The sequence below is a fragment of the Macrotis lagotis genome, chromosome 7 (genome assembly GCF_037893015.1).
Source record: "Macrotis lagotis isolate mMagLag1 chromosome 7, bilby.v1.9.chrom.fasta, whole genome shotgun sequence".
In the NCBI taxonomy this organism is placed as follows: Eukaryota; Metazoa; Chordata; class Mammalia; order Peramelemorphia; family Peramelidae; genus Macrotis; species Macrotis lagotis.
In genome coordinates this window covers 134,497,753-134,569,841 of record NC_133664.1, presented here as the reverse complement: position 1 = coordinate 134,569,841, position 72,089 = coordinate 134,497,753, and positions in this window count along the sequence as shown.

Genomic DNA, 72,089 nt, shown 5'->3' with positions numbered 1-72,089 from the left:
CAAATTTATGAGGTTATAAGTCAATCCCCAGTTGATAAATCTTCAAAGAGTATACATAGACAGTTTTCAAATTAAGAAATTGTAGCCATATACAATCATATGAAAAAATGTTACAAATCATTATTGATTAGAGAAATGCAAATTAAAGCAACTCTATGGTTACTTCACACTTATCAGATTGCTTAATATGGCAAATAGGAAAAATGATCAATGTTGGAGAGATTATGGGAGGATTGGGACAGTCATATATTGCTGGTGGAGTTGTGAAAGACCCAACCATTCTGTGGAACAATATGGAACTATGCCCAAAGAACAATGAAAATGTTCATTCCCTTTTGACTCAGGAATTCCAATTTTTGGCATATATCCTGAAGAAATCATAGAAAATGGGAAATGGCCCACATGTTCCAAAATATTCATAGCAGCCCTTTTTAGTAGTTGGAAAGAATTAGAAATTGAGGGGATGCCCATCAATTAGGGAATGGCTAAATAAATCATGATGCATGAATACTATGGAATACTATTGTTTTATAAAAAAAACATAAAGGGTCTGATATTAGAGAAGCATAGAATGAGTTACAGGATCTGATTTTGAGAGAAGGAAGCAGAACAAAGGGAACAAGGTGTACATTAACAACAACTCTGTGAGATAATAAACGTTGTTGTAAGCAGCAGCTCTCAGCAGTTCAGTTAGACTGATTATGGACAATGCTATCCCTGTCCAGAGGAAGAAAAACAAAACAAAATAAACTTCATCAGAATCTGATGAACACTGTATAAAAAATATCTCTTATGTACCTCTTTCCCTTAATCCTAATTCCTTATACTGAAAATGACTAATCTGTAAACATGTTTATCACAAATATGTATGTATGCTTTTAACCTGGTAATTCATCACTAACAGAGCAGGTGGGAAGGGAAAGTGAAAGGAAATTTTGTAACTTCAAATACACATATGCATATTCATGAATGTTGAAAACCTTTCATAACAAGTATTTGTAAATATGAACTATAAATTAAAAAAAAGAGTGTGAACTTAGAGTCAAGAAATCCTAGGTTCAAATTGATCTCATAAAATTCTCCAGCTTTGTGATCTTGGGCAAATTATCTTTACTTTTTTCAAGGAATTGATTAAAGACTTTTTCACTAAGCCCTTAAACATGTGTAAGCGGAAGCATAATCCATCATAGATGTAAGGAAACCATAGGTTTTTTTTCTTTAGTTTCACAACCTGTGGGAAATTTGAAATGAAGTTGGAAAACACTTGTTTAAATTTCAAGTAGCCATTAGACAAGGAAACCTCTAAGATAAGCTTCAATTTTGACTTTTTTCCACAACAGACTCCAAAAAGGTGCAAAGAAAATGAAAGGAATAAAAAAGAATAAATGACTTGATATTTTGAATTAAAAAGAGTTTAAAGGCAAGCTTGAAATAAAAATTAAATAGGTTGAGCATCATTATACAAAAGTAATAATCAAAAACAAATCACACAAAATAAAGATATCTCATCTGGTTCTTCCCCTTTCTTCCAGGCAGAAAAGCAATTGAATTATTCCAGAATCACAACTGTCAAGTTATTTATTTAAATTTTCTAGAGAAGATATCTGAGCTTTCCTTAATAACATGCTCCATTGGAATCTTTCCATGTCAGAGTGAATTATCCTCCCAAAATTATATAATCAAATGTAAAAGTCCTACTTGAAAGACTTATGTGTATTATTTCAATTAGGTTATTTTTAATACTCATTGCATGTGTAGTATTTTGGGGGGCATTACATAACATGAAAAATAAAATATAGAATTTTCTCTTCTCCCTTTATTACTGTAATTTGATAATCTCAGTTGAGTGCCCATGAATTCAACTATCATCTTTATGCCGGTAATTCACAGATCTATCTAGCCAATTTCTTATTCAACATTTTTAACCTGCAGTCCATTAAGTCTTCTGCATCTCACGATATGCAGAACTCATTGTTTTTCTGCCCATTACAACACTGGAATTTCCCTCTGATTTATAAGGGCAGTAGTATTCTCTTATTCTGCCAGGTCCCTAAACTCAATGTCTTTCTTAAGGTATTCAACTCATTGACCCTTAATATGCCCATTATCTATATTTTTCATGTTACCTTACTTAAATATGTACTTCTCTCTGTCTCTCAGCCACCACTTCCCTCTAGCATGCATGATATAGACTATAATGTTGGTAGAATTTTAGAGACATGGAGATATATTAGTGCTGATGTATTAAAAGAAAGTCTCAGGAAGGCGGTTCAAGCAAGGAATAATACATACTTAACACTTTAAAGTTGGCAAGGATCTTTGAAGTCATATGGACTACATTTTTTGTCCACTTCAAACATTCTATATATGTCATCACTGATAAATCTGTGTAATCATCTGAAAGTTTTTGCTGGAACACCTGTGCTAATGAAACATTCTTAAATTCATAAGGGTCTCTTTTTGGTTTGAGTAGTCATAAATGTGAAAAAAGTTTTCTTTTCTTATCTTAATCTATCTTCTGCCTTAGGCATTCTATCAATCAACTAATTTCCATTCATTGGTATCCATTTTGTCTTCCATAGTATGACAGTTCTTCCACTATTTGGACATAGCTATCAATTCTCCTTTGACTTTCCTTTCAATCTAAACACAACCAGTTATCTCTAAAATTCCTTTGCTGGTATCATATACATCATTCAATTTGGCACCTTTTAGGTTTCCTTGTCCATTGATGCCCCACCTAAAAGTGTTCCATGGAACTAAACATAATATTTAAAATTTTTTTTTTATTAGAAAACAGAACATTGGGATCATTTTTTAAAAAATTTTTAGTGCAACCTAAGCCTGTCTTATATTTTTCTGAACACATATTATGCTAGTGGCATGTTAAATGCATATAGGTCATTCATTTGACCCAAAGGGTTCTTTTCCTTTATATTGTACATCAGCTTTTGTTAAATTAGGATCCCCCTTTCTTGTCCTCTTGCATTTAAATTTCACAATCTTGGTATTTTATTTTCTTGAGCCTAGTCCTTGAAGATATTGAGTGATTTTGCACAGAGATATAATATACCTTGTAATTAAGTTCATCCTAAATTAAAACATTCCCCTTGCCCTTTCTTCATAAACATATAATTTAATTCTTAATAGTTTGCCTTCCTTCTCTTGCACATATCAACATTATTTAAATCTCATTATACTGAGAACTTCCAAACTGAAGATTATAGGCTGCTGAAACCTTCAAATAATGGTAAAATCAGTTAAGAATTCTGATACAATATGTTCTTCTTACTATATTCTAAGTGTATACCACTTTTCCAACTAGACATAGGGCTCTACCTGCCTTTTTTTTTTTTTTTGAGACTGACTCCTTTTTATACTTCCTGGTTATAAAATTTTCTGGATGGTCCTAACAATGTGCCTTTAATTATTAAATGTCTTTGGATATCATTCCCTTTGTACATGTGGTAATACTTTTAAAATTTTCCTGTCAGCATAGGGAATTGTATGCCAACTCTTGGTGCCAAGTTGCCTGAAGTATGGCCACAAAAATGCAAAGGGGACTTAACTATAATAAATTTGTGCCACTAGGTCAGCAAAAGCAGAATATTTGACAGTAGGAATCTTCTGATCATTCCATAATTCTGATCAATTATACATTAATATAAGATGCATGGAGTACTGACTATAAGAGGAAGTAGGTTAATGAACATTTTAGAGACAGACAATGCACAGTTGTGATAGGTTCAGAATAAAATTTAAATTCAATAAACTTTTGTTAAATTTGTACTAAGTGCTAGAATTTTATACTCAAAGGAGTTGAAATGCAACAATGGCAAGAGAGTCCCTTTTTAGGAGTTGACACTGTGATAGGTAGCAAGGATATTCAGAGCTATCGTTTTTATAGTATTTTAACATTTGCAAAATATTTTGTAAAATTCTTTTTACCTGCTTGTAGTAATAATACTGTGAAATATGTTCTATAAGACAGTTACATGACAGAGTGAATAGAATAGAGTACTTGGTATAAGAAAGTCCTCAGGGTTGATTCTGACGTTAACAAATGCTATCTGTGTGACCTTGTCCAAGTCACTTAGCCACTCTGTGCTTCAGATTCCTCATTTTTCAAATGGGTTATTTTACCTTGATGTTATGGCAAGGGTCAAATAGGTTAATATATTAATACATTCATATATTATTATTAATATAATATCATTAATTATAATATGAATATAGTAATATAATATGGTTATTAATCAAATATATTCATATATAATGCACTTTGTAAACCGAAAAGCATATATAAATGTTAATATTGCTCACATTTTAAAGAATATATATTGTGATAGCCACCTTCATTTTACAAAATTAGAAAAGTAAACCATACATATGAAGTGGCAACTTCTGTACCATTTAACTCTAAAAACCATTTTCTTCTCCTGGAAACCATATTATCCCATATTATAACATTGCTCTCCCTTTGTTCACTTTCTTCACTAACTGGATGCCTTTTCCTGTATCTTTTGTTACAACCGTTGTCCTCCCTAATTATGAGAGGGGCAAAATATATATCTCAAAGAAAAATCAGTCAATAGCTTGAAGGTCTGGACCCAAGAAGAAAAAGATTATCCTAGTCCTGTTTTCTTCTTGATTTGCATATCATATCTTGATATTGTCACAAGATCTCAAAGATTCAAATATTAGCTCAATGCAAAAGTCTCTCAGGTCTTTTTGTCAAGTCCTACTACCTCTTTTTCCTGACATATTGGGGTGTTTCAAAAGTCATATTTAAATCAACATGTCCATAACAGAAGTCATCTTTTCCAAATACAAATCTTCCACTCTTCCCAATTTTCCATTTTCTCTTGAGGTTATCAACACCCTTCTTGTCATATAGATAGACGACTTTAGAATCATATTTAATTGTTAGGTTTTACTCACTTCCTTTATCCAAGGAGTTGCAAGTCAGACACTTTACCCCTGCAACATATTCATATCTATTTTTTTTTATTTCCCCTCATTCGGTTAAACCTTTGGCTCTTTTTTTCCAAGACTTTAATGACAATTTCTTAATTGGTCTCATTGTCTCTCTAATTTCTTTATTCACAATCCATACTATGCACAACTGACAAAGTGATATTCCTGTATCACAGATATGAAAATGTCAATCACTTGCTCAATGATCTCTAGGGTTTCCCTATTGCTTCTAGAATAAACCACAAACTTTTACTTGGCATTGAAAATTTTTCACCATCTGCTTCCAGCCTATTTTTCCAGACTTACTGCACATCATTCCTCTTCATGTACTGGATAGTCTAGCCAAATTGGTCTGCTTCCTTTGCCTCCTACACATTCCATCAACTGTCTCTGAGACTTTGTACAGGTTATTTTCCTTGTCTGGAATGTGTTATAGTTAGAATATCCATCATCCTTGAAAGCCTTGGGAAGATGCTCTTACACGTAAACTTTTTATAGATGTTCCTCCCCCTTTGTGAAATTACATGAGTTGAGATCAAAATGAGGATTGCCTTTGTTGAAACTTCTTTTCACTTAAATATTTGCATTTTATTTCTCCTGGTAGAAGGGAAGCTCCTTAAGAGCAAGGACTGTTTTGTTTTTATGATTCTATTCTCCATGTTCAGAATACTTCTGGCATTTGTTGGGACTTCTAAAAGTTGTGGACTAATAGATTGGTTTGATGAACATCAAATAGCAAGACAGTCTATGGGATGGCATTCAAATAATTTCTTGATTCTAAATTATGTGATTCTAGATGATAATTATAATTTCTATTGCCTCCATAGTACCTCTTTACAGAGGTCCAAAAGAATGTCTTCCAGGAAATCCCCATAGTTTTTCCTCTTTATCTCAAAAATCACTTCTAACCCATTGCAGCAATGAGTCTCTAGTTGGCCCATCACCTCCCCACATGCAACCTGAATTCTTTTTCTTAGAAACATTAACTCTAATAAAATCTGCCTTTATTTTATGTTTTCTCTGTGCCATTTTACTGGCTACTTCACATCACACTGAAAAATGCATACACCTTACTTCCTTTCCAGCTTCTCATTCTCTGATGTTTATTTTTCACTAGAATGTAAACTCCTTTAGGGCAGGCAATGTATTTGTATGACTAATGTTGTTTAATCATTTTTCATTTGTGTCCAACTCTGCAAGACCTGAATTGGTATTTTCTTGGCAAAAATACTGGAGTGGTTTATCATTTCCTTCTCCAGATCATTTTATAGATTAGGAAACTGAAGTAAATAATGTTTAGTGAGTCGCTAAGGATTAGAGAGCTAGCAATCCACATGTGGACTGGGAACATGAGCTTTCCTGATTCCAAAATCAGCATTTTATTTATTTCATCACCTAATTTCTCCATTTGCATCCCTACTATGTGTGTGTGTATATATATACATATATATACACACACATATATATATATATATATATATAAAGCATATATATATGTGAATATATATATATATATATATATATATATATATATATATATATATATATATACATATATATGCTTTTCCCTATCAAAGATAAATTAAGCTTCTATTCTGGCATTCAAACTACAGATCCACCAAGAAAAAGATAAGCTACAAAGAAATTTTAAACTGTAGGCTTCATAAAGTGAAGGTCTTTAACAACAGTGCAACCAAAGTTCCAACAACATCAATTGCAGCAGAGGTCCCAGCAGTTACATAGCAAGCCAGCAGGGAGGACTCCAGCCCCAAATAAAGGCTGAACCCTGAGAAGACCAGGGTAAAAGACAGAACTGGGTTGGTAACAAACCACTGTGAAGTCAGATCCTGGACATAAAGGAAGACAAAAAAAGCTCTGCAAAAGTAAGGTTTGGATTGCACAGGTGACTACTTGACCTATAATCAGACACCAGCCCCAGAAAAATTAAAAAAAAAATCTTGGATCTATACTCCCTATGCCCAAGGAGCAGAGCTAAAATAGCAAAGATGAACAAAAAAGCTAAAAGAGCACTTACTATAGAAAATTACTTTACAAAGATGTCAGTAATGCCATGTCTGAAGAAGAAAGCAGTGAAAAATCACTCATAGTGGAAGTACTAAAACAATCCATGAATTAGACTCAAATAAAAAAACTCATCAAGGAGCTTAAAAAAGAATTTAAAAACAAAAGAAGAGAGGAAGAAGGAAAATGGAACAAAGAAATGAAAGTCATGCAGGAAAATTATGAAAAATGGCCAAAGAAATCAACTCTATTAAAAGTAAAACTTAGCAACTGGGAAAGGAAATTCAGAAGTTGACTGAAGAAAATAAAACCCTAAAAATTAGAAATGAACACATAGAAACCAATGAATTTACCAGAGTACAAGACTCCATCAAACAAAATAAAAGATGGAAAAAAATGAAGAAAATATAAAGTGCCTTTTAGGGAATACTTATGACCTGAAAAAACAGATCCAAGAGGAGAAATAGAAAATGTGTTCAACCTAAGGATGAGCTCAAAAAGAATCTTTGAAAAGCAATTAAGGGAAGTAGAGGAAAAACTGGGAAGAAAAATGAGAAGGATACAGATAAATCATGAACACCAAGTCAGGAACTTGGTGAAAGAAATAAAAAAAAATGAAGAAAATAATATGTTAAAAACCAGTATAGGCCAAATGGAAAAGGCAACATAAAAGGCAAATGAGAAGATTGCCTTAAAAAAGCAGAATTGACCAGTTGGAAAAGGACATAAAAAGATTGTTGTGGCTTGCTTCACCTTGGGGCCCACAGTGATGGAACTGAGAATAAGGAGTCAAGCCACCACTGTCTTATGCCTCCAGCTCAATTTTATTACTGCTTAGCTTCTACATATATACTTTTAGGTCTTCTGGGGTAGAACAAAGATGAATGAGGGAATGGGAGTACACAAGTGGGGTGTGCATGCAGTGTCTTGCATTACAGGATAAGGGGGTACATTAGGCAGGAAATGGTAAAACACATATGTGTCTAGTGCCCTTGGTCTGTGGGGCAGAATGTTCAGCTCCCAAGGACTCCGGCACACCTTATCTCTCAAGGTGGTGCCAGTTCCTGAGACTATCTAGGTGGCAGTCCATTAGAATAACCGGTGTTCCCACAAAAGATCACAGAAGAAATTAATTCCTTCAAATGCAGAATGGAACTAAAGGAAAATGATGAGTTTGGAAAAACTCAGAAAGAAATAAACTATACCAGGTGGAGCCAAGATGGCAACATGAAGGGATCGAGTCTTAGGAGCTCTCTGATAAAAACTCATAAACTAAGGACTCTAACTAAGCTTTCAAGAGACAGAACCCACAAAGGGACCCAGTGAGGCAGTTCTCCTACTCACGGTAACCTGGAAAAGAGCAGAAAGGCTCTGCTCCCCGGGTCGGAGGGGCGACCTGCCATAGGGGTGGCCCACCAGAGCCAAAGAACTTCAGCCTCCGGGAAGCAGCCCCAGGGAGCTGGGAGCCGCAGGTGACACCAGATGGGGAGTCTCCTGAGCTGCACCCCGTGGAGCACCACACTGGGCACAAAGTGGGGGAACAGTGGGGGACTTCTGCCAGAGTGAGCACATGGAGCCCAGCCCTCAGGGCACACAGCAAACAGCTTGGTCTTTCCAAGCCTAGACCTGGAAACAGAAGCAGGTTGAGCCAGTAAGCAGGAGCCTCCAGGGCATGAGCCCATTGAGCTGAGGGAGGGGAGTGAAGAGAGAGAGAGACTGCCAAGCTCAATCCTGTGCCCCTGGAATAGGACTCTGGGGCTCTGACCACATTCAGATCAAGATCCCAGTCTAGGCCCCCCCATAGAGCAACAGGCCCCCCCCACCTCGGTCCTGTGGCAGAGGGGGGCGCTTATGGTCATTCACAGACCAGGAGGGAGAACAGAACCTCACACACTGAGACCCTTGTGGGAGTGTCCCAAAAGCTCAGGAAGCACCCCCAAAACAGGCTTAGGCTGGGAAAATGAACAAGCAAAGAAACAAGAGTAAGACCATTGAGAATTATTTTTCAAATGAGCCCAAGAAGGATCAAAATACTCAGTCTGAAGATGAGGAAGCACAAGCTCCTGCATCTAAAGACTCCAAGAAAAACAGAAATTGGGCTCAGGCTATGATAGAGCTCAAAAAAGACTTTGAAAATCAAATGAGGGAGTTGGAAGAAAAACTGGGAAAAGAAAGGAGAGAGAGATGCAGGAAAAACATGAAAATGAAGTCAGCAGCTTATTCAAGAAATCCAAAAAAAAAATGCTGGAGAAAATAGCATGCTAAAAACCAGCTTAGGTCAAATGGATAAAACAGTTCAAAAAGTTATTGAGGAGAAGAATGATTTAAAAAGCAAAATTGGCCAGATGGAAAAAGAGATAAGAAAACTCTCTGAGGAGAACAAATCCTTCAGACAAAGAATAGAATTCAGGGAGATTGATGAATTTAACAGAAATCAGGAATCAATACTTCAAAACCAAAAAATGAAAAATTAGAAGAAAATGTGAAATATCTCATTGAAAAAACAACTGATATGGAAAACAGACTTAGAAAAGATAACTTAAAAATTATTGGAATACCTGAAAGTCATGATCAGGAAAAGAGCCTGGACATCATTTTCAAAGAATTACTACAGGAAAATTGCCCTGATATTCTAGAAGCAGAGGGCAAAATAGAAATGGAGAGAATCCACCGATCCCTTTGAGAAAGAGATCCCAAAAACCAACCCGCAGGAATATTATAGCCAAGTTCCAGAACTCCCAAGTCAAAGAGAAAATATAACAAGCAGCCAGAAGGACACAGTTCAAATATAATGGAGTTGCAGTCAGGATCACACAGGACTTAGCAGCAACCACATTGGACGCTCGTAGGGCTTGGAATACAATATACCAGAAGGCAAAAGAGCTTAGAATGCAGCCAGGAATGAACTACCCAGCAAGGCTGAATGTCCTCTTCCAGGGAAAAAGATGGACAATCAATGAACCAGGGGAATTTCAAAGGTTCCTTTTGGAATGGCCAGAGCTGAACAGAAGGTTTGATCTTCAGATACTGGACTCAGGTAAAGCATGGAGATTGGAGGAGAGGGGGGCAATATGAGGGACTTAATGAGGATGAGCTGCATGTATAGAAAAATGATACCAATAATATTCATATGAACCATCTTCATTAATAGAGCAGGTAGAGGGAGCGTTTATAGTTGAAGCACAGGAGAAAGCTGAATTCAAAGATAAAATATGGTGTAAAAATGGAGTCAATAGGGGAAAAAAGGGAAATGGAATGGGAGAAAGAAAAAGGAGAGGCAGAATAGTCCAAGATACTTCACATAAGATTTTTTTTTTATTGCAATGAGCTATTGCAATGATATGGAAGGGGGGAGGCAAGGGGGAATGAGGGAACCTTTGCTCTTATCAGAAATGGCTAGGAGAGGAAACAGCAAATATACTCAATGGGGTATAGATAACTGGAGTAAGAAGGAGGGGGGAGCAGGGGGAAGGGGTGGGGATGTGAATAAAGGAGGAGAGGATGGACCATGGGGGGGAGAGTGGTCAGATATAACACATTTTCTTTATTACTTCTTGCAAGGGGCTGGGATTGGATGGCCTGCCCAGGACCATAGGGCCAGGTGGATTCTGGGCCTAAGGGGTGGTATGGGGACTCAGGTCTTCTTGGCCCCAGGACCAGGGATCTGTCTGCTGCACCACTCAGAGACTGTACAGCAGTCAGAGTGAAAGGAGAGAGAAAATATAGTACATGGTAGTGGAGAAATAGGAAAGGAGGGAGTTGTGATCAGAAAAGGCAACATTGGAAAAATATGGAAGTAACTTTTGTGATAGACTTATCATAAAGAATGCTATCCACCCACCACAGAGTTGATGGTGTTGGAACAAAGACTGAAGCAAATTTTTTGTTATTATTATTTGGGGGAGGGTGCAGGGCAACTGGGGCTGGGTGGCCTACCTGGGGCCACATAGCAGGGGGATCTTTGGGTGTCTGGGACCAGATTCAGACCCAGGTGCTCCTGGCTCAAGGACCAATGCTCTGTCTGCCACCCAGCCACGCCTACTATTATTACTATTTTATTTTATTTTGGGTCTTTATTTCTTTTTTTTTCTTTTTGGTTTTTGCAGGGCAGTGGGCATTGGGTAGCTTGCATGTCACATGGCTGGGTGATTATTGGATTTACGAGGCTGGATATGGACTCCAGTGCTCGTGGCTCCAGGGCTGGTGCTTTGTCCATTGCGCCACCTGGCCATACCTACAATTATTACTATTATTTTTGTAATTTTAATTTTTTTTCTCTCTCCTTTACTTTTTGGCCCAAGCAAGTCTATCTATATTCATGGGGGAGGGGTATTTTGTTTACTTGTAAATAAGTATATTTTATTAATGTAAAAAAACATTTGTACAAAATGAGAATAAAAAATAAATTAAAAAAAATAATAATAATAATAAAGAAAGAAAAAAAGAAATAAACTATACCAAAAAATAGAATAAAATATGAAATATGCCATTGATAAAATAACCAATCTTGAAAACAGATCCAGAAGAGATCATTAAAACATTATTGGGCTATCTGCATGTCATGACCAGGAAAAGAGTCTAGACTTCATTTTTCAATAAATATTAGAGCATAATTGCCCTGAGATCCTAGAAACAGAGGGTAAAAATAAGAATTGAAGGAATTCATGGGTCACCTTCTGAAAGAGATCCCAAAGGAAAATTTTCCAGGAATATTCTAACCAAACTCCAAATCATGCAAGTCAAAGAGAAAATACTAAAAGCTTCCAGAAATAAGAAATTAAACTATCGTGGTTCTATTGCCAAGATTACATGGTATCTGGCAACATCTTTATTAAGGACTCCTCCTACAGCTTGGGCATAATATTCTGCAAGGCAAAAGATCCTGGTTTACAATGGAATATCAACTACCAGTCTAATTGAACATCTACTTTTAGAGGAAAATATGGACTTTCAATGAAATGGGACTTTGATGTTTTCCTATTTTGAAACAAGCAGAGCTGAACAGAAAGTATGATCTCCAAGTATAGGACTCAGGTAAACCTTAGAGGGAGTAGATGAGAAGGACTAACAATGAGGAATTTAATGATGTTGAACTGTTTGTAATCCTGCAAGGGAAGAAGATACTGATAACTCACATGAATTTTCTAATTCAAGACAACAATTAGAGGGAGCATATATAGACAAGGCACAGGAAGGAGCTGAATATAGTGGTATGACATAGTAAAATGATGGATTCAATGGGTAATAAAGGAAAGTACTGAGAGGAAGAGAAAGGAGAGGAAGAAGGGGCTAAGATATGTCACATAAGCTCTGACAAAGGTGTTGGAATGATTGAGGTGGAATGAGTGAGCCTTAATTCTCATCAGGAATGACTCAGAGAGGAAATAACACACACATTTAGGAGGGTACAGAGATCTATCTTACGCAAGAAAAAAATAAGTGTAAAGGTATGGGATAAGGGGAGAAAGGGGGAGGGAAGGGGGATTAGGTCATAGAAGCAAGGGAAGATCATGGTTGAGGGTACTCAGATACATAAATTTTGGTATGATGTCTCATTATTATAATTTTCTTAGATATATTTATTGATTGTTTCTATTATTTACTGTTCGATCCTCCCATTATTTAAGATAGCTGTTTGATTTCCAATTAGATGATCCTTATTTTCATGGAATTTTTATTGCATCTTAAAAGTATGTTGGGAAGTGTGTATTCATTATTTCTGCCTTTCTGAATTTGATTCTGAGGTTTTTGCTCCCTTGATACATGGTCAATATCCCCTTCCATTGTCTAAATCTATGTTCCCCAACTATGTCTCCTTATAATTCACTCAGCTTTACCTCTTTGAATTGGATGCATACATGTTTAGTAATGATATAGCTTCATTACCAATGGTGTCTTTTAAGAAGATGTAGTTTCCTTCCTTCTCTATTTTAAAGAGATTGATGAATTTGTTTATTTTAAGATTAGCAATAGTACCCCAGATTTTTTGACTTCAGCTGAGTCATTATATTTCTTGTTTCAATCTTTTACCTTTACCTTGTTTGTGTGTCTCTCTGCCACAAATGTGCTTCTGACAAACAATATATGCAACCAAGGAAATTTTGAGGGGAAATATTAAGTCTCCAAATGCCTATATGAATAAAATAGGAAAAGAAAAGATCAATGAATTGGGTATGCAACTGAAAAAAAACTAGAGGACTTCCAGCCAATATGGCAGAAAAAAAAAGACAGTCACTGTGCTAAGGTCTCCTGATCTTCCTTCATACATAATATGAAAAAAAGCCTCTTAACATAAATTTGATTAACAAAATGCAGAAAAAGAAGCTTGGAGAAGGACCTATACCTCAAGGTCTGTCTTCAGAGATGGTGTGTGAACCAGGGCAGAGAGCAAAGAGCCTGTCAGGATGCGGTGAGACTTGGACTAGTAAAGGATTAGCTGGGAGGCATCGACTGTGGGAACCATGGTCTAGGAGCCTACTGGGACACGGAGGCTTTGGAGGTGGGAATGAAGGTCTTGGGCACTCTGGCAGGGCTGGAGGGCAAGTTCCAGTGTGGAGAGGTGTATACACTGACCTTATGAGCTCCTCTAGTCTAGGAGACCTCAGACTCCATACTTTCACTTCAGCAGAACCCTCTTCCCAGAACAAGCACACAAACAGTACCCCCCCCCCCCAACCTACTACCCCAGGCTCAGGTGTGAGCAGCAGAGTTTCCTTAGCTGAATAGGAGAGGGATAACCTTGCCCCAGGGCATGGCCCACATTGTTCAAGGATAAAAGTGTCCAGTGCCCAGTGATATCAATCCCCTCCAGGCCAAGGGGAAGGGCCTCATCTCAAAGTCAGAAACATTCAAGAGAAAGCAATCAGCACCCCCTACTGGCTGGCCCACTTGGAGTCATTAAGCTCAATGAGCAAAGCCTCTAGGGATCTCAACACCAAACTTCTGTGAACAAAACCCTCCTTAAACACAAGATGACAGGAAAATGAAGAAAGGCCAGCATAAGAAGAGTCTATAGAAAATTATCCAGAAGGCAAAGACCTTAACTCAGAGAGATGCAACAGAAAGACTTCCTTGAAGAAATCAGGAAGGAGGTTAAAAATCAATTCGAAAATTTGAGAGAGAAAATTAGCACCTTGCAACAAGAAAACAAATTCTTGGAAAATACAATTGGTCAAATGCAAAAACAAAGTAATTCTCTCAAAGTCTTAATTGGTTAAATAGAAACTTTCAAAAACAGAATTGATCAACTGGAAAAAGAGTTGCAAAAGGTAAATGAAGAAAATTCTTCTCTAAAAAAAGAATAAAGGCTGTGGAAACTAATGACTTCATGAGACAATAAAAATCTGTTAAACAAAACCAAAAAAATTGAAAAAAATAGATGAAAATGTAAAATATGTCATCAGCAAAACCACCAACCTCGAGAATAGAATGAGGACAGACAATCTAAGAATCATTAGGCTTCCTGAAAATATTGAAGAGGAAAAACACCTGGATTTAATATTACAGTATTTAGGGATAGGAAATTGCCCTGACATAATGGAACCAGAGGACAATATAGTTATTGAAAGTATACATTGACCCCCTCTGGAAAAGTATACCAAAATGAAAATGCCAAGAAATATTGCAGCCAAATTGGAGAACTGCAGACAAAAGAGAAAATCCGGCAAGCAGTCAAAAAGAAACAATTTAGATAATAAGGAGACACAGTAAGGATTACTGCATCAACATTAAGGAATCAAAGGTTCTGGAATGCAATATTCCATAAAGCAAGGAAGCTTACATTGCAGTCAAGAATTCACTAACCAGTAAAACTGAGCCTTCTCTTCCAGTAGCAAAGATGGACATTTGATGAAACAGGAGATTCCCACTTTTCCTGATGAAAAGACCAGAGCTTAATAGAAAATTTGGACTTCAAACAGGAGATTCAAGATATACATGAAAAGGTTAAATGGTTAAGAGAAAAAAAATGCTCTCCTGTTGTGGTTTGCTTCAACTTGGGGCCCACAGTGGTGACCTCCCTCCTGAAGGGGAGCTGAGAATAAGGAGTAAAGCCACCACTGCCTTATGCCTCCAGCTCAATTTTATTACTGCTTAGCTTTTACATATATACTGCTAGGTCTTCCAGGGTAGAACAACGTAAATGAGGTAATGGGGGATGGGTTACACAAGTGGAGTGTATGTGCAGCGTCTTGTGTTCCAGGATAAGCGGCTATGTTGGGGGGAGGTGGTAAAACACATCTGTGTCCTGTGCCCTTGCACTGTGGAGTGGAATGACCAGCTCCCAAGGACTCTGGCACACCTTATCTCTCAGGGTGGTATGCCAGCTCCTGAGACTGTCCAGGTGGCAGTCTGTTACAATAGCCTGTGTTCCCACACTTTCCAATAAGATGAAGCTTGTTATATCCCTACCTGGGAGAAAGAATATAATAACATTTGAGAATTGTAACTCTATTAGAGATAATATGCTTAGTCAGAAGTGATGAACAATCACTTTTCTGTGACACAGATAGAATGATTCAAAAACAATACCTCCTAAAAAAGGGGAACAGTAAAGAGATGGCAGGATGGATGAGTGGGGTAAAATCTCATTATATTAAGAGGTACAAAGGACCTATGGCAATGGAAGGGAGGAAGAGATCATACTCTCATCAGATCTGGTTTAAAGTTAACATATATATATATATATATATATATATATATATATATATATATTCAGTTAAGTTAAGAAACTAATCCTACCTTTAATATAATAAAGGAGAAAATTGGAGGGAAGAGTAAAAGGGGAACTAACAGAAGGAAGGGAAGGAAGAAGGGGGAAGGGAAAGGGGAAACTTATGGGGGGGGTTGGAAATAGGAGGGAAAACATCCTGAAGGTGGTGGTATTCAGAAACAAAATACTCTGGATAAAGTGAAAAAAGGGGAAAATATAAACAGAGGGAATATAGCATGGAGGGCAATAAAGTATTAGTAATTATAATTTTGAATGTCAATGGGATGAACTGAAAAGTGGATTATAAACCAGAATTCTACAATATGCTGCTTACAAGATACTCATCTGAAGCAAACACACATACACACACACACACATGGACACACACCCACACATATATATGTATATATATATACATATATATGTATGTATATGTATATATACAGAGAGAGAAAGAGAGAGAGAAAAGGTAAAAGGTCAGAGCAAAATATATTTTGCTTCAGCTGAGTTGAAAATAGTAGGGGTAGCAATCCTTATCTCAGGCAAAGCAGCTGCAAAAACAGCTATCATTAAAAGAGATAAGGAAGGAACTATATAATTCTAAAAGGTACCATTGACAATAAAATAATTTCAATACTAAATATGTATACACCCAATGGTATCCAAATTCTAACAGGAGAAGTCAAAGGAATTAGAGGAAGATATAGACAACAAAACTCTACTAGTGGGAGACCTCAGTCTCCAGCAATCAGATTTAGATAAATCTAAACATAAAAAAAGAAGTCAAGGAGGTAAATAGATTGTTAGAAAAACCTAGATATGATAGACCTATGGAGGAAATTGAATGGGGATAGAAAGGAATATGCTTTTTTTTTTCCTGTAGTACATGAAACTTATACGAAAATTGACAATGAATTAGGACATAAAACCTAACAATCAATAGCAGAAAGGCAGAAATAGTGAATACATCTTTCTCACATGCAATAGAAATCACATGTAATAATGGGCCATGGAGGGATAGACTCAAAATTAATTGGAAACTAAATAACCCCATTTTAAAGAATAAGTGGATCCAACAACAATTTATAGAAAGATTTAATGATTTCAGTCTAGATAATGACAATAATGTAGCAACATACCAAAACTTATCATATTTATATCTTTAAATGTTTACCTGAATAAATTAGAGAAAGATGAAATCATTGAACTAAAATGCAACTAAAAAAATTAGAGAAAGAACAAATTGAAAACTCCCAATTAAATACCAAATTAGGAATGCTAAAAATTAAAGGAAAAATTAATTACATTGAAAGCAATAAAAGTATTGAACAAATAAATAAAGAGTTGGTTTTATGAAAAAAATCAAATTGATGTATCTCTGCTTAATTTGATTAAAAAAAGAAAGTACAAAATCAAATTAACTGTATCATAAATGAAAAAGGTAAACTCACCACCAATGAGGAGGAAATTAAAGTAATAATTCTAAATTATTTTGCCCCACACTATGCCAATAAATTTGTTAATCTAAGTGAAATGTATAAATATATGCAAAAATATAAGTAGCCCAGATTAAATGAAAAGGAAATTGAAAACCTAAATAATCCTATTTCAGAAAAAGAAATTCAACAAGTCATTATTAAATTCCTTAAGAAAAAATCTCCAGGGTCAGATGGATTTGCAAGAAAATTCTATTAAACTTTGTAAGGAGTAATTGGTTCCAAATCTCTATAAACTCTTTGGAAAGCTAGATGATGAAAGAACTCTGCCTAACTCTTTCTATGACACAAATATCGTGATGATACTTTAATTAAGAAGAATTAAAACAGGGAGAGAAAATTATAGACCTATCTCCCTGATGAGTATACATACAAAAATCTTAAATAAAATTTTAGTAAAGTGATTACAAGTAATTACTAGAATAATACATTTATAACCAAGTAGGATTTATGCCAGGAATTCAGAGTTGTTTCAATATTAAGAAAATTGTTAGTATAATTAATTAAATAAATAACAAACCTATCAGAAATCACTATATTAATAGATGCTGAAAAAGCCTTTGATAAAAAATACATCACCCATTCCTACACAAAACACTAGAGATCATAGGAATAAATGAGTCCTTTATAATGATAAAAGATATCTATATGAAACCACCATCAACAGTCATTATATGCAATGGAGAGAGGCTAGAGGCATTCCCAAGAAGATAAAAGGTGAAACAAGGATGCCCATTATCACCATTACTATACAATAATGTATTAGAAATGTTAGCTTCAGTAAGAAGGGAAGAAAAAGAAATTGAAGGAGTTAGAATTGGGAAGGAAAAAACAAAACTCTCACTCTTTGCCGATGACATGATGGTATACCTAAAGAATCCTAAAAATTGCCTAATAATTACTAGAAACAAGTAGCAACTTTATCAAAGTCTCAGGATATGAAATAAGCCATCATAAATCTTCAACATGTCTATATATGAATAGAAAGATACAGCAGCAAGAGGTAAAAAAGAGAAATCCCATTCCATGTAATTTCAGATAACATAAAATTATTGGGAGTTTACCTGCCAAGGTAGACTCAAAAACTCTATGAAAACAACTACAAAACACTTCTCTCATGAAGACAATCAGATTTTAAAAAACTAGGCAAATACAAGTGCTCACAGATAGGTAAAGCTAATATGAAAATAAGAATTTTACCAAAATTAAACTACTGATTTAGTGCCTTACTAATGAAATTCCAAAAAAAAACACTTTAATGACACAGAAAAAATTTTAAGTAAATTCATATGGAGAAATAAAAAGTCGACAATTTCCAGGGATTTAATGAAAAAATGCAAAAGAAGATGACTTAGCCCTAAAATTATATTATAAAGCATCAGCCATCAAAGTTGTCTGGTACTGGGTAAGAAATAGAGTGCTGGATCAATCGAATAGACTAAGTGTAATAGTAGGAAATGATTATAATAATGCTGTTCAATAAACCCAAAGAGTCCAGGTACTAGGATAAATACTCTCTCTTCAATAAAAACTGTTGGGAAAATTGGAAGGTAGTACGGTAGAAACTAGGATTGGACTGAAGCCTCACACACTATACCAAGATAAATTCAAAATGAATACAGAATTTTGATATAAAAACAGTATTATAAGCAAACTAGGAGATCAAGGAATAGTTTAACCTGTCAAATCTATGGAAAGGGAAACAGTTTATGACCAAGAAAGAGATGGACAACATCATTTAAAACCAAACTAAATAATTTCATTTACATTACATTACATTAAAAATTTTGCACAGACAAAACCACTGTAACCAAGATCAAAAGAAATGTAGTGAATTGGGAAACAATTTTTACAACTCATACTTCGGAAAAAGAACTCATTTATAAAATGTACAGAGAACCGAGTCAAATTTAAAAAAAAACCCAGTCATTCTCCAATTGACAAATGGTCAAAGGATTTGCAAAGGCAATTTACAGATGAGGAAATCAAAGCAATCCATAGTCATATGGAAAATGCCTCTAAATCACCACTTATTAGAGAAATGTGAATAAAAGCATCTCTGAGCTACCACCATAGACCTCTGAGACTGGACAATAGGACCAGAAAGGATAATGATTCATGTTGGAAAGGATATGGGAAATCTGGGACCCTACTACATTTTTGGTGAAGTTGTGAATTCATCCAACCATTTTGGAGAGTAATTTGGAATTACACCAAAGAGTAACAGATATGTATATACCTTTTGATCCAACAATACCACTACGATGTCTATACCATGAAGAGATTATGAAAAAAGGGCAAAAAGGTAACTTGTACAAAATTATTCATAGCAGCCTTGTTTGTGGTGCCATAGAATTGGAAATTGAGTAAATATCCATCAATTGGGGAATGGCTTAATAAACTGTGGTACATGTGTATGATGGAACACTATTGTTCTATTAGAAACTTACTTGAATGTCCTTCAATTGGCAAATGGCTTAACAAACTGTGGTATATGTATGTCATGGAACACTATTGTTCTGTTACAAACTAGAAGGGATGGGAATTCAGGGAATCCTGGAAAGATTTTCATGAATTGATGCTGACTGAGATGAGCAGAAACAGAAGAATATTGTACACCGTCACAGCAACATGATGGTGATGATCAACTTAAATGGACTTGCTCATTCCATCAGTACAATAATCAGTAACAATTTTGGGGTATCTGAGATGGAGAACACTGTTTGCATCCAGAGAAAGAATTGTGGAGTTTTATCAAAGACCAAAGACTATTACCTTTAATTAAAATAACCATTATATTATTATGTAATTTTGTTATCTCTTTTACTTTGCTATTTTCCTTAACAATATGATTTCTCTGTCATCACATTCAACTTAGATCAATGCATATCATGGAAACAATGTAAAGACTAATAGACTGCCTTCTCTGGGTGTTGGGGGGAGGAACTGAATAAGGGGGGAAACTGTAAAGTTCAAAAGAAATAAATGAATTTTTAAAAAAAAGGTAAAGAAAGAAGTAGTTAAAATCCCCAATTAAAAAGCAAATTATAAATTCTGTAAATCAAAGGAAATATTAATAAAATTAAAGGTAACAATCCATTGACCTCATAAAAAATTATAAGTTGGTTTTATGAGAAAGCCAATAAATAGACAAACTTTTGGTTTATTTGATTAAAAAATAAGAAGGTAAATAAATTTCCAGTATCAAAAATGGAAGGTGTGACCTAAATCCAATGAGGAGGTAATTGAAGAGATAATTTGGAGCTACTTTCCTGAACCTGCCAATAAACTGGATAACTTGAATGAAATGCATAAATACTTAGAAAGATACAAAAGATACAATTGATTCTGAAGAGGAAATAGATAACTTAAAAAAAAAAAAACCCTTTTCAGAAAAAGAAATTCAGAAAACATCAATAAACTCCTTAAGAAAAATTTCTCTATGTACAGATGAATTTGCAAGTGAATTTTAACAAACATTTGAAGAACAATTAATTCCTATTCTACACGAGCTATTGAAAAAAAATAGAATAGGAAGGAGTTCTACCAAACTCCTTTTCTGAGAACAACATGGTGCTGATATCTAAACCAGGAAGAATCAAAAAAGACAAAGAAAATTACAGAACACTATCCCCAATTAATCTTGATGCAAAAATCATGAATAAAATTTTAGCATTGAGACTACAGAAGTTATCACCAGAATAATACACCATGCTCAGTTTGGATTTATATCAGGCAGGCAGGGATGGTTCAACAGAAGGAAAAGACTCAACATAATTTAATATATCAATAGTAAAACCAACAGAAATCATATGATTATCTCAATAGATGCTTTTGATAAAATTCAACATCCATTCCTATTAAAAACACTAGAGAGGTGAGGAATAAATGGACCTTTCCTTAAAGTAATAAATAGTATCTACTTAAAACCATCAACAAATATATGTAATGGGAATAAACTTGGAGCATTTCCAGTAAAATCAGGGGGGAAACAAGGATGCCCATTATCACCGTTACTATTCAATATAGTATTAGAAATGTTAGCATTAGCAATAAGAAAAGAAAAAGAAATTAAAAGAATCAGAACTGGCAAGGAGGAAGCAACACTTTCACTCATTGCAGGTGATATGATGGTATGCCTACAGAACCTGAGAAAATCATTTAAAAAACTCCTTGAAACAAATCACAAATTTAGCAAAGTAGCAGGGTATTAAATAAACCCAAATAAATCATCAGCACTTCTATATATGAACACCAAAACCCAAGAGCAAGAGAGAGATAGAGAAATTCCATTTAAAATAACTGTAGAAAACATTAAATACTTGGGAATCTGCTTCCCAGTACAAATTCAGAAACTGCATGAGCACAATTATACAGCATTCTTCATCCAAATAAAATCAGATCTAAATAAGTGGGGGGGATGCACATGTTTAGGTAGAGCTAATATAATAAAAAAGGATAATTCAACCCAAATTAAATTATTTATTTAGTGCCATGAGAATCAAAGTATCAAATAACTACTTTACAGACCTAGAAAAATAGTAACAAAATTCATCTGGAGCAACAAAAGGACAAGAATAGCAAGGGAAATGATGGAAAAAACATAAAGGAAGATGGCCTAGCTCTACCAGTTCTAAAAATATACTATACGACAGAAGTCATCTAAACTGCCTAATACTGGTTAAGAAATAGAGTAATGGATCAGTGGATTAGGATAAATTCAAAAGAAACTGCAGTAAAGGACTACAGAAATTTACTATTTGAAAAACTGAAAGGCATTAGCTTCTGCTATCAGAACTCACTATTGGACAAAAATTGTTGAGAAAACTGGCAAATATTATGGCAAAAATGAGGCAGAGGTTCACATCTGACACCCTATATCAAAATAAGGTCAAACTGGGAACAGGATTTAGACATAAAGAGCGATAACATAGATAAATTAATAGACCAATAATTCAATGCAAAATGAATGATTTTTACTATATTAAAATAAAAAAAGGTTTTGCGCTAATAAAATAAATGTCAAAATTACCAGGAAAGCATAAAGTTGGGAAAAAAATCTTTACATCTAGTATTTCTGATAAAGGTCTCATTTATGAAATATATAGAGAATTCCAACAAATGTATAGGATCACAAATCATTCTCGAATTGATGAATGGTCAAAGCATAGGAACAGACAGTTTTCAAATGAAGAAATTAAAGCTATATACAATCATGAAAAAATGCTCCAGGAGCAACTGGGTGGCAAAGTGGATAAAGCACTGTCCCTGGAGTCAGGAGGACCTGAGTTCCAATCTGATCTAAGATGATTAATAATTACCTGTGTGACCTTGGTCAAATAATTTAGCCCCATTGACTTAAATACATAAAAAATTTAAAAATACTCCAAATCACTCTTGATTAGAGAAATGCAAATAAAAACAATAATGGGGTATCCTCTCAGACCTATTAGCTTAGCCAAGTTGAGAAAAAAGGAAGATGATCAATGTTGGAGAGATTGTGAGAGGATTGGAATATTGATGATTGCTGGTAGTGTTGTGAATGGATCTAAACTTTGTGGAGAACAATATGGAAATATGCTGAAAGATCAATACAATTATCCATAACATTTGACCCAGCAATTCCAATCCTAGATCTAAATCCCGAACAAATGAAGAAAAATGGGAAAAGCCCTAAAAGTTCCAAATTATTCATAAGACCTCTTTTTGTAGTGACAAAGAATTGGAAATTGAGGCCATGCCTATCAATTGGGGAATGGCTAAACAAGTTATGGTTTATGAATACTATGGAATACTATTGTTCTATAAAATATCATAAATGGTCAGACTCTAGAGGAGCATGGAATGACTTACTGGATCTGATGCTGAGTAAACGAAGTAGAACGAAGTAAACACACAACAACATAAACATTATGAGATGAAATATCTTCATGGAAGCAGCTCCTCTCAGCAGTTGAGAGAGTTAGGATAACTGTATTTTACTAACTGTAGACTATATTATCTTCTTCCAGTGGAAGAAAAATAAAACAAAACAAAACACACAGAAAAACCCTTCCATACATGATGAACACTTTATAAAATTATCTCTTATATATCTCTTTCCCTTAATCCTAATTCATCAAGCAGAAAATTACTAATTTTTTATCATATTTATCAAAATGTGTATGTAAAATGTTAATGTGACTTTTCCTTGCTGAGGGGAGGATGGTTGAAAATAAATGAATAAATTAGAAGTAAAAAATATATTTCACCTGCTTGTCATCTAAACCTGTTTTATCTATTATCTAAAATCTATATGTCTGTCTGTCTATCCATCCATCTATCTAGCCACCATTTATCTCTTATCTCTCTATCTCTATATCAACCTTCTACTCTAAAACTCAGCAAAGAATCTCAATGTGGAATGATGCCTTAAAAGCCATTCATTTCAGTGTATAGATGAACACGAATCACTTCTATTATATAAATGACAAATACTCATAAAGTCTATATTCTAAAACCTACAAATTTCTAGGGAAGCTCAGTGAACTTTTCCTGTATCACTAATGACTAAAAACATTAAGACTGAAATTCTCTCTTTTGCAGTATTTCTGCCTTTTGGAGCCAATCAATTTCTTTAGTCTTCATAAGATTTTACCATTACTTAATGAAAATTTACTTTAAATGGCTTTGTTGAAATTCATCCTGGGACTCAAAGGTTTAAGTCCTTTCTCTCATTCAAATCTGTTTTGTGATACTGGACAAGTTCTAATTCTCCCAATAACTTTTTAAAACTGTAGACACAAAAGAGTCACCGATTTGGTATTAATCCATTTGGATTAAGAAAGGAAATTACTACAATGGAATTTCTCTCCTATTATCAATTTATACACTCATACTACTGACTCTTCAATGACTACAGAAAATTCATTTTTTGTTCTCTTTTTTTGGTTTATTTTTATAATATTACAGTGATTTTTCTTGTGAGAGTAAACATAAACCTTGCGCCCCCCAAAAGAAAGATTGAGAAACCTCAAGAATAGTGAGAAGGAAAAGTGTACTTGATTTTGTGTTCAGATTGCAACTGCTCTGTCTCTTAGATGAGTTGCCTTCTTTATCATCAATCCACCAGAAAAGTTGACTACAGCAAATTTTTCTGAGATTCAATGGTCCTCATAGGCTTTGAGGAATACTCTCTTAGACATTGAACATCCTTCATAAACAAGCTCCTCCTACCATTCTGGTCTTCTTACATATAACTCCCATGACACTTTTGCTTGTTCCATACATAAGACCCTGAATCTCATGAATTTTTCTATCTAATTCCCATATTTGAAACATTCTCCCTCCTCATTCCATTCAATGAGTTCCCCGATTTCCTTATTTAATCCCCCCCTACATTTCCTCTTTCAACAGAAGGATTTCCTTAACTCCTCTTAAATTCCAGTATCTTCTCTCTGTTATTTGTAATTAATGTATTTATAGGCTTCTTTATATATATGAGTTTGTATATTATCATCCCTCATTGGATTGTAAGTTTCCTGTGGGAAGATTCTGTCTTTTGACTTTTTTGTACCACCCTCCCCCACCCCAGTACTTAGCAGCATGCCTGCCACAGAGTAGATACTTAATAAATATTGATTGGTTTTTAATAATCAAATACTGTATATTAATTATCTTGTTAACTCTGCCATATGCAAATGTGGCAAACCTGTCATCTATTTGTTTGTCCATTTCATTAATAAATATAATAACTAATATGAAACCAAGTCTACCTTAGGGAACATATCTAGTCTAGTATATAACTGCTTCAATGAATACTATAATAATCTTTTAATTCAACCAGTTCTAAAGGTATGTAAACTTCAAAGCATACAAACATAGACACAAGTTCATATTTTCCAGAAAAAACGTTTTTTATAGTACTTTAATTCTAGATCTACAATCCTTGCAAACATGTCAAAAAAAGTAATTGAGTTTAGTCTAGAATGGCTTATAAGTCATGTTGTGTCTTTGTAGTAAATACTTACATTTGTGTCTTATTCTGCCTCTGTGGAGTTTTTTTTTTTTTTAAAACACATACAGCACTCCAGTATTCTAAGTGATGGAGATACAAAATAAAACTGTCTCTGTCCTGAATGAATTTACATTCTACTACATAAATTAAAATTCACAAGACAAATATAGATTAAATGAAAGTTAACAGTGGTAGGGATACAGAGGTGTGGAACTAGAGATTAGGGAGGATTAACAAAGTTTCCTTGAAAAAGTAATCTTGATTTAAACCTTAAAGGAAACTACAGGTTTTAACAGTCAGATTTTGAAGGAGCCCATTATATGCATGATTAATAACCAATTTCAAATAAAAAATATAAACAGAGATTAGTGCTGGAATATCTTTGACCAAAGGACAATTCAAGAAATATAGCTGGATTGTAGAATGTATAGTGAGGTATAGAATTCAAGAAAACTGACATCCTAAATGCCTAAGAAAATTATATCTAGATATTCATGGAGGCAGAAAGGAGCTCCTAAAATTTACAGAGTTGTATATATGAGTACATGTGTGCTCATCTATGTGTTTGTATGTATTACATGATCAGATTTATAATTTAGGAAGGTCAACAAGGTGTAGGAATGCATAACATGTTTGTCTAGGGTTAGGAAGGCTCATCTTCCTCAATTCAAATCCAACATTAGACACTCACTAGCTCTATGATCCTAGGCAAGTCACTTAACTTTATTTTCCTCAATTTCTCATTTATAAAATGAGTTAGAGAAGGAAATGACAAACTATTCCAGTATCTTTTCCAAAACATTTTAATGGTGTAATGAAGAGTCTGACATGACTGAAAAATGATTCAATATTCATTCAATGATTTAGGAAATTTGCTTTGGTACTGTGGAAAATGAATTGAATTAGAGGGAGAATTGAGGCCAATTAGGAAACTATTGCAGGAATCTGGGCAAGATATTATTCTTGAAGCATGACATGATCCTGCATCTTTAAAAGGTTTAGATTACGAAATTTCTTAACTTGTGAAATATGTTGGGTAAGTGAGACTGGAATCTAGGATAACAATGAAGCTGCAAGTCTGGATAAAAAAAAGCATGTTGGTGTTATCATTGACAGTAATAGGAATTTCAGACTTTGTGTGGAAATAATAATAATGTTTTCTGTTTTGGACATGCCTAATCTAAGATGTCTATGTGACTTCCAAATGTACAAAAAAGCAGTTGATTAGTTTTTTTTTTTTTTTTTTTAGGTTTGTTTTTCAAGGCAAATGGGGTTAAGTGGCTTGCCCAAGGCCACACAGCTAGGTAATTATTAAATGTCTGAGACCAGATTTGAACCCAGGTACTCCTGACTCTAGGGCCGGTGCTTTATCCACTATACCACCTGGCTGCCCCTGATTAGTTCTTAAAAACAATTTCCAATTCATTTCTATTAAATATTTTGAAATTTATCACATGACATTCAAGGTAACATCTACAAACGTATATTTTGATATTCATAGTTTATCAAAAATTACTCCAGTTCTGCTTTAGAGACCACAATATACTTTGGCAGAGGAAGCCTTATTAGTAGATATACTTTACTTAACATGATTCTGCTGAGATAATTTAATTATCCAGGTCATCAGGGCTTCAGGTTTGGAGCCACTATTCTTAGCCAGATATATTTAACTGATGTTTGCTAAGGATCAACATTATGTGAAATCCAAATGCTGTTTCTAAAGGTTTATATTTGAAATCACAGTTTCTTAAAAAATATATTTAAAAAATGAAAGAGGAGGTAAGGAGAAAGCTGCTTTCTGAGTGCTATAAGAATTATATTTTACTTTCTATGCATAAGTTTTAATTGCTAATTGACTCATAGTTTGACATCAGTATAATGAAGTCATAAATGGTTCCAATTATAAGCACATTTTGCTTAGAATGTTCTATCCTCTCACCTTTGTCTCTTGATTTCTCTGCCTTCCTTTATATCTCAAGGTCAAATCCTGTCTTTTTTTTTTTTTTTTTTTTTTTTTAGTTTTTGCAAGGCAAATGGGGTTAAGTGGCTTGCCCAAGGCCACACAGCTAGGTAATTGTTAAGTGTCTGAGACCGGATTTGAACCCAGATACTCCTGAATCCAGGGCCGGTGCTTTATCCACTACACCACCTAGCCGCCCCAAATCCTGTCTTCTTTAGTAAAACTTGCCTAGTTTTCCCAAGTTATTAATGCCTTAATCTCTGAAACCATATCCTGTTTCCTCTGCATATATCTTGTGAATATCTAATTGTTTCATATGTTTGGTCTCCTCCATTAGGATTCAAGTAACTTGAGAGAAGGGACCTTTGTTTTCCCCTTTCTTTGAATCCCTAGTATTTTGAACAAAGTATTTGGTTAGTGCTAAATAAATAGTTTTGGGTGGATTGACTAGGAATCATAAACTCCTATCACATTATGCATACTACTGCATGTTGCTAAATCTATAAATTGGTTCAAGCATTCTGGAAAACCATCTGAAAAATATGAATCCAAAATCATTGAAGTGTGTATACTCTTATATCCAAAAAAGTTGCTACTCGATTTAAAGAAAGATGGTGAGGGCGGCTAGGTGGCTCAGGGGATAAAGCACCGGCCCTGGAGTCACGAGTACCTGAGTTCAAATCCGACCTCAGACACTTAACAATTACCTAGCTGTGTGGTCTTGGGCAAGCTATTTTACCCCATTGCCTTGCAAAAAGCTAAAAAAAAATGATAAATTAAATAGATATAAAGTTCATATACTTTATTTTATATTTACTACTTTTTGTTATTTAATATGAGTAAAATATTTGTAACAGCTTTTTTATGAAAGAAAAAAACGGATAATTAAGGAATTGCCTACATATCAGAGAGTTGTTAAGCAATTAATGACATTTGAATGCAATGGGATATTTTAACATCAGAAGAAATGGTGAAATGAAAAAAGAAATGGAAAGGAGCTCCTTGAACTTATGCAGAGTGAAATTAGCAGTTGCAAAAGGAAAAAAAATAAATGACATTATAACGAAAAACAACTTTTAAATTCTTTAGAATTTTGGTCATTGCAGTAACAAAACAAGATCCCAGAAGTTGCAAGATAAACATGGCCTCCACTAGAAAGACAATGCACTTAGAAAACTAAATGAGGTATGCATTTTTTAGACAAGACTGTAGAAATAATTTGCCTACTAATCAATGCATATTTTTTGTAAGATTTCTTTTTTTTCTGGTTAATTGAGTAGGAAATGAGAGAGAATTAAATCTTATTAATTAATCATTTTAAGAGGAAAAATATATGAACTCTTGTTGCAATAAGCAAACCAACCACATAATATATAAAAAGTAACAATATTTGACTTAGAAATAATAAAAAGTGAGCTTTCCAACACTATATTTAGCAGTAATGTTCATTATGTGGCTCTTTATATATCATTTGCCATTCACAACAATATATATTAAGCATATTATGCTATTATCCTCATTTTAGAGATGGGGAAAAAGGTTTTTTTTGGGGAAATCAATGATTTACTCTTTGTTAGTAAGTGGAAGAAATTGATCATTGGTTTTCTGATTACAAAATAAATGATTTTGTGACAAAACAGTAACCAAGCGCTCAGTCAAAGATGTGTCAAAAACTGGGCTAGGTCCTAGGAATACAAAAACACAAATCCCTGATCCCAAGGAGTTTATATTCTTTTAGGAGAGACAAAATGTATATAAGCTAGCATGTAAAGAGAGTTTATAAAGAATGCATAGAGATTTTTAGGGGAATCGAGACACATCATTTATATTAATCATAAAAAGGTTCCTGTGGAAGATAATTATTGAACTGGATCATAAAAGAAGGGATTTTAGGAGCAAGAAGTACTTAGTCTCCCTAAGGGATAGTTAGGTTAAAGACCTAAAGATTGGAGATGGAGTATCCCATGTAAGAAATAGGAAAACATGTTCAGGTGTAGAAACAATAGGGAAAATGAAAATGCAGAAAAGGTATGGATCTAAGAAATTCTCAGTGATGACACTCACAGGGTTTAAGAAATAAGCAGAGGGGCATCTAGGCTGTGTAATAGATAGAGGACTGGTCCTGGACACAGGAGGACCTGAGTTCAAATTCAGCCTGAGATACTTAATAATTACCTAGCTTATGTGACCTTGGGCTTAGTCACATAACTCCATAGCCTGGCAAAAATATGAATTAAAAAAAGGAAATAATAAGAAAAGCAAACAAAAGAAAGGCATAGTGGGAAAGGGGGGAGTAAAGGAGGGAAAAAGGCAAATTGAGTTAGAAAAATAGAGAAAAGGAAGAAAGGAAGGAAGGAAGGAAGGAAGGAAAGAAGGAAGCAATGATAGAGGGAGAGAAGGAAGAGTAGAAGGATAAAAAAAGAAAGGAAAAGAAGAATGAAGGGCAAAAGAGAAGGAAAGAAGACATGGAAGGAAAGAGGGTGGGTTTTAAATTTCTGGAAAATAAGGAAGGCAGGGGAGGTGGTGTAAGAAACAAGAACTAGCAAATAGGTATAAGTAATCAGTATCTTAGTCGAATATTTACCTCAGAATCAGTACAATAGTTTCTCTATTAGTGAATAGAAAAGTATTTATTTGGCACCTATTATATACTTAATATCGCATCTTTGTTTCTGAAAATTTTGTTACTGAAATCTGGAAATAAATAGTATAAAATCTTCATGCAAAATTATACTTACAATATTAGTTTTATTGTTAATGTCTGTATTGGTATTCACTGAAACTAAATAAGGTGTAACTCTCTTTAATAAATATTTAAGCATGTTGTTCCAAACTTGAATTGTCACATAATTTTTTTAAATGTCCTGTTTCCTTAAGTTAGTATTTCAAAGTCATTATTGATTATCATGCTGTAGCTTCAATGCTTCTAAACTTGTATTTGAACTTTATTTTCCTCAGATCGTTAATAATAATACAACAACAATAGTAGCAAGAAACAAAAAGTACTAAAGGGAATGATACTATTCTAATACAATTCTGGTGCAGGAAATCCCCTGGAAAAAAATAATCATTTTTGTAATTTGAATAATCTCTTCTTACTTTGATTTGTGGGTTTGTATTCTCATATAGTTTTACTTTAAGCAGGTTACAACTTGATAAAAATGGGAAAATGGGAAAAAGAAAGATTTTTCCATTTTTAGCACTTCCCTCCTCTATCACCTTAATCCTCATTGTACAACACTATGGAAGAGACAGAGAGATCTGGGACTAAAGTTGTTTATAAATAGTTACTGTCAAAAGTCTATGCTACTGCTATGTGACTCAAGTATTTTACCTTATGAATAATAATAAAAATGAGTCTCCGTGGATTCAAACTAATGTAATAATAACAGTCTCCCTGGACCTCTGGTGTTGGAAATAAATTCTTACCTAAGCCAGTTCAGTGGCCACATTTGCAGACAGCTGAGCCCCAGGTGATAAATAGCAGTCTCTTCTTCACTGACCACCCGACTATAGTGCTTGTTATGAGAAAGATTTCTGTTGTTGTGCTGTTTACAATCAATGACCCTACTTTAATCCATTTACTGGCATTCTCCTAGAGCATCATGGCCCAGGACAGAGGCATAGCATGACTCATTTTCTAGGTCTCCAGCTCCCTCCTAGAATTGTAGAACAGGGTCTTGATATTCAGATTGCTTGGTCATTTATTTCACAAGAATAAAGAAACTTGGACAGAGCTAGAATTCTTGTTATGTCAGAGCTTCCAGACATGAATTGCTTTGTATCCCCAAGTATTACAGCAAGTAATTCATTCAAAAATGTACCTTCTGTGACACACACAATATAGTAACTTAAAAAAGGCTTCAAAATATCAGTATCCATGTGGCTTTCATATACTTTTTGTTAGAATTTATATTTTTCTCTAAACCACTGGTTTCCTTTAGACAGGTTATTGACAACCTGAGTAATCAGAATTCCCTTCCTTCAATCCCTTCTACCCAAATAAGAGGTTCAATTTACTTGAAATTAAAGAATCTGAAATTCTTATTTTTTATAGTATCTTTTGTAGCAACATAGTCAATCTTCATATTTTGGAATTCTATTTTATCTTTGTGTTATAATTATTATAGTATGCAAATTTCCATGTATAACCCCCTAAGTTTTATGTTTCCATAACTATGGAAATATGGAAATGACTATGACTATATTTACCACAGTTTTAAATGAAAATATAGCTTCTCATCCTGCACCTATATGTGAGGCAAGCTACATTACTATAGATGGATTTCAAATGAAAATTGAACCATTAAGCATATGGTGAGGAAAGTGAGAGAGAAATATAGACACATGCAACTATGCTCTTGTGTAGAAAATCTATTTGACTTATCAGAACTGGGAACATGTTTAAAACTGCAATTGCCGATTATCATTATCCAAAGGAATCACAGCAGCTGTTTTGTATAATCCCAAATATTGTATTGGTATGATGAGACTTACCTGAAAACTATTGAAAGGGAATCTTCTTCATAACATTTTTGATAATATATATATGCAAATGTACCTGTATTTATAAATAGATATAAACATAACTTTATGTTTGTCTGATAATATTAGCAACTTGTTTTACAGTATTTAAATATTTAGATAGATATGCTGGAACCAGTTTAGGAAATCAGATTAAGTTATTTCTAAGATTAAATGATCGAAATGTTATTTTCATTTGTCTTTTTTTCTTCTTGGCATAACAACTAGACATTCTTTATATATCCAGGTTAAAATGAAAAGAAGAGACTTAGAGTTGAGAAAACCTGGACTTAAGTACTACTTTTGATACATTAGATCCTGGGTGATCTTGAAGAAGTCAAATAAACTTTTAAACTCACTTGATAAACTGTAAAGCTAAAGAATTGAACTAGATGACCTCTCAGATAAGCTGGAACCAGTTTAGGAAAGTAGATGAACTTAGTTCTAAGATTAAATGATCCAAATGCATGAGAGTTCCTAACAAGAACTGGGTCTTTCTCTGCTGGAAGGTACTATTAAGGAGGAGAATTAAGAAATAATTATTTGGAGTTTCCCAAAATTGATAATATTATAAAATATAATTTTTTTGTCCATAAAAAGTTGAGAGTATGGGGAAAAGCCTAAGGGACATGTATATGAGGAAGAACAAAATGATTTAATTTTTCTTTGAAAATGAATGGAAGGTTGTAATGACTATTTTCATTTGTATCTTTTTCTTCTTGGCATAACAACCAGACATGCTTGATATATCGATGTTAAAATGAAGAGAAGGTACTTAGAGTTCAGACAACCTCAAAATAAGTACCACTTCTGATACTTTAGATCCTGGGTGATCCTGAGGAAGTCAAATGAACTTTTAAACTCACTTGCTAAACTGCATAGCTAAAGAATTGAACTAGATGACCTCTCAGATACCTTAAATACATATTACCTCCATGATACTTTTAGATATGTGATTCTATAATCCTAATTTAAGAAGTAACTTGATTTTACAAAGTGTGTAATGGGATTGCAGATCTCAAGGTCATAGACTAAAAATTGAAATAGATTCTAAAGGTCATTTATTCCAACTGCTTCATTTTAGAAATACATAAACTGAGGTCCATAAGGATGAAATGACATGCTAATGTTACTTCAGTAGCAAAGGCAGAGATGTGTAAGGTAAGAAGAATATTAAAACTAAGAGATATATTCAGCTACTTTATTGGAAGCTATTAATGATGAGCAAAAAAAAGGAACACATGAGGAGGTATATTGATGTTGGACTTTAAATTTATCTTTTATTTAACTCTCTCATTTGGCAACTATTAAGATAGAAAGGGAAGATGAGAAACTATATGTCAATTTGTAATAATTAATATATTTTTATGTACACAATTTCTATTATACAGAAAGAATTTATAAAACAAGCAACATCAGCAGCATCAAATGAAACTCATGAGATTTTTACCTAGTGGTCTTGAGATTTTTTTCTGATATTGGTAAATGAAAATTTTAAGGAATTCAGATTGTTCAATTCCCATCAAATTTGATTGACCAAAGCTAGTTGGCAGGTAATATTCTGAACTTCTTTAATTTTTTCAAAGTCCAATAAGAAAAGACTTATTTTTAATGATTTGACTTTTTTACTGACTTAAAAAAGATCTAAAATTTATGTAATAATAAAAGACATACATATTGAATTATGATACAAGTTTATTTCTAAAAAAAGTTTTAACATTTTTGTTTTTACAAAATATTTGTCTATTTATTCAGAGACTCTTGAAAAATTTTAATACATAGATCTTTTTAAGGCTCTTATTTCTTATGTTATTATATTTATGAAAAACTGAAAAGATGCCGGTAACTTTCCTATCACATGTGTACATTGCAACCTTCATTCAGTACAATTAAATGTACAATATTCACCTAATGTACAAATATAATCAATGAAGGAGAAATATTTTATAATTTTGGGTTGTTAAAGTCTTGTCTGGTTCTTTAAACAATTGTGAGTCTTCCTGTAGTCAAGGATTGTCATTAAGTTTTGTTCAAAGTGTCACCAGATATACCTTGGTCACCCTTAAGAAGATAATGGAATTGCAGAATCTGATTTCAAAAAAAGCTCTAAAAGGTCATCTTGCTTTATCTTTTTTTTTAGTTTTTTTTGCAAGGCAAATGGGGTTAAGTGGCTGACCCAAGGCCATACAGCTAGGTAATTAATAACTATCTGAGACCGGATTTGAACCCAGGTACTCCTGACTCCAAGGCCGGTGCTTTATCCACTGCGCCACCTAGCCACCCCTGATCTTTTTATAAATAGGAATTCCACTAAAGTCATCATATGCAAGTAGTCACCTGTTATCCATTTAAATGCTGCTCATACAGAAGAAACTGCTGCATCCTAATGTAACTCATTCAGTCTGGGGCAACACTAATTTCTAAGATTTTTCCGCAGTTTTCATTATTGCTTATTCTGCCTTTCCAACCTTCCTTCCATAAGGTCCAGTTTTAGTTTTTGGGTCTAATTTCTTTCCAGTTCTACATAATCTTTCAGATAGACCAAAATAACTCACTGGAGAAATTTAATTTTTCTCTTTTTAAACTAACTATCCCAATTTCTTTAATGCTTATTTTTGGCATGGTTGCAGTACCTTCAGTTTCTTGGATCCCTAAACACACTCTAGTATATAACTGTTAATTCTAGCTATATTTCCTCCTAACATGCTATGCAAGATTTGGTCACATATTCTTATTGTGAAACCAGGGAAACTTAAGAGGGATTTCATGCTCTTCACCTTCTCATTCTACTTATGCTGGTTCTCAAATAGTAGGAAAAAAGTTCTGCTAGCTTTTTACTGATGATGATAATGTATCTATTAGGTCAAATTGAGCTTACAAGTCATGAAATTGCAATTGTTTTCATATGTTGATTTGAAAAAAGTGAGAAACGATGAAAGAATATTTGCAATGCTGTCCCCACCCTCAGAAAGAGCAACAAGCACTTGACCAAGTTTACACACTTTGAATCTATGTGGAAAATAAAGTCATATTGATATATCTTGATAGGTTACCAAATGCATAATGGAAACAATGGACAAAATTAATGAAGAAAGAAGATGAAAATCAATTAAAACCTAATAAAAGAAGAGCATGAAGTGAGAGGAGTGGGGATCATGGAACATATTTGTTGTAAAATTTTAAAAAGCTGGAAAAATTTAGAGGAAAGTAAGATTATAATTATGTAGACTATATTTGAAAACTTGCCAACAGCAATTTTGTAGAATAGACTTGCTATGTCAAAAAAACAAAACAAAAATAAAACACAAAAATCTATGTCAAATATGCCTCAAATTTTAGGTTCACAGATATAGGTTAATGAATTATTCAGTAATATAAATTAAGCATAATCTTATGATATACTTGGTAAAGTTATAGCATATCAAAATAGTGGATAGTAAAAAACGTCGGAAAAGAAAAAAAAAATTACCACAAAATTTAGAAAGCTATGTTAAAAAAAATTTTCTCAAGGTAACAAAAAAAATGTAAAGGAATCCAAAGAATCCTAGAAATGTGGAATCAAACATTCAGACCTCCTGGTTGCAGTGTCATTAAATTTACAAAAATATCAATGGGGGGAAAAATCCAAGTTGTCAGAAGAATAAGAAAAATAAATTTACTACCTCATAAGACTTTTCAAATGAAAAACATCGATGAACTACAACCCCAGAATGATCTACTCATGGAAAATATGCTTATTATTTTAAAGGCAAGGGAAAAATATTGCAGAGATACATATATAGGCATTGATGTAGACATAGAAGTTAATTTTCCATGTAAAAATCATTTCCAAAATTAAAATTAATCAGTTCTATGCAAATATGCCTATCCTCAAATAACAAACATTCTTTGGCTAAACCATTAAAGGTTTTGAAGAAAGTAGCTTATCTAGAATGTATTTGTTTTATCATGAATGTGGTAATTAAGTCATTTGAAGCCAATTCCAAACCATTCTTGACTTTTCATCTTGTCCAAGACTCACAATAAATCTTCTGAAACAAAGTATAGATTTCTCTTCTGTGTCAAGAGAAATTTTAAGAGATAATTTTATAGAAATCTAAAAATTCTGCTTAAACTTATATCAAGTAAACCACATTGAAAAAAAATCTTATGCATTCTAATCAAAACAAAATTCATCAATGATTCCAGAAGACTAACAATAAAGTATAATACTTCCAATTGAAGAGGTGATGGGACAGTATATTCCAAATCAGACAAATATCTAAACATAACTAATAAGAGAATTTATTTTCATTGCATGTATATGTTTGTTATAAGACTTTTTATTTCCTCCCCTCCAATCCCTACCTTTTAAATTTTTTAAATAACTCTTGGGAGTAGTGACCAAGAGAAAATGAATGTTACTTGAAAATACTACAGTAAATTTGAAATTTAATTAAAAGAGATCTTATGATCACATTGAGACCATGATGAAAGTTTCACAGTGGAACTTTATGGTGTAAAAGTATAAAGGAAACAAAACAAGAATAGTGTGGGGAAAAAAACAGAGGAAAAGAGGACAAATAATTTCAATGCAAATTCCAAACTTTGATAAATGGTCAGTCCAAGTTTATCAAACCAATATGTTTATAATGAGTTTAAAAATATGATGACAAAACTTTCTTTAGAGTGATAATATTTATATAAATAATAACAAAAATATCAAAGGAAATACGGACTCATTTTAAAAGAACAGTTCTAAAAAATTCAAATGTTACATAATGGTTGAAAATTAACTATTATTTTAAAAATAGAAGAAAAATATAATATATATATATATGCACCCCAAAATGAAGAGAATAATTTTTATGGAACAAATTTCAATAGCCAAAATCAAAATATTTTATTAAAGAAAAAATGACCTTTAAAATAACCAAAAATCAATGCCATAAAATTAAAAGATCAGAAGCAAATTTAATAATATTTTCCATAACTATATCATGTGAAGTTTCAATATCTGCACTATATGAGGAACTAACATTTATTTATAAATTAAATAATATATAAATCCCAATTGACTTCAACAAATAACTTTTTTTTAGTTTTTTCCAAGGCAATGGGGTTAAGTGGTTTGCTCAAGGCCACACAGCTAAGTAATTATTAAGTGTCTGAGTCCTGATTTGAACTCAGGTAATCCTTACTGCAGGGCCAGTGCTCTATCCACTGTACCACCTAGCCGCCCCTCAACAAATGATTTTGTAAGCAACAATACAATTTTTATTGATCACAAAAAGAGGGTTTTTAGTTTCATATAAAGCAATAAAACACAATTCAAGAAAATTTTTATCATTTCATTTGCCTTCTAAAAAGAACAATGAAATTGTTACAAAAACAATAGCATTTAATTTTGTCAGATCTTCATGGATTGTTCTTGGATCTTTTGATGATGGCAAATATTTTGCATTTCATACTGGGAGTAACAAGAGTCCTAAATCAAACAATCCCTTTGACCCAATACTTCCATTCCTAAAATAACAAAAGATTTTTCTATAAAATAGTCATACCTATGCATTTTTGTTCATTTGTCAAATACATTTCAAATAGAAAAATAAATTTTAAAACTTGGAAATAATGGGTATATGTCTGTGTGTGTGTGTGTGTCTAAAAAAATTGAAAAATAGAGAAATGATGAGCTATTATTGAATCCTTGACCCCTCCCGAAAAAGGCAAACTCTCCAATACATGACTTGGGCAAATCCCAAGTCACCATTTTTTTCCCAGGGACCCAGGGGCGGGGGATTTAAGGTGATTTTGGTGAGACACTTGTTCTATTATTTTCGGGACTTAGGCTGAGCCTGGCTGCTGACCTGCCAAGATTATTTAGGAAACCATGTGACTTTAGTCTCTTCTTAACTCATCTATTACTTTCTTTTGTGTTGTAATTTCTTTTTAATATATCTCTATTTTCTTTTTGCACCTGTGTTCCTGGATCAAGTGAATGATTCATCACCAGATAATACCAACCCCCTGACAACACTATTATTCAAAAAGAAACCATGAATAGCCAGATCATAGAAACATATGGAAAGTATTACATAAACTGATGCTGAGTGAAGGGAGCAGAGCCAGTAGACCATTGCACACATTAACAACAACATTGTGAGCTGATCAACTATAATGGATACAGTTCCTCTCAGAAGTTTAGAGATATTGGACAACCCTGGGAGACCTGTTATGAACAATGCCATAGCACATCCAGAGGGAAAATACACACACACACACACACACACACACACACACACACACACACACAAATCCACAGAGTCTGAATGGATACTATATTTTAAATGCTTCTCTTATGTTTTTCCTTCCTATTCCATGGTTTTCTTGCTTTTTTTCTTAATTCTATTTCCTCATGCAGAAAAAAGACTAATTTGTAAACAACTTAAACCCAAATGTACATGTAGGATTGTTATCGCACTGTTCACCACTGAGGGGAAGGCAGTCAAAGGAAGGATGATAGAAAAATGTGTAACATAAATATGTAAGTGGATAAATGTAACAAGTAATTGGAAAAACAAATTAAATATCAATCAAAAACATGTACATTTACGGATAATTAAAGATTTCTGGACAAAATGCGCTTCTGACTGGCATAATAAAGCATAGTTTAAAAGAAAGATAATTTTAGAGTTAACCTTTGCATTTATAATATATTCTATTCTTCAGTCTCTTCTATTATAAAGAACTTTAAAATAAAAGATTTTAACCTTTTCTCATAATGGCAAATATGAATTGCAATTGCTTGAAAGCCTTAGTTCAATTTGAACAGTATATTATTTATAAATCTATATGGTACTGATATCTGTCTTAAGACATTTTAGTTAGAAAATAAGATTAATCAAACTCAGTACAGGGAATCTATAAAATAATTCCCATCATAGTACAAGGAGAAGAGGTATTGAATCAAATCATTATTGATTCAGAGACCAGTGAGTTCCTTGTCTAATATACTATCCAGTTAGAAATGTAATACCAGCTCTAAAACCACTACTTGGGTTTCTACTCAGAAAAAAAAAAATTAAAAGTATTTATTCATGCTAAAAGTGTAAAAACACAATATAAACAAAATGAAGGCAAAGTAATGGAGATTTTCCAATTCAATTAATTCTTTTTATTTTCTTTTTCTCATACAAATGAATGCATTGTAATTGTATTTCTTTTTTTTTTCAATGATTTCAGACATATCTAACTCTTCATGATCATATTTAGGGCTTTCTTGTTAATGATACAAGCATGATTTGCCATTCCCTTTTCTAGCTCATTTTCCTGTTTGAGGCATATAGGATTAAGTGACTTGCCCAGGGTCACATAACAAGTGTGTGAAGTCAAGTTTGAAATCAGAAAAAATGAAACTTATTGCTTCCATACCTATAACCTTATCCACAGTGCCACCTGATTTTACTTCACAGTTATACTGCTCATTAGAGCTATCTCCCTGAAATGCTGGTTTGTATACTCTTTTTAGTTATACTTTATTTTAAGAGATTTGAGATATTCCTCTTTCAATAAATTGAAGTACTGGAAGTATTGACATGAGCTTTGACCAAGTAGTCAGAAAGTTGAACATGACTCTCCCTGAATGCATTCATTAACTATGCTCTTAGAAAAATCACTTAATTTCTTTGACCACAGAGCCTGACATAAAATAATAATATTAGCTTACCTGTCTCTCAAGATTAACGTGTGTGGTCCCTACTTGTATTACATTTGTTTCTCTATTACTGCAATATGAATGTAGACTAGAACACTTGCATTTGAACCTAAAGATTATTTTCTTTGGAACATGCATGATATTTTCAGGTCACTAGGATAGTATTGACCTTGTGTCTTCTAGTTGTCTGAATCTCATAAATCTACCTCAGACTCATTTTTTTGCTATGCTATTGTACATAAGAAATGATGAGCTATCTGCTCAACTGATGACTCACAAAAACTGATTCTGCATGAAGTGAGTAGAAATAGGAAGAAAATTGTATTCAGTAACAACATTGTAAGATGACCAGTTGCTCCTCAAAACTAATATTTTTTAAAGATTTCTCTCTCCCATTCTTCACTATCTGACTCTAGTACAGCAAATAATCTGGTATAGGTTATACATGCACAAATGTTATACATACATTTTTATATTAATCTTACTGTGAAAAAGGATCAAAACAAAAAGAAAAACACATGAAGAAAAATATAAAAATCATATTTTAAAGTTGAAAATAGTATGCTTTGGTCTGAATTCAGATTCCACAATTCTTTCTCTGGATGTGGATGGCACTTTGATTGCAGGTCTTTTAGAATTGTCTTTGATAGCTGTATTGCTAAGATGTGCATCACAGTTAATCATCATTGTTTATAACAATATTGCTATTAAGATCTACAGTTTTATTCTGGTTCTGCTCACATTGCTCTGCATCAGTTCATATGAATCAGTTTGTTTTTCTGAAATCTGCCTGTTCATCATTCATTTAAATTAATAATATTCCATTTTATTTGTCAAGAGTGATCATTTTATATTGATCAAAATGTTGTGTGGAATCAATATAATAATAATAATAATAATAATAATAATAATAATAATAATCTAATTTCTAGAGATCCTTTTTATATGCAAACTCTGGGCCTGGGAAAACAGTGAAAGCAAAATAATTAGTAGCAATTTGCTTTAATCTTGATAGATCCTATATTTTCTCCTGAATTGTGCTTGCCTATGTTATATATATATAACTTATAAAATGTTGTCATCTGAAACTATACATCAACCAACTGCTCCCACAGGACTCCTTCTTGGATGGTCACAAGTGATGTAATCATTGTATTGGTACTAAATGTTGGTCTATGCTGGCAAGACCAATAAAGCCCCAAATCTGATTGATCCTTGATTCACCTTGCAACTCATGATCATGTGTAAAATATCTAGTTCCACGACAGCAAGGCAGAGCTCCAAGAAGTGGAGTAATTTCATGACTTGCAAAGTGGTTCCTTATAAAAAAGGTAATTATTAAACTGCTATCTGCTTAATTGGCACTCTGTTTCTTCCATGCTTTGTCACACCGGGTAAGAGATGTCTCAGTAAAAAGTTTGGTTAACATATTCATACATAACAGTTTGTTCAGTCATTCCTCAATTAATGAACATCCCCTCAATGTCCAATTCTTCACTGCTACAAAAAATAGTTGCTAGAAGTATTTTTGTGCATGTTGGAGTTTTCCCCCTTGTCTTATGATCTCTTTGGAATACAGATCTAATGATATTACTGGATCGAAGGAAATACAGAATTTTATTGCCCTTTGAACATTGATGCAAATTGCTCTCCAGAATGGTTGGTTTGGCTCACAATTACAACTAGTGTGCTAGTTTTCCCACATCACTAAGGGTGAGAATTTGAGACTGAGTCAAAAAGAAATGTTGATCATTTCCCAATTGATAAATGTTCAAAGGAAATAAACAGCCAATTTTCAAATGAAGTCATTAAAGTTATATATGATCATATGAAAAAATGCTCCAAAGCAAGCACTATTGATTAGAGAAATGCAAATTAAAACAACTCTGAGATATCAGCTCACAACTATCAGATTTTTCAACATGAGAAAAAGGGAAATTGATCAATGTTGGAGAGGTTGTGGGAGGATTGGGCCATAGATGCATTGCTGGGGGAAGTGTGAATAGATCCAAACTTTCTGTAGAGCAATATGAATTATGTATACATAGAATTAAAATTGTTCATACACTTTGATCCAGGAATTCCAATTCTAGGTCTATATACAGAATAAATCATAAAAATGGGAAAAGTCCTATATCTTCCAAACTATTCATACTTGTTCTCCTTGTAGTGGCAAAGAATTAGAAATTGAGGGGATGCCCATCAATTGGGGAATGGCTAAACAAGTTATGGTATATGAATACTATGGAATAGTATTGTTCTATAAGAAACCATAAATGGTTGTAATTTAGAATAGCATGGAATGCCTAACAGGATTTGATGCTGAGCAAAGGGAGTAGAACGAAGAAAACAACATACATATTAACAACAATATTTTAGGATGAGCAACCTTGATGAAAGCAGGTTCTCTCAGCATTTCAGAGAGCTAGGACAATGGCATTAGCCTGACTATGGACTATGTTATCCCCATACAGCAGAAGAAAACACAATAAAACAAAACACACAAAACACCAAGCCTCCAGTATCTTATGAACATTTTATGAAAATTATTTCTTATGTATATCCCTTAATCCCAGTTCTTCATACTGAAAATAACTAATCTGTAATCATATTTATCAAATATATATATATATATATATATATATATATATATATATATAAATGTTAAACTGACTGTTCTCTGAGGGAAGGGGGATGGGAAGGGAGGGTGGAAGGAAATTTTGTAAATTAAAAATATACATGCGCATATGGATGATAACAAATAATAAAAAATCCACATGTTGAAAAAACATGTTGAAAATTATTTTACATGGAATTGTGAAAAATTGAAACACTAAATAAAAATGTAAAACAGAAAGAATTCTATTAAATTTAATAATAACAGCACCAATTTGAAGAGGACTTTAAGGTTTGAAAAGTATTATATGTATATATTTATTATCTCATCTCATCCTCCCAGTCCTGGGAAGTAAATGTTATTGTCTTCATTTCTAGATAATAAAACTGAGATTGATAGGTTTAAGTGAATTGCCTAGGGTCTATTAGATGTCTGAGGCAAGTTTTAATTCAGATCTTCCTGATTCTATCCACTATACCAACTAGCAGCCTCCTATTCACTTTAACCACTTCAAAGATAGACTTCTAAAATCAGATTTTTTTAGATTCAAAGTCTTTTCTCAACCCTCTATTCATCTTATGAGAAGCTCACCTTTCTCTGAAAGCTATAACTGAAATAGGTATAGTACCCTCCAATCTCCAGCATTTATTTCTAAATTGGAAGCAGAAGTTCCTTCTTGAGTTCTTTCAAATTTTTCTGCTTACAATAGAAGATTCCTGCCCACCCACAACTGCAGCTACTGATAAATACCCCAGAAATAATTGGATGAAGGGCTAGACTGGGAAGATTTTTATGGCATTATGGGATTCATTGAAACTTGTTATTTTTTTTTCTAGAATTCCTTTTGGATTTCATTGATTTCTGTTTTACATGTCAGAGTTCAGAGGATGCTATCTGAATCTTTATTCTTCAGTGTTCACAATTAGCATGGAGATTCAGTTTTTAAAAATGGGACTAATTAGAAACCCCCATTATAGAGTTTTCCCTTTGTTCAGTTTTTGACACATCTTTCAGAATGCATTTACTGCTTTGAGCGAATTCTAGTTTGTCAGTTGTGTTCCTAAGAACTAAATATATATATATATATATATATATATATATGTATATATATATACATATATATATATATATATATTATATATTAATGAATTATTCTTCAAATGTGATGGTTACTTTCACTGATGATGAAAATTTATAGTTTAATAAAAATTAAATATTTACTATTTATATGTAAGTACAGAATAGTACAACAAAATTTTTAAAACATTATTCAAGGGAGCTACGTTGAGTATTTAGAAAGGGCACCAATAGTCACTGAGTTTCAAAGTTCATTAAGATCATTCCAGAAAGTCAATAATCTTTAAGTGCCTACTACATGCCAGACACTATGAAAAATAGTGTGCATTACAAAAAAAAAGGAAAAAAAATTCTGATCTTAAGAATTTCATAGTCTAATGGAGAAAACAACATAATCATCTATGTACAACCAAGGTATATATAGGATACATTGAAAATAACATACCAAGGGAAAGAATTAAAATTAAAGAGGAATCAAGTAACCTAATCTCTTTTTCTTTGATCCAATTATTTTACTTATAGATGAGGAGAATTTCACTGACATAGAATACTCAAATGTCAACAAGTCATGTCACCAGATTATTTATTGTCTTATGAGTTAGAGGAATGTGGAATAAATGACATGGATCAAAAATAGATTTAATTACCAAACTTTAGTAATTGCTAAGATTGAGGGGGGGATGATTACATTCATCAGCAATAACTATCAACAAAGAAAAATGATCACATAACCAAAATTATTTTTTAAAAATACCTAAATTACTTAGTATTTTTCAAATTAAGACAAAATCAAAATAGTAGACAATAAGAAAGTAGAAAAATATTCATCTTTATTGCTTTCTGAACATGTTTAAATAGCTATTAATTTCAGCTTTTTTTCTGTTTTTTCTCTGCAGTTGCAGTCATTGTACATGTGATACTTTTTCTGCTAATACAATTCCATAGAGATCTTTCTTTGTGTTTTACCAAACTTGTGAAAATTGTTTTCCAATTTTCTGTTTCCTTCTAATCTTGACTGCATGGCTTTAGTAGTGCAAAACCCTTTAAATTTTATGCATCCAGGATCATCAATTTTGCAATTTATAATGTACTCTATTTCTTATTTAGTCATAAATTTCTCCCATTTTCATAGATCCAGCAATTGTATTATTCTTTATCTGCTAATTAGTCTATGATATCACCCTTCATGTCTAAATCCTGTATGAATTTTGACCCTTCTTTGGGGGGGTTTACTAAAGCAGCAGTATTATGAATTGTTATATTAATCCAAATTTATTTTCATATGAACTCCATCTAAAGAATTTGCCTATATATTTCCAATGTGAGGAATAATCAAAATTGATAAATAATAAAATCATCATAATTAAATGAATAAAATGTGACTGAATTTTATTTAGTAAAGAATGTCAAATTCCATAAATTGCTCTCATAAATGTATGCCTTATTTAATTACTTATTAATAATTATCTACTGTTATCATACACCAAATGTGATGAATGTTAAAATGAGTAGAATGCCTTGATCAAACATTTCTTAAATTGAGTCCACTAAACTGATGACTACTGCATACAATAATGATTAATTCTATGCAGATGGTGCTTGTTGAGGTTAATGCAGTGATGGATTTTATTGAGTTTACTAATTTATTCTCAAGGTTAATGATTCTGAGAACCTTTTGATGTGCTAAGAGTCTCAAATGTGGGCAATTGAATAAAATGTTAAAAAGGATTATTAAGAATGGGGACATGATCTATGTGAGGGGAAAAGTTGAAGGTTTCAGATTTTTTTTTCTTAAATCTTCACCTTATATGTAAATATCTACCTCTAGCTCAAATTCTCATCTTGTATTCTAATTACCGCATACAAACTTGGAAAAATGTTCCAAGATATTCTGTGAGCAATGTTGTTTCTGATGATATTTCCCCAAAGTCATTATTCATATATCTGAATTTTATCCTAAATATCTTTTTACCTTTTCCAGGAGCCCTAAGTCATGAATGATAAAATATTAAAATGCAATCTGCTATTCCTAATTGCTCAATAATTTATCAGACAATTGATCCTTATGAATGTTGATCCTATCAGTATCACTAACTAAAGATGAATTTTAATCGTTAATTTCAAATGCAGGATATCTGGATACCTCACTCCCTGGACAGATTTTTAAACCTAGGGCTTATCTATGAGTGCCTGAAATTGAGGATCTTGTATGTTTCATCCAGTTTTCATTTTTCTTTGAGGTACAACCATTTGGGATGAGAATTTTTCTTATTGTCACTGATTGTTTTGTAACCGATTTCCTTGAATTTACAAAGCAAAAAAGGTAAAAAAATGCTTTCTGAATGTCACATTAAACATCTATTGCAAATATTCTTTCTGTTTCATCAAGAAATCATTTCACAGGGTGCAAGATTTCTTTGATATTTATTTCTACAAAATTCTTCCCTGAAGCTAGTTTTTTTAGAAAATCATGAAAATACATATGTTTTGAAGTGGTAGTGAATTAGATTTCAAATACTAAGGATGAAAATTGATAATTCTTGCAAAATGTTCAAGATTTTTCATCTTTTTTCTCATTGTATAATATTTCATTTTTGCCAGCTATGTGTGAAACCATTTCAATAATTTTTTTAGGCTTTTTTTGCAAGGCAAATGGGGTTAAGTGCCTTGCCAAGGCCATACAGCTAGGTAATTATTAAGTGTCTAAGGCCGGATTTGAACTCAGGTACTCCTGACTCCAGGGCCAGTGCCCTATACACTGCTCCACATAGCCACCCCTTCAATAATCTTTTTTTCCCCCCTCAATAATCTTTTAAAAATATTTGTGTATCACATTCTGTTTCTCACTTCCTCCCCTACCCCTTCCCTGAGAAAATTGTTAAATAATTTGATAAAGGTTACTTGTGTAAATATGTAAGACAAATTTTCATATTAATCATATTATGAAAGTACAGACAGGAAAAAAATAAATCATGAAAAAAATGAAGTGAAAATTATTATGCTTCTATTTGCATTCAGAAACTATTAATACTTTCTTTGGACGTGAATAAATTTTTTCAGCATGAGACTATTGGAATTGACTTAATTCACTACATTGCTTAGAATAGCTAAATCATTCACAGTTGATCATTGTACATTATTTATGTTACAAAAGGAAATGATCTAGTTCTCACTTCAGTTTTCATCAGATCATCTAAATTTTTCAAGGTTTTTCTAAAATCATTCTGCTTGTCATTTCTTATAATACAAGTTACTTTAAAGGTTAAAAATATTAGAACGTCTAATTTAAAATCTTCTGCATGATATGGAGGTATGTTGGTTGAAGAAAGAAAGGAATAGAGAGAGAGAGAGAGAGAGAGACAGAGAGAGAGAGAGAGAGAGAGAGAGAGAGAGAGAGAGAGAGAGACAGAGACAGAGACAGAGACAGAGACAGAGACAGAGACAGAGACAGAGAGAGAGAGAGAGGAGAAAAGAAAAGAAAAAAGAAAATAAAGTGGTTTCATTGATGGTCTCTGAGGTCCCATGTAGATCTAAGAATATTATTTTATATTGATTCTGTCTCAGCAGTCCTGAAACCATCATTTGTTCTCAGTCAGAATCAGAACTATGGTAGTGAGTGGCAGCAGAGAAACAACTGACTTCCATCGTTATTCTAAGTTTTTTGTACTTATGTATATTTGGAGATTTACTCTACTATCAGAATGAAAGATTTTTTTATAGTTAAAGATTTTATTTATTTCTAGTTTTACAATTGCCCCCTAATCTTACTTCCCTCCCCCCACCCCCCACAGAAGGCAATTTGTCAGTCTATACATTATTTCCATGTTATATATTGATCCAAATTGAGTGTGATGAGAGAGAAATCATATCCTTAATGAAGAAACATAAACTATAAGAGACAGCAAGATCAGACAATAAGATATCAGTATTTTTCCCTAAATTTAAGGTAATAGTCCTTGGTCTTTGTTCAAAATCCACAGTTGTAGTTTCTCTGGATACAGATGTATTCTCCTTTGCAGAGAGTCCCAAATTGTCCCTAATTGTTGCAATGATGGAGTCCATCAATGTTGATCATCAACCCCATATTGCTTTTACATAGTACAGTGTTTTTCTGGTTCTGCTCATCTCACTAATCATCAGTTCATGCAAATCCCTCCAGGCTTCACTGAATTCACATTCCTCCTGGTTTATAATAGAACAAAAGTGTTCCATGACATACATATGCCACAGTTTGCTAAGCCATTCCCCAATTGAAGGACATTTATTTGATTTCCAGTTCTTTGCCACCACAAACAGGGCTGCTATGAATATTTTTGTACAAGTGATGTTTTAACCCTTTTCCATCTTCTCTTCAGTGTATAGACCCAGTAGTGGTATTGCTGGATCAAAGAGTATGCACATTTTTCTTGCTCTTTGGGTGTAGGTTAAAAATTTCTCTCCAGAAAGTTTGGATGAGTTCACAGCTCCACCAACAGTATAGTAGTGTCCCAGATTTCCCACAACCCTTCCATCAAAGATCATCATTCTTTCTGGTCATATTGGCCAGTCTGAGAGGTGTGAGGTGGTAATTCAAAGAAGCTTTAATTTGCATTTCTCTAATAAATAAGCAATTTTTCATATGACTATGGATTGCTTTGATCACCTCATCTGTAAATTGCCTTTGCATATCCTTTGACCATTTATCAGTTAGGGAATGACTATTTTTTAGGTTTTTGCAAGGCAAATAGTGTTAAGTGGCTTGCCCAAGGCCACACAACTAGGTAATTGTTAAATGTCTGAGGCCTGATTTGAACTCAGGTACTCCTGACCTCAGGGCCAGTTCTCTATCCACTGCACCACCTAGCCACTCTTTTTTTTTTTTGTTTAATATGACTCAGTTCTCTATATATTTTTTTGAAATGAGTCCTTTGTCAGAAGAATTAGCTGTAAAGATTAGTTCCCAGTTTACTACATTTCTTGGGGGTGGGTGGCTTGCCTGGGGCCACACAGCTGGGTGATTGTTGGGTGTCTGAGGCCAGATTTGGACCCAGGTGCTCCTAACTCCAGGGGCAGTGCTCTGTCCAATACCAGGCTGCCCCTACTAATATAATTATTACTATTTTATTTTATTTGGGTTTTTTTTTCTTTTGTTTTTTGCAGGGCAATGGGGATGGGGTGGCTTGCCTGGGGTCACACAGCTGGGTAATTGTTGGGTGTCTGGTGATGGATTTGGGCTCAGGACCTCCTGGATCCAGGGCCAGTACTCTGTCCAATGCACCACCTGGCCACACCTACTATTATTATTATCATTATCATTATCTTATCATTATTATTTAATATTAATTTTAATTTTTCTCTCTCCTTTATTGTTCATGCAAGTCCATTTTGGGGGGAGGGAGTATCATGTTTACTCTTAAACAAGAATATTTAAGTAATGTATAAAAAAACATCATTTGTACAAAATAAGATAACTTTAATTTCCTCATCTGTAAATTGATTTTTCTTATTCTTTGACCATTTCTCAATGGGGAATGGCTTTTTTTAAATTGTCTCATTTCTCTGTATATTTTAGAAATGAATCCTTTGTCAGAAATACTAGTTTTAAAGATTGTTTCCCAGTTTACTACATTTCTTTAGATCTTGAATACAGTGGTTTTGTCTGGGGAAAAGCTTTTTAATTTAATATAATCGAAATCACCTAGTTTGTTTTTAGTAATGTTCTCGATCTCTTCCTTAGTATAAACCACTTCCCTTTCCATAGATTTGACAGGTAAACTAGTCTTCTAATTTGCTTATAGTATTGTTTTTTTATGTCTAAATCCTGTATCCATTTTGATCTTATCTTGGTATAGGTTGTGAGTTGTTGGTCTAATCTCTGTTTCATCCATACTAACTTTCAATTTTCCCAGAGTTTTTATCAAAGAGAGACTTTTTATCACAATAGCTGACCTCTTTGGGTTTTTCAGATAACAGATTATTATAATCGTTTCCTGCTATTGCACCTAGTTTATTCCACTGATCAATTGCTTTGTTTCTTAGCCAATACCAAATAGTTTTGATGACTGATGCTTTATAATATAATTTTGGATCAGGTAGGGCTAAGCCCTCTTTCTTTACCCTTTTTTTCAATGACTCCCTGGAAATTATTGACTTTTTATTTCTGTATATGAAGAAACTTACAACTTTTCCTGACTCATTAAAGTAATGTTTTGGAAATTGGATTGGTATGGCACTAAACAAGTAGTTTAGTTTGGGTAGAATTGTCATTTTTATTATCTTAGCTCTTCCTATCCATGAGCAATTCATGTTTGCCCAGTGATTTAAATGTGATTCACTATGTGTGTGAGAAGCGTTTTATAATTGTTTTCAAAAATTTTCTGAGTCTGCCTGGGCAAATAGACTCCCAGGTATTTTATAATATCTGAGGTTACTTTCAATGTGATTTCTCTTTCTTGCTCATCCTGATGTATCTTGCTAGTCATATATAGAAATTTGAGGATGTATGAGGGTTTAGTTTCTATCTTGTAACTTTGCTAAAATTGCTAATTATTTCCAGTAGTTTTTTGGATGATTTATTGGGATACTCTAGGGAGACCATCATCTGCAGAGTGAGAGTTTTGTTTCTTGCTTCCAAATTCTAATTCCTTCATTTCCTTTTTCTTCTCTAATTGATGAAGCTGACATTGTTAATAAGATATTGAATAGTAGTGGTGATAATGGGCACCCTTGTTTCAACCCTGATCTTACTGAGAATGCCTCTAGCCACTCCCAATTATATATAATGCTTGCTGAAGGTTTCATATGCATACTGTTAATTATTCTAAGGAAGAGTCCATTTATTCCTACACTCTCTAGTGTTTTTAGTAGGAATGGGTGCTGTATTTTGTCAAAAGCGTTTTCAGCATCTATTGATATGATCATATAATTTCTGATATGTTTGTTGTTGATATACTAAGAGTTTTCCTAATATTGAATCAACCCTGCATTCCAGGGATGAATTCTACTTGGTTCAAATGCATTATTCTAGTTATAAATTGATTTATTTGTTTTGTTAAGATTTTATTTAAGATTTTTTAATCTATATTCATCATGGAGATAGGTCTATAGTTCTCTTTCTGAGGTTGTAACTCTTCCTGGTTTAGGTATCAGCACCATATTGGTTTCATAAGAAAGAGTTAGGCAGAGTTCCGTCTTCCCCTATTTTTCTAAAGGTTTTGCATACAATTGTTTGGTAGAATTCATTTGTGAATCCATCAGGCCCTGGAGATTTTTTCTGATGGAGTTCAATGATGGCTTGTTGAATTTCTTTTTCTGAGATAGGGTTGTGTAGGTATTTAACCTCCTCTTCATTTAACCTGGGCAACTTACATTTTTGTAAATATTCATCCATTTCAGTTAGATTGTCAAATTTATTGGCATAGAGTTGGGCAAAATAATTCCATATTGTTACTTTAATTCCCTCCTCATTGGCGGTGAGTTCATTTTTTTCATTTATGATACTAGCAATCTATTCATCTTTTCTTCATCAAATTGACCAGAGGTTTATCAAGTTTATTGATTTTTTTCATAAAATGAAGTTTTGGTTTTATTTATTACTTCAATAGTTTTTATTTCAATTTTATTAATTTCTCCTTTAAGGTTTACAATTTCTAATTTGGTATTTAATTGGGGATTTTTAATTTGTTCTTTCTCCAATTCTTTTAGTTGCATATTTAGTTCATTGATTTCCTCTTTCTCTAATTTATTCATGAAAGCATTTAAAGACATAATATATCCCCCATCCACCGACAGCTGCTTTGAGTGAATACTATAAGTTTTGGTATTTAGTTTCATTATTGTTATTATCTGGGTTAAAATAATTCTTATGATTATTTGTTGTTTGATCTACTCATTCTTTAAAATGAGGTTATTCAGTTTCCAATTAGTTCTGGGTCTATATCTCCCTGACCCAATATTGCATAGGACTTTTATTGCATTGTGATCTGAGAAAGATGTATTCACTGTTTATGCCTTTCTGCAGTTGATCATTAGGTTTTTATGTCCTAGTACATGATCAATTTTTGTATAAGTGCCATGTACTGCAGAGAAAAATGTACATTCCTTTCTATCCCCATTCAATTTCCTCCATAAGTCTATTATATCTAGTTTTTCTAACCAACTATTTACCTCCTTAACTTCTTTCTTTTTTAATGTATAATTTGATTTATCTATATCTGAGAGTGGGAGGTTGAGGTTTCCCACTATTAGAGTTTTGCTATCTATGTCTTTCTGCAGTTGTTTCAGCTTCTCCTCTAAGAATTTGGATGCTATCTCATTGGGTGCATATATATTCAGTATTGAAATCACTTTATTGTCTATGGTACCTTTTAGTTTCCTTCCTTATCACTTTTAATGCTTTCTATTTTTGCAGCTGCTTTGTCTGACATAAGGTTTGCTACCCCTGCTTTTTTCACTTCAGCTGAAGCAATATATATATTTTACTCTTTTACCTTTACTTTATATGTATCTCTCTGCTTCAGATGAGTTTCTTGTAAGCAGCATATTTCAGGAGTCTGGTTTTTAATTCACTCTGCAATTTTCTTTCGTTTCAAGGGACATTTCATCCCATTTACATTCAAAGTTATAATTACTAATCCTTTTTTGCCCTCCATGCAATCTTCCCTCTGTTTGTATTTTCCCCGCTCACTTTATCCATATTCCCCAATATTTTTGAATACCACCCCCTTCAGTGTGTTTTCCCTCCTATATCTGCCCCGTCTCCTTTCTTTCCCCTTTAACTTTTGCCTTTTTCCCTTCCCATCCTTCTGTTAGTTCCCTTTTTATCTCCCCTTCCCTTTCTCTGCCTCCCCTCTCCTTTTCCCTTTTTAATACTTGAAAGGTTAGATTTTTTAAGTTAACTGAGTATGTGTGTAAGTTAACTTTAAGCCAAGTCTGTTTGAGAAGAAGAATCAGGTGTTTCTCATCTCCTCCCTTCTTCCCCTCTATTAACATATGTATATTGTACCTCTTAATGTAGTGGGATTTACCCCATTCAATCCCCTCCCTCCTCCTGTCTCCTTCCTGTCCCCCTTTTTTGTGGAGGAGATGTTTTTAAATCACTCTATCTGAGTCATGGAGAGTTCTGAGTAACCATCACTAGAATGAAAGATTCTTAAGTCAGGCACTATTTTAGTGTTATTTTGTTATCTCCAGTACTTAGTATATAGTTAGTGATTAATAAATGTTAATGTATTTCTTAATTAATTATAAGTACCTTTCCACTTGGAAGTCATTCATTCAACCCACCTTCATTTAGTACCTTCTAATGTCAGCACTGGGAAAATAGAGAAGTGAAGAAGTCATAGATGCATGGGTACTAAAATTAATAGGTGTATATTTAAATGGGGTTTAATGGAGGAAAAATTAAGGAATGTTAATTAAAAACGTTTTACTGTTCTATAAGTAATAGAATCATGTTATTATAAATCTAACTGTTGCATGATTTTGAAAAAATTTACTTCAAATTTTTCAATTGTATATCTTAAAATAACTATTTCAGCAAAGCAGATGTGATAACTTTATTAAATCCCTAGTTCCATAAAATTTTATATGTTTTAATGGCCTTAGAGATCTATCATGTATAATCAGAAGATCCTATATTACTGAACATATATGAATAATAAAAAGAGATTTTGATTTGTAAAAATAAAACTTAGGCTTAAAAATCCTAGCAAATTTATGGGAAGATTTGGAAAGATGGAAGGGGAAGTTCTTCCAAAAGTCAAATACTTTGTCAGTTGTATAATTGCAGCCAATAAAAATGCATAGCCTTTGTAAGCCAAAAATAGTAAATTTTATTCCTAATTTCCAATTAATGCTGAGAAAGATTTCAATAACTCATTTGTACTTTACATGGAATATCTCCTTAGGAACATATGCGGAAGTTTAAAGAACTTCCATATGTATCTCATTAGCAACTGATTAAAAACCAGGTATTAAACCCTGAATAAGAAGACATAGATGTATTTCAGAATCAAGACTAAATAATGTTTTTGGGCCTTCTTGCCAAAATGGCAGAGAGAAGACAAGTACTATGCTAAGCTCTTCAATTTTCCCCTCTGAAATAATATGAAAGAAACATTTTAACAGAAAGCCAATCAACAAAGTCAAGAAAGAGAAGCTAAAAGAACATCTACCAAAAGGTCTATCTCCAGGGACTGTGGGTGAACCATGGGAGGAGAGCAAAGAGCCAACCCACGGAAGTGGCAGGGTCAGAATTGGATGAACTCTAAGATCAGTCAGAGGCTTTCACTGTAGGAGCCAGGGTCCAAAGCTGTGGATCCTTTGCCTGTGGGAGTAGAGGTCTGGGGAGCCACAGTGGGTTAGGAGGGAGAGGTCCAGTACAGAGAGTTGCAGAGTGCTTCTGTACATCAATTAACTCAGCTCAAGACCATGATCTCCATACTTTCAATGGTGCCCACTTCCCAGATTAAACACAGTAACACCTTCCCAGACTTATTGGTGGGCAGTAGAGATTACTCAGTTGAATAAGGAGAATAACATTCTTGCCCCTAGGGAGACTCCACCTGGTTCAAGGATAATTCATAACCTGCTGCTTTCCCACACCCTGTCCAGACCTAGGAAGAGGGCCTCAAATCAAAGCCACAGACACTCCAAAGAAAGCAACCAGAACCCCTCCCCCCCACTGGGTGGTCCACTTGGAGTTTCTAAACCCCGTGAGCAAAGCTTCTAGACTTTGTGAGTCAGTCCCTTCCCCAACACAAGATCCAAGGAAAATGAAGAAAGTTCAGAATAGGAGGCCCATTGAAAACTACTTTGAACACAGAGATCCTAATCCAAGGGCAATATAGAATTTCAGAGGAGAATATGATTGATTTCCAGTCTAGAAAGACTTCCTAGAAGAAATCAAGAAGTAGTTTAAAAAATCAATTGGCAAGGGGTGGCTAGGTGGCACAGAGGATAAAGCACTGGCCTTGAAGTCAGGAGTACCTGGGTTCAAATCCAGTCTCAGACACTTAATAATTACTAGCTGTGTGGCCTTGGCAAGCCACTTAGCCCCATTTGCATTGCAGAAACCTAAAAACAAAAGAAAGCAAAACAAAAAAATCAATTGGCAAAAGTGAGAAAAGAAACTCCAGAAAAATACCTTGTAAAAGAAAATGAATGTCTCTCAGCAAGAAAACAAATCCTTGGAAAATACAGTTAGATAAAAATAAAAAAAGAAATAATTCTTTCAAATCCTCATTTGGGAAAATTCAAAAAGAAAATAATTCTACAAAATTCTCCAAAATAAATTTACAACTAATCAGAAATTTATAAGTTCTACCATAGTTAAAGCTTCTGGCTTTATACTTGTATTAACAAAGAAAATGAAAAATACCTCATTCGCAAAGCCAGTGATCTCGAGAATAGAACCAGAAGAGACAATCTAAGAATTATTGGGCTTCCTGAAATTATTGAAGTGAAATAAAGCATGGGCTTAATATTGCAGGATTTAGTGAAGGAAAACTTCCCTGATATGATGGAAACAGAGGACAAAATAGTTATAGAAAGAATAGATCAATCCCCTCTGTAAAGGCAACCTAACATAAAAGCACTAAGGAACAGTGTGACCAAATTCTAGACCTATCAGATAAAAGAGAAAATCCTGAAAGCAACTATCAAGAAACAACTTAAATACCAAGGAGCCACAGTAAGGATTACACAGGATCTAGCTGCACCAATGTTTAGGGATCAAAGAGCCTGGAATGAAATTTTGTGAAGAGCAAGGGAGCTGCGAATGCAGCCAAGAATCCTCTACCTGGGAAAACTGAGCTTTCTCTTCCTGGGGAAAAGATGGACATTTAACAAAATAGGACAGTTCAAACTTTTCCTGATAGAAGACGAGAGCTATATAGAAAATTTGGACATCAAACAGGAGAATCAGGAGACACATGTAGAGGTATTAAAAAAGACTATATCCCAACTTGGGAGAAAGATTCTCATAACATTCGAGAATTTTAACTATTAGAGAGAATATACTTAGCCAGAAGTGATGGACCCTCATGACTTTTCAGTAATTCTGATAGAATGATTTGAAAACAATATCCTCTTAAAAAGGAGGGACAGTAAAGAGATGGGGAGATGGAGGAGACTGAATGTGGTGAATCTCATTACATAAAGAGGTGCAAAGGAACTATTGCAATAGGAGGGAAGAAAGGAGGACATGAGAACTGCCAGAATCTTAATCTCATGATTAGGCCTAAAGTTAACAAACATACACTCAGTTGAGTTGAAAAACTATCAATCTTTCAAATATTAAACAGGAAAAGGGGAATGAGGGGGAGGAAAAGAAGAGCTAACAGAAGGAAGAAAAGGCAAAGGGAAAGTGGAAAAAAAAGAGAAGGGGATTTGATAAAAGGGGAAAATACTGCAGGTAGTGATACTAAAAAACAAAATACTGGGGAATATGAGGTAAAGGAAAAAGGGAAAATATAAACAAAGGGAAGAGTATATGCAGGTCAATAAAGAATTAGCAATTATTAATTTGTGAATGGAAAGAACTTTTCCATAAAACAAAAGCAATTAGCAGATTGGATTAAAAACTAGAATCCTACAACATGCTGCTTACAAAGGTAAAAGTTTGGAGCAAAATATATTTTGCTTCTACTGAAGTGAAAAAAGCAGGGGTTGTAATCTTAATCACAGACAAAGCAGCTGCAAAAATAGATCTCATTAAAAGAGATAAGGCAGGAACCTATATCTTCCTAAAAGTTAGTTTAGAAAATGAAGCAAATTCACTACTAAATATGTGTGTATTTACAAGTGGTACAGCATCCAAAGTTTGAGAGGAGAAGTTGAATGTGTAACAGGAAGACATAGATAGGAAAACTCTACTGCTGGGAGACCTCAACATCCTACCCTCAGATTTAGATAAATCTAATCATAAAATAAACAAGAAGGAAGTTAAGGAGCTAAATGGAATATTAATATACCTAGACATGATACACCTTCAGAGAAAGCTGAATGGGGAGAAAAAGGAATATACTATTTTTTTTTCAGCAGTACATGACAAATACACAAAAATTAACCATGTACTAGGGCATAAAAACACCATAATCAAATGTAGAATAGCAAAAATAGTGAATACACACTTCTTGCTTCTTGGATCGTAATTTAATAAAAATAACACACAACTATGGTCCAGGAAGAGATAGATCTAAAAGTAATTGGAAGCTAAATAACCTCATTTTAAAGAATGAGTGGATCAAATAACAATTTTTAGGCAGAATTAATGATTTCATCCTAGATAATGACAATAATGAGACAACATACCAAAACTTAATGGATATAGCCTAGGAAGTTGTCAAGTGATGTATTATATATTTAAATGCTTACATGAATAAATTAGAGAAAGAGGAATTCAATGAACCAAACATGAAATTAAAAAAAATAGAGAAAGAAAAAATGTAAAACTCTGAATTAAATACCAAATTAGAAATTCAAAAAATTAAAGGAGAAATAAATTCTAAAACAAGAAAACTATTGAATTAATAAAACCAAGAATGGGTTTTATGAAAAAAATGATAAATGTCTGGTCAATTAGATTAAAAAATAAAGTTGAAAACTAAACTAACTGTATTATATTTGAAAAAGTTGAACTCACCACCAATGAAAAGGAAATTAAAGTAAAAATATAGAACTATTTTGCCCAACTTTCTGCCAATAAATTTGACAATCTAAGTGAAATGGATGCCCAGGTTAAATGAAGAGGAAATTAAATACTTAAATAACCTTATTTCAGAAAAAGAAATTCAGCAAGACATTATTGAATTCCCTAAGAGGAAATATCCAGGGCCAGATGGAGTCACAAGTGAATTTGAGGAGCAATTGGTTCCAATCCTATATCAACTTTTTGACAAAATACGTGAGGACGAAATTTTGTCTAACTCCTTCTATGGCACCTATGTGCTGCTGATACCTAAACGAGTAAGCGGAAAAACAGAGAAAGAAAATTATAGACCTATCTTGCTAATGAATATAGATGAAAAACTCTTAAATTAAATCTTAGCAAAGCAATTACAGCAAGTTATCACTAGGAAAATATACTATAACCAAGCAACATTTATCCCAGGAATGAAGTACTTGTTCAATATTAGAAAAAACTGTTAGTTTAATTAACTATATCAATAAAAATACTTATCAGAAATCATATGATTATATCAATTGATGCTAAAAATGACTTTGACAAAACCCATTCGTATTAAAAATATTAGAGAGTTTAGGAATAAATGGATTGACCCTTAGCATGATATGCAGTAAATATATGAAACTGTCAAAAAGCAGTATCAGCAATGAGGATAACTAGAGGTATTCCCAATAAGATCAAGGTTGAAACAAAAATTCCTGTAATCACCACAACTATTGAATGTTGTTTTAGAAAATTCAGCTTCAGCAATAAGAGAAGAAAAGGGAATTGAAGGAATTAAAATTGAGAAGGAAGAAATAAAACTCTCACTCTTTGTAGATGATATGATAGTATACCTAGAGAATGCTAAAATATATCTAAAATACTACTAGAAATAATTAGCTACATTAGCAAAGTCACAGGATATAAAATAAACCCTCATAAATCCTCAACATTGTAAGATACAGCAGCAAGAGCTAGAAAGAGAAATTCCATTTAAAATAACTTCAGATACTATAAAACACTTTGGAGTCTACCTGCCAATGCAGATTCCAAAACTCCATGAAAACAATTAAAAAAACACTTCTTAGGGTGCTTAGGTGGCACAGTGGATAGAGCACCAACCCTGGAGTCAGGAGTACTTGAGTTCAAATCTGGCCTCAGACACTTAATTATGACCTTGCTGTGTGGTCTTGGGTAAGCCACTTAACGCTATTTGCCTTGCAAAAACTTTTTTTAAAAAACACTTCTCACAAATAAAATGATTTTAAAAACTGGACAAATATATATTTCTCAGGGATAGGCAGAGCTAATATAATAAAAATGATATTTCTACCTAAATTAAACTACTTATTTAGTGCCTTACCAATCAAAATTCCAAAAAATACTTTAATGAGTTAGAAAGAATCACATATAAGGACAAATGGGAAATAAATTCAAGAATTTCCAGGGATTTAATTAAAAAATGCAAGATCTAATACCAGATCTAAAAATATATTTTAAAGCATCAGTCATCAAAATTGTCTGGTATTGCTTAAAAAATGGAGTGGTGGATCTGTGGAATAGACTTGGTGCAATAGCAGGAAATGATTATAGTAATCTGCTGTTTTATAAGCTCAAAGAATCCAGCTTTTGTGATAAAAACTCTATCTTAGATAAAAACTGTTTGGAAAATTGCAAGTTAATATCTAAGAGACTTGGATTGGAACAATACCTCATACGCTATACCAAGAAAAGATCAAAATGGATACAGGATTTAGACATAAAAGACAATATTATAAGCAAACTAGGAGATCAAGGACTAGTTTACCTATCAGATCTATGGAAAGGGAAGCTGTTTATGACCAAGGATGAGATGGAAAATATTATTGAAAACACAGTAGATAATTTTGATAACATTAAATTAATAACCTTTTGAACAGTTAAAACAATTGTAACAAGATCAAAAGAAATGTAGTAAATTGTGAAACAATTTTTACAATTAGTTTTTTTGACCAGTGACTCATTTCTAAAATATATACAGAATTGAGTCAAATTTATATACATACATATTAAACAAGCCATTCTCCAATTGAGAAGTGGTTAAAGGTTCTGTGGAGGCATTTTACAGTTGAGGAAATCAAAGTGATCCAGTGTCATATGAAAAATTTCTCTAAATCAATATTGATTAAACAAATGCATATTAAAACATCTCTAAGGTGCCATCCCATACATCTCACACTGGGCAATATGAACAGAAAGGACAATGACCAATGTTGGAAGGGATGCAGCAAATCTGGGACACTAATGCATTGTTGGTGGAGCTGTGAACTCATCCAAACTTTCTGGAGAGTAATTTGGAATTACACCCAATATCATAAGACTACTACTGGGTCTATACTCTGAAGAGATCATGAAATAGGGTAGAAACATCATTTGTACAAAAAATATTCATAGCAGCTCTGTGGTGGCAAAGATTTGGAAACTGAGTGAATGTCCATCAATTGGGTAATGGCTGAACTAATCATGGTACATATATGTTGCGGAACACTATTGTTCTATTAGAAACCAGGAGGAATGGGAATTCAGAGAAGCCTGGAGGGATTTGCATGAACTGATGCTGAGAGTGATGAGCAGAACCAGAAGAACTGTCCACCCTAACAGCAGCATGGTGTTGATGATCAGTCTTAATGGACTTGCTCATTTCATAAGTGCAACAATCAGGGAAAATTTGGGGGTACCTGTGATGGGGAAGCTGTATCCAGACAAAGAATTGTGGAGTTTGAACAAAGACCAATTACTATTACCTTTAATTTGAAGTAAAATCTTTTTCTTATCTAATTTTGCTATCATATATATATATATATATATATATATATATATATATATATATATATATATTCTTTGGGGGGGCTTGGGAGGGAAGCAAGATTAGGGTAAAAGTTGTAAAATACAAAAATAAATGAGTAAATTTTTAAAAATAAAAACTATAATTTCTAAAATCATAAAAATTTAGTAGCTAGGTCCATCATATAATATATATATATATATATATATATATATATATATATATATATATATATATATATATATATATATATTTATATAAAGACAGCCATTTAAATTCCATCTTGCTTACAATACTGGGTCAACAGTGAGGAATATGATACTAATGGAAAGGTAGTATTCTTAAAACATCAACCAAAAAACCAAAAGTTAGCCATTATTTGAGAAGTTTCTGAAAATAAATTTCATTGAAAGTGTCACATGATGAAAAATACTGAACAACTAACTTCATTCATAACAATGTTATTCAACATTAACAAATCTACCAAAGTTTTTTTATGAACTCACTGCAACATTGTCCAATTGATTATGTAAGCTGAAACCTAGGTTGCTATTTTAGATCTAAAAAAGCATTTGATCTTAACGATTTTGAATCTGGAAATTTGTATGATAACTGACCCACTGACAACCTGTATGATATCATATTTTATGATTAAGTCAACAATTGATGCTATTTCAGTCCAAACAATTTTATACTCAAATTCACAAAATTTTGGTTCTAAATGCTAACTAGTTTGATCATTGAGAATTAATTTCCTTGTGTCTCAATTTTTTCATCTGTAAAATAAGAGACTTAGATTAAATGGTATGAAAAGAACCCTATTATCTTTGACTTTTATTACTTTGTGTATAATATAACATTATTTAACATTGTATCTAAAAAGAACCCTGAAAATTTTTATTTCAAGTCACTCTACATATGGGAAAAGTGAAGACCAATGGTTCAAATTTACTTGCCCAAGGTCAAATTGTTCATTTATCAGAGAACTGAGCTATCAGAGAAAGTTATCTTCATCTTATTTCAAATTGAGTCACATTACTTCTATACCCTATAAGAATGGGGAGATGAATATAATGTGTTCCTACATTCATGAAAAAAAAAATTTGGTCAGGCATCATAGATGCCATGGTTATGGACTTCTTCCTGGGTCATTGCCAGTTATCTTCATTTCTGTTCCACCATTGTCTGAACAAATGTGGTATTTGATTATCATGGAATATTATTCTGCTATAAAAAAATGAAGAGATTGCTCTCAGAAAAACCTGGAGCTGATGCAAAGTGAAATGTATTGTGTGCAAAGTAACAACAATATCGTAAAACAATATAATGTAAATGACTTTGCTATTCTCATCAATACAATTGAACCAAGACAATTTTGAAGCATTTAAGATGAAAAATACTATTTCTTTTTCCTTTTAGGAAAGCAAGGCAAATGGGGTTAAGTGGCTTGCCCAAGGCCACACAGCTAGGTAATTATTAAGTGTCTGAGGCTGGATTTGAACTCCCAGTACTCCTGACTCCAGGGCCAGTGTTCTATCCACTGTGCCACTTAGCTGCCCCCAATATTATCTATTTCTAGAGAAAGAATTGATGGTACCAGAATACAGATTGATGCATAAAAAACATCCACAACAAATAAAAATGTCATTAAGGAAAACTTTAAACCAAATCTCCAAAGAACACTGCATTGAAGACAGTTTAGGTGAATCTGAACTTGTTTTATTGAACATTTTCTGGTCAAATCAACTTTTCTAGTTTAATAGGCATTGACAACAAATAGCTTGTGAATGATTAATAACTTCATGTAATTGATACATGACATTCAATCATCTCTTGATCTTTTATCTTTCAAGGTTAAAAAATTTCAGGATGATGGTAATGATATGCACATTTTCATTTTAAGTTTTTTTTCCAAACTCCCTATTTCCTTCTTTCAAGAAAGCATTAGACAAGAATTCATTTCATTCTTTAACACTTTTTGTCTCCCATATATCATATGATTTTGACTTTTTAGCCTTTCTATATATCTTTAAAAGGAAAAAAACCCAGCTAACTCAGTTTTCACATAGCTAATTAGAACAGGATAGTATAATCCTTAGAGTCCAGTACTGAAGGCAATAATTGCTAAGAATAATATCTTTCCTCAACTTGCTGACATTTTAGTCAAGGAAATGACTGAAATCTGGAAACATGAAAGAAGGAGGGTGTTGTAAGTTGATAAAGAATGTTATATTAATAATAAATAATAAAAATGAGTATAGAGCAACATGTATAATATGAAAGAAAAGCAAAGCATTATTTATTTCTATTTTAACACATGTGGCATCTAAGATCTAGATATATAATTTGTTCAAGATTCATAACTAATAAGTATCAGAGGAAAGCTTATGTTTCCTAATTCAGAAATCCTTATATGACTTGTTTTCCCTCTTCCTTCTCCCTCAGTCTTCATATCCAATCACTTGATGAATTTAATTGATTCTACTTCCACAATGAATTTCATAGCCATAACATTTATCCTCATGCTTTTTTCTGATGTCAAGACTTTAAAACAATACTTCTGATCCTTTCTCATTCCCTAGAACTTCCCTCGGCTCTTGGGGGTCTCCTTACCCTAAAATATCCAACCCTCTCTGAGACCTTCTTAACCTGCAACAATCAGGGTCAGTTTTGGGGTACCTGCAATGGAGACTACTATCTGTATCCAGACAAAGAATTCTGGAGTTTGAACAAAGACTAACTTCTATAAAGGTTTATCCCTTTACTATTAGAGAGCTCTCCTAGAGCCTCCATTCCTTTGAAGGAGGCATAGACTAGTATTCACTTCTTTCCCAGTTCTCTTACTAATTCCAAATGTATATTAAAATGTTATAGGAATAAGTATTGAATTTAAAATCAAAGAACCCAGGCTTTGAATCTTTGAATCTTCATAACTGTTTGTTTTACTTTGATCAAATGTTTAGACTACCAGACCTTTAAAGCCCGTTAAGTCTCTACATTTGTGGTCTCATAATGATGATATTGATGATAAGAACCACAATAATGAAACGAAGCAACATTTCCTGCACTAGCTTTAAGATTTATAGGAAGCAAAGTCAGCATTGTCTATACTTTATCATTTTCCACAATATAGAACAACAGCCTTACATAGGCTCCTAGTAGATGTTGTTTCTTTTTTTTTTATGAGAATATTTTTAAATATTAACCTGCCATATTTGTTTTACTTAATATAGGTAAATTTATGTTCAAGAAACTATTTCAAAATCATTATATACAGAAGTGCATTTTTGTGAACATTATTAACCTAGTCCCCTTTCTATTTAATACATAAGAATAAAAAAATAAGAAAGAATAAAAGAAAAGAAAGAATAAAAGAATAAAAAAAAAATAAGAATTGCTATCTCCAAGAAATTTATCAATGTTTTTAAATGATTGAATAGGAAAGCAATCTCCTCTGAAAAATGTTTTGTATAAGGTAGAAAAATCAAGGTTTTGTATTGCAAAAGAAGTGATATACATGTCATACTGTGAACTTGTCATGGTCCTCAGACAATTCACCTGAGTATCAGCTTCTTGAGAATTTACTAGGGACTATCATGGAAGACTACAGTTGTTATGTTAACCATTTTTCATAGGAGAGAGAGAGCATTTGGGTATGGAATTACAGGCATAATGACTTCCTCTTCTGTCTCCTTAGCATCAATCCTCAAATAATAAGAAAATTATTTTGTGAGAGGGAGTTTTGAGCATTCCATAAATGAATTGAATGAATAATATTCAAGCATGTATGCTAGTACATTTATATTTGTAATGTCCCAACACCACCTCCTGTGTTGACCCCTTGCTAAACTCTCAGATTCCAACCCATTTACATTTTGATCTGTAGCCTCAGATCCATTGCAGACTCCAGGAAAAATTATGGCCATAAGCAATAAAAAAACACCATATCCATTAATGGATCAACAAGCATTGATTAAATGTCTACTATATGCCAGTCACCATTTTAGTGGGAAATAGGTCAGTAGCTTACGTCATTAATAGCTTCATTTCTGTTTCTACCAAGTTTGGTAACCCCATAAGAGCAGATATGACTGAAATTTAGGGTGATCCAGTTTTACAGTAGTGACGTTTCTATTTTATTTCTCACTGTCTCTCTAAAATAAATGCTGACGTGTATTTTAGTTCCTTAATAACCGAAGTCCAATCTGTCCTATACTGACTTCCTTGCACTCCCCCACTCTACATCATATTGCCCCTAATTTGTTTTTTGATTCTAAATATGAGTGCCTTAGCATTTGAATCTTATAGTCACAGAAACATAGAATCTCAGTTTTATAAGCAATATGAGAGGTCATCTGGTCCAAACATTAAGGAATGGAATTGAAAAACAATGCAAAACAACTGAAGTGAGTCTACTAAGCACTAGGAAAATTAATTTAAAAGTTATGCCCTTTACTCAAGTAAATTACACTTGTAATAAGTAAAAATATAAAAAAAAAAGATTCTGTTGCATTGCAGGTGGAAAAGTCAAATGGTTCTTCAGCCTGGTGGACAATAATTCAGATTACATAGTAGTATCTTGTGGTCAACAGGGAAGTGACAGGAAGACCCTAGTGGTACCAAAGTTCAAAATGAGGTTTTGGGTTACTTCAAGCACAAGTAGGGATGTAAGAAGTCATAAAACAAGATACCCTAGACTTGCTTCTTCTTTTTGGCCCTTAGATATCTATTAGTGAGCAGAGTTGGGGGGCTAGAGAGGGCAGTGAATCAAGAAAATCTTTTATAACACTTATAACAAGTATTACTCACCTTTTGCTTATAGATCTCCACTGATGAGAATCCCACCATTTTCATATATAGATCATGCCACTTTTAAATAGCTCTAAATTTTGGACATTTTCCTTATAATGGCCAAATGCATGCCCTCTACAACTCCTACACATGGTTTCTAGTTTTGCCCACTACGTTCAAGTGGAGAAACAAAAAGGTTCTTTTTAGTGTGTCAGCTCTTCATCTATGCAAATGAGTTAATATCTCATCTTTAGTTTTAACATTTAAATTTCCCAGAAAACATCATTCTGGTGACCTTAATACAGATGTTCTAATACCTACAAATTTAGAAATCAGGAAAAAATGCAGGTAATAAGTTTGTGGCAATTAATTATCATTGATGTCAAATGTCTATCAACCTAGATCTCCTTTGAACATCTATCCATCATAGCAATTTAATAGCATTCCTCATTTTAATGGTCACCTGGACCTTGGGTTTGATTTACATTTGTCCTTTCCCAATCAACTTTTACATTTTTCACATATATGGTCCTGTAATCCCAATTCAGGAAAAACTAACTTCTTAACTGGACTCTGTCTTTCAAATCCAGTAGCTGCTGTTCAGCCTTGGAAATATGCCTGGACTCAAAATTCTCATTTTCCTGGACAATCTTTCTATCATTCCTTGCCAACAGAAAAACTTTAAAAATCATGTGACTTCATAAGCATGATCTCTCTCCTGAACCCTGGATTCTTATGTGTATGCTCATACTACCTTCTAAAAGAGTACTTTTCTAAACCCTGCTGCTAAAAATCTGCACAAATTATATAATTTGACTATGAACTCTAAGTGCAAGATAGTCCTTTAAGGAGAAAGTCTTACATAATAGATAGAATGCTACACATAGAATCTGGAAGATTTTATCCTTAGTCCTGTTTCAGATATTTACTAATGTTGTAACCTGGGAAATTATTTACATTTTTTCATTCTCACTTTCCTGATTTGTAAAATGGACAATTTTACCATCTACTTCATTGAGTCAAAATGTTAGATCTAGAAAAACACCGAGAGGTAGAAACTGAACTGTCATTTTACAAATGAAGAGACTAGGTATAGTACAACGAGTTACCCAACAGCAAACAACTAGCTAGTATCAAAACTAAAACTAAAGGGAAAGATCTTATTCTTAATCTAATTATCTAAGTTGACAGTCTCGTTTACCTATTCTTTGGCAGATGTTTATGTTTTGAAAAGACCTTTATGAAGATGAAGGGTTTTTTTTTTTTGCTTTAAAAAATTTAATTTTTATTATCTAATGGCAAGGTAATTAGTTTAAAAGAATAGTAGATAATTATAATTATAATTATAATTCTCACTTACAAATGAGTGTTTTTATTTTCAGCTGCATAATGGAATCCTTCTTCCACAGTTTCTTTCAGAAGCAATATTACCAAACACAAAGACTTACATTAAAATGGGAATATGAATTTTGTGAAACGTTTGAATAAAAACTTTCTTTTTACCATATACATAAGCCTGGTCAAAATAACTAATTGAAATTTATTACAACAGCAAATAAATTAAATTTTAACTTTTACCTTCCTAATATTAGAGGAATGAGATAGTTTGACCATTTTTTCATCACTGGTTTTGGGGCAAAGTAATAAGGAGCTGGACTTGAAAATTATCTGTGCTATCACATAAATTTCTCTTATAGTAAACTGTACATTTATATAATAAGTGACCTACAATCTTTAATGAATGCTATTCTGTAGTGTCTGGATCTTTATTCCACCATTTGGGGATTTATCAGCAAAGATAAAAAAGTGATTTGCCATTTCCTTCACAAGATCATCTTTTAAAATGAGAACTGAGGCAAACAGGATGAAATAAATTGTTCAGAGTGATACAACTAATATGTGTCCAAGATCAGATTTGAATATCAGATGAGTCCTCCTGACTCCAGGCTCAACACTTCATCCAGCTGCCCTTTGATGATTTCTGTTTTATTATATACTTGACATCTGATTTGGCAGCCTTCTTTCTTACTTTTATTTTGTTATCTCTCATTGAAATTTTGAACTTTCATTTCTTCAGATAATTTTGTTTATTTTTTTATTTCTTATCTTTCTCCATTTTTTCCCACCATTTCTTAGAATGCTAATGAGGATTTACTGGAACATTGGCTGATGTTATTGTCTCCTTTGTGTTTCTTTTACTTCTTTTTACTTATTGTAATTCTTAAATGTATTAGTTTCTTTTGTTGACTTATGCTTATAAATTCAGTTTCTAGATCAAGAATTTATTCCAGGATCAGGTTATTATTTCTTTTATACCTTCAGATGAGTAAATATCTTCAAGTTCTATTTTCTATGAAATTTACATGTACCACTTTCATTGCATCTTGAAGTAGGATGGATGTTTCCTTATATCTCTTCTTGTTCTCTTCCAAAAACTTTATCCTCTGAATCAATTACTAGCTTTTGCATCTCTCCACAATGGCCCAACATTGGCATCCCAACATTATGTCTTAAGTTCCTGTGGAATCACAACATAGGAATAACTTTTGCCCCTGTTGAAACCCTGATAGTTACCAACTTTATAATGGAGAAAATAGTGAAATTATACTTCCTGAAAGAACCTGGAATGTAAAATTCATTGTGCTCCCATATGCCCTGATGTAATCAATAGATAATGGAAGTAGTATATCTTGTTTAAAATAATACACATTCACTTTAAAGTAATACTCTTTTCCCTTTCCAAGAAATAATGCATTTCTGGATTATTTTAAAGCAATACACTTTTATAAAGGACATAGAATATATGAGTTATTTTGCTAGACACTGTGGATACAAGAGTAAAATGAAAAGAGTATTAAAAAATTTAAATGTTGAATTACTACATATTAAATAGCAAGAATTGGGGAGAGAAAATTTTGCCTCAATTTAACTAAATAGACATTTATAATTGCTGAGCATTATACTAGGTCGGAGTGAAACAAAAATAAAATTAGCGGACGTGTTGACATCAGTAATATTACATTCCCCCCAAAAGCAAATTAAATAATAATATTATTATTAACACTATATGTGCATATATATATATATATAATTCATATCTGTGTACACCTGCACATACAAATATGATCAGTCAGATGGTATAATGGATAAAGTACTTGATCTGAAATCAAGAAAACATCTCTTTCAAAATTCAAATACAGACTTGGACAGTCAGTAACTGTGTAATCATGGAAAAATCACATAACCCTTTATGTCTCCATTTTCTCTTATACAAAATGAGCTAGAGAAGGAAAAGTCCATTATCTCTGCCAAGAAAACCCCAAAAGGGATCATGGAGAGTTAGGTCAACTGAAAAATGACCAAACAACAGCATCAACAATACACATATGTATATGTTTGCATGAAATTACAGCATATAATGGTAGGGACACACACATGCAAACATACACACACACACACACACACACACACATATATATATATATATATAAAACATTATGACTAATATTATAACTGCATATTGATAGAGAAAGTAATGAATGGTTGTGATATACAAGTGGAAAGTGACATCCTAATTGAAAGTGGAAGGAAACTCAAGATTCCAATCAGCAGAAATAAGGAAGAACAGTTTTCCAAGAAAGAGGAACGCATTTTTGTAAAGTCCATCAATATTGGAGACAGAATGCAGTGCAACTTAAAAGACTATACAGAAAGGTGATTTCTAGATATCAAGGAAGAGATAAATTTGAATTGACAAATTATAATAGAAGCTATATTTTGATATAGTTACCTATATTTAAATGAATAATATATACAGAAAGGAATTAACATTTTTGAACTTCATTCCTCAACTATTTTACAATTCTACTACAGATTTTAGATATTTATTCTGAAACCTTCATTTGAGCTTTGTTCATTATTTCTTGGTATGTTGTTATTTGTAGCATTAGGTGTGTGTGTGTGTGTGTATACATATACATATACATATATATATATATATATTATATAATATATACAAACACATTTATGTAGGCAATTTTATATATTTCATATAGAAAACTTCTGAACAAAAACATCATTGTCTCATCATTATTGGGATTTATCTGTCCTTGAAAACATCTTTAAAACTTCTTTACTAAGCTTGATATTTTAAAAATTTCTCAAACTGTTTTGTATCTCTAATTTATCCATACCATTTGTCTTTCATTAGTTTGAAAGTCTTTTAATTTATATTTTAAGCACATTTCTGCTGGAGTATAATTACAAACCTGCATAGTAATTTATTTGCTTCTCTAAATTTCTATCTAGTAGAGAAGTACTTAGTATGCCTAGATCCTTCTTATTCAAATAAATTATTTGGAACAATTAAATCATAGTAAGGAAAAATAATTAAAGGAAATAAATTGCAATTTATGATACCCAAAGATGCTATATTATTTCTCCAATGAAAGAGTTTGCCATAATTATTTCAATATCCAAGGCAAATATGTACTCTGTAATGTGCAGTTATTCTCCTTAAGATTCCTTATGAGTTGTTCCATATTTTAGACAATTCTCATACCTCAACACCACTTGAAACAAAGTCATGGAATCACAGAGATAAAAGTGATTTCAGACAAAAACATCTTCTCCCTAACTTTAGACCTCAGAGTGAAAGCACAATCCATAATTTTAAGTTATTTAATCTTGAGTGTTATTAAAAGAATACTGGGATTAATTTTAAGAATAGGATGAGAAGGAAAAAAGTATTAATATACCACCCACTATATAAGACTATCTTTAATATTTTGTTGAACATTTTATAAATATTAACTCATTTGACCCTCATAATGATTCTGAAAGGGTAGGAACTATTGTTATCCTAATAGTAAAGTTGAAGAAATTGAAGGAAGCAGAGTTTAAGTGGTTACAAAGGATTACAAATTTCTTCAACAAGATTTTAATGAAGTTCTTCCTGACAATAGATCCAGTGACCTGTCTACTATGTTAATCTCATTTTCTTTCTCCCCCTACCCTCCCTACTTCCCTCCTTGCCACCCTCCTTCCCACCCTCCCTCCCTCCCTTCCTTCCTTCCTTCCTTCCTTCCTTAATTCCTTAATTCCTTCCTTTCTTCATTCATTTCTTCCTTCCTCAGGTACAATAGGCATGCACCATCATATATGACTGCTATCTTTTGTTTCTACATCACCTTCATTTTCAAATATATTTTTTCCTTTCTTCTGATATATTTTGTTAAGATAATTAGGGAAAGAATCAGCATTTCCTTTACAAAATATTATTTCTTTCATCCAAGAAATTAAAATTCCTTTAAAGTTTTGAGAAATTTGCTTCACAGTAACTATTTTGGAAAAAATTGTACACCATTCCTACCCAGAATTGATTTTTATGCATGTATTTATATATGGATGGGTGGATGTTTATTTGCATATCTGCCTATCTATATGTTGACTATCTATCTATCTATAGTATATATCAAGATCGCCATCTAAGAGTACTAAGCATAGTAGGAAATGTTTTGTTCTTCTTCTGACTGGCATTTGCAAATGTCTTATGCCTTCACCTCTCACTTTTCAAAATCTGTTTTCACAACAGACCAGGGACAGCATATGGCAGAATTTCTCTAGATTAACATGTACTGAAAAATAATTTCTTTTTTAAAAACTTGAGAAGTGATCATTCATATTCCTGTTGAAGATCTTATTATTGCATTTCTCATCATTTAGTGGAGTACAAATGGGAAAAAAGTAAAACGCAGGCAAATAGACATGTTAATCATAACTGTAACTGTGAATGAGATGAACTCTCACATAAATGGAAGTGGATAATAAAATGGATTAAAAACAATAATCCTACAATATTTTGCTTATAAGAAACATATTTGAATTAGAGAGTTATACACAGGTTAAAGATATGGTGCACTATTTTTTTCCTAACAAACCATGAATAGTAGAACTCTTGAGAAACATTGGAAGAATTACAGTAACTAAAGTTGAGTAAAGGGAGCATAACCAAGGGAACATTTTAAACATTAGCAACAGCATTTTAGACTTCCTGCCAAGATGGCGGGGAGAAGACAGGCACTGTGATAACTACTCCTCCTTCCCTTCAAAAATAACATGAGAGAAACCTCTTTACCAAAATTTTATCAACAAAAACCACTAACAGAACCTAGGAGAAGTACACCCACCAAGAAGGTCTGTCTCAGGGGACCCTGGGAGGACTGGGAGAAGAGAGCAGGGGATCAGCGTGGGGACAGCATCTGGGGGAAGACAGAGGGCCAGACTCAGCCATAAAGACTTCAGGGAGTGGTGAGTGCAAGATCCAAGTTTAACTACAGTCTTTTACTGGGTTGGGGGGAGGAGCTATGGGAATGTGAGTTGCAGCACAGAGTCTTAGAGGATTCCTGGAGAAAAATCAGCTGGGCCAGGGACCTGATGTCCATAATTTCAGCAGAGCACTTTGCCCAAAACAAATAAGAAACAACACCCCCAACACCACCCCCTCAGGGCAACAGAGTTCAATCAAAAGAAAGAGACTACCTCCCTCCACCAGGGTCAAGCCCAGTGTTCAAACTCAACTCAGACCCTGCTGCTAAGTACCACAAAAACTCCAGAGAAAGCCATCAGTGCCTCCTACTGCATGGCCCCTTGAATTACTAAGCCAAGTGAACAAAGCTTCTAGGATCTTCAACAGTAAACCTCTGAAAGCCAGCTTCCCCTGCCATGACAAGATGAAAAAAGGCCAGAGAAAAGAGGGATCCATGAAGAAATACTTAGAAGAGACATATTCTAACCCACAGAGATCTAGCACTGCTGATCAGAATATGGGAAGAGGTTTAAAAATCAACTGGAAAAATTGGGAAAAGAATCTCAAGAGAAAATAAATATATTGCAAGAAAAAATTAACACCATGCAACAAGAAATCAAATCCTTGAAAAATACAATTAGACAAATCAAAAATGGGAATACCTCTCTCAGATCTTCAATTGTGCAAATAAACAAAGAAAATGATTCTCTCAAAAGTACAATTGGGCATATAGAAAAGTCCTTCAAAAATAGAATAGTCCAACTGGAAAAGGTGCTGCAAAAAATAAATGAAGAAAAATTATCTTCCTTAAAAAAAGAGTGGAATCAGTTGAAACTAAGGATGTCATGAGACAACAAGATTGTGTTAAACAAAACCAAAGGATCAAAAAAATAGAAAAAAATGTAGAAGACCTCATCAGCAAAACCACTGACCTCGAGAGCAGATCAGGATGGGAGAATCTGAGAATTATTGGCCTTCCTGAAAAGATTGAAGAGATTAAAAAGCATGGACTTAATACTACAGGATTTAGTGATGAAAAACTTCCCTGATATCATGTAACCAGAGGGCAAAATAGTGATTGAAAGAATACATCGATCCCCTCCAGAAAGAGATACTAAAATGAAAACACCAGGGAATGCTGTGGCCAAATTACAGAACTATCAGATAAAAGAAAAAAGTCCTACAGCAGCCAGAAAGAAAAAAAAAATAAATACCAATGAACCACAGCAAAGATTATGCAAGAACTGCCTGCAGAAAAATTAAGGTATTGAAGGGCATAGAATGAGATATTTTGAAGAGCAAGGGAACTTGGAGTGCAGCCAAGAAGTCATTACCTAGCAAAGCTGAGCCTTCTCTTCTAGGGAAAAAAAAGATATACATTTAATGAAATGGGAGACTTCCAAGATTTCATGATTAAAATACCAGAGATAAATAGAAAATATGGACA